The 72089-nt window shown below is 35.5% G+C and overlaps 1 pseudogene; it reads left to right on the top strand.

The window, feature by feature from the left end:
* Positions 1–21171: 21171 nt before the first annotated feature.
* LOC141519346 (doublecortin domain-containing protein 1-like) lies at positions 21172–50842 on the top strand (annotated as a pseudogene).
* The last annotated feature ends 21247 nt before the right edge of the window (positions 50843–72089 follow it).

Below are 72089 nucleotides of genomic sequence, written 5' to 3'. Positions count from 1 at the left end.
GAAGCACCAGCCCGATAGAGAACTGATAGAGCCCAATAAGCTTTTTTTCCCTGCTTTTATTTTTTGCAAGGCAATGGGGTTAAGTGACTTGCCCAAGGTCATACCACTAGATAATTATTAAGAATCTGAAGCTGGGTTTGAACTCAGACTCTTCTGACTCCAGGCTGATGCTCTGTCCACTGCTCCACCTAGCTGTCCCTCTGATAGGTCTTTAATCAGTCAATCAATAAGTGCCTGCGCTAGGCTACCCACTGGTATATTCTGGGCATATAAAGAGGAAAGCAAAAACAGTATATACCCTCAAGGAGCTTACAATCTAGCTAAGGAGGCAGTAGATACAAGATAGAGAACTGGAGGTTTTGAGTAGAAGGTACTAGAAAATGGGAACTCTAGGAAGGGCCTCATCTAGAATGTGGGGTGTTTGCTGTGCTCAGGGAGGATTATTAATTCTGGTGTAAGGGCTGATGAACCCTTTTCAGGGCTTCTCCTTCACCTTTAGTGTCCACTTGCCATCCAACTTTCACCAGTAGCATCAAGAAACTGCAGCCTGAGCAATGGCCACACCCCAGTAAAACCATCTTGACAGATGGGCCAAACCACCCTTAATATATAAAGACTTATTGAGTGGAAATGATAGATGGAATGGAATAGAACATTTTATTTCAGTGGACAATGAAGATGACTAAAGCAGATGATGTGGAGTGCTTAGAGCCTGGCCAGACATTAAAGAAGCCAAAGAAGGGCAGCCAGGTGGTGCAGTGGATGGAGCACCAACCCTGGAATCAGGACTTCAAAGATGACTTCAGGCATTTAATAATTACCTTATCTTGGGTGAGTCACTTAACCCCATTACCTTGCAAAAACAAAAAAAGCAAAAAAATAAAAAATCCAAGTTCATTCATTGTATCCTGACCCATTGCTAGTCTTCTTGACTTTTGTCTCTACACTGTAGGTCAGTGACTCTGAAAGAAAAAGACTGATGACTTCAAAGAATTCTGGTTCAAAGTCATCACCTACTCTTATTTCATTATTTTATTATTCAATAATTTTGTAATTTTGTAATTTTATTTTTATTTTATCATCTATGGTATCATTAGTGCTTTAAAAAAAAATAAAGGGTGAACAATAATGAATGCCAGAAGAAGAATCTATTTGCCCCTGGAGATGATGGAGATTTTCTGTACTTTACTGAGAAAGGAACAGAATCCAAAAATGGAGCCCTGGCTGGGAACATGGGAAGAAGACAAGAAACAATCAATGTATGCTGGAGTTTATTAGGGATCAATATTAGTAGTTTTGGGGCAGCTAGTTGGCACAGAGGATATACCACCCTGAATTCAAGAAGACTCATCTTTATGAGTTCAAGTCTGGTTTCAGACACTTACTAGCTATGTGACCCTGGGAAAGTCATTTAAGCATGTTTGCCTTAGTTTCCTCATCTATAAAATGAGCTAGAGAAGAAAATGGCAAACCACTCCAGTATCTCTATCAAGAAAATCCCAGATGGTATTACATAGAAATGCTCACAACTGAAAGGAATAGTTTATCAAGCCTCTTTTGTCTCACAGATGACCAGGGTGGCTTGCCTTAACTTGTGGGTAACTACACCAGCCTTCCTTTCTTAATTTTATTGATAAATTGTCTTTTGAAACATGGTACAAATCTCCATACTATCTATTGTATAATGGCCAGCCTTGCTTACAAAGTTGATTTTTTTAAAAATGTGTTTCACAATTCAGTTAAGCAAACTATTTAAAATGAATAATTTATTTGAATTCACCAGATGTATGATTAGAGCCTCTATGGAGAGAAAAAGTAAAAAACAGAATTATCCTTGCCCTTAAGGAGCCATAAACAGGACTTCTTCTAGAGAAACCATATAGAACCAAGATAAATATAAAAAGGAGCAACTTACAGTGGTTTTTTGAGTTACTTAAATGTTAAATATAAAAGGTGCAAGTTTTTTCAGTACATAATATATTTCATCAACCATAAGTTGTGAAATTGTTTAATCAATGATTGAAATAGACATTTAGGGAGGAAAAAATGTTCATCTGATTAAATACTAAGATACAACCTTTCTCAAAAAGATTATGGAACATGAAATAAGCAGTGGAATGTTTTCAAATATTTCTTTCTTCATCATATTTAATCTGTTATCTTTTTATCTTCTATAACTATTTAGGGAAAATTCAATGAAAATAAATCATAATTTTAAAATTTTATTTTAAATAATTTTAATTTTATCAAATTAAAATTTAGCAAATCTTAATTTTTAAAATAGGTGATTCTAAGAACTATAGTACTTTAATCCCTCAAATAATCTGTGATCTCAATGATTTGTATATTTTTTAGTATATTATTATTGTTTCTATTGATAAGCTTTTAAAAATTAATCTTCCCACCACCTTCTCAACTCCAAAATTAGCAACAAAAAATCCCTGGAAAATAAAGTCCTCAATACATAGTTATTTGGTCCAATAAAACAAGCCCCCACATTAGCCATGTCTGAAAAAGAATGTTTCCTTCTGCATTTTCAGTTAAGTAGCATATTTTATCTTCAATTCTTTTGAATTTGTGGTTTATCACTATATTGACCAGAATGCTAAAATCTTCCAAAGTAGTTTTTCATTATAATGTTATCTTCATATAAATTGTTCCCCTATCTCTACACATTTTGCTCTGAATCAGTCCATAGACATCTTCCTAGTTTCCTTTGAAGATATCTATTTCTTCATTTCAGTGGCACAATAATATGACATTACATTCACTTATCACACTTTGTTTAGTCATTCTCTAGCAGGAGAGATTTCCCTTTAGTTTCCAATTCTCCACTATGAAAAGACTTGATACAAATGTTTTTCCTACCTATAGATCTTTTCCCTCTATCTTTGATTTCTTTAGGATATAGGCAATTTTACATCTAGATCAAAGGGTATGTGTGGTTTAATAACTTTCTGGACATATTCCAACCAGTTTTCCATAATGTTTGCTCCAATATATCACTCTTATCATCAGTGCTGTGGTATGTCTTCTCTCCATGACCTGATTTGATAGGAAACAGAACTTCTGGTGATGGTTTGGATGCTGTGGAAGTCTTTGGCCTCTTGATTTGGTTTCCCTTCCATATCAGCAAGGTATTATGGTGTTCCAGGAATTTTGACCATTGACAACATAGAACATTCTAACTTAACTTTCATCAATGTACTTATTTTCTACTCACGACTTCTAGAATTAGTCATTTCATATGGATTTAAGGTGGTACCTCAGAGTTGTTTAAATTTGTCATTCTTTAAACAATAGTGATTTAGAACATTTTTTAATATGATTATAGATAGCTTTGATTTCCTCTTCTGAAAACTACCTCTTTATATTCTTTGACCATTTATCAATTGGGGAATAGCTTTTATTTTACAAATTTGACTCAGTTCTATACTCAGTATATATTTGAGAAATGAAGGCTTTATTAGAGAAACTTACTTTAAACATTTTTGATATCATTTAATTGCCCTATAGTACCTTTTAGCAAAATGTAATTTCCAAGCTATTTTTTGAAAGATTTTATTTATTTTGAATTTTACAATTTTTCCCCTAATCTTTCTTCCCTCCCCCCACCCCCCCACAGAAGGTAGTCTGTTAGTCTTTACATTGTTTCCATGGTGTACATTGATCTACGTTGAATGTTATGAGAGAGAAATCATATCCTTAATGAAGAAACATAAAGTATGAGATATAGCAAAATTCCATAATAAGATGACTTTTTAAAAAAAATTAAAGGTAATAGTCCTCAGTCTTTGTTCAAACTCCACAATTCTTTCTCCATTGCAGATATCCCAAAATTGTACCTTATTGTTGCCCTGTTGATATGAGCAAATCCATTAAGGTTGATCATCACTCCCATGTTGCTGTTAGGGTGTACAATGTTCTTCTGGTCCTGTTCATCTCATTCAGCATCAGTTCATGCAAATCCCTCCAGGCTTCCCTGAATTCCCATCCCTCCTGGTTTCTAATTGAGCAATAGTATTCTATCACATACATATACCACAGTTTATTAAGCCATTCCCAAATTGACGGACATTCACTCAATTTCCAATTCTTTGTCAAGATATTTTCACTTAGGCCTATATTTGATTTTGCTTTGTTTGAGATCATGATTGCTATTCCTGCCTTCCTAAATTCAGCCCTTTATTTTAACTTTGGTGTATCTTTCTGTTTCAAGTGTGTCTCTTATAAGCAACATGTTGGATTCTGGTTTTTTGTTTGTTTGTTTGTTTTTAGGTTTTTGTAGGGCAAAAGTGGCTTGCCCAAGGCCACACAGCTAGGTAATTATTAAGTGTCTGAGATCAGATTTGAACCCAGGTGCTCCTGACTTCAGGGCTGGTGCTTTATCCACTGCCGCCATCTAGCCTAGCCTTGGATTCTGGTTTTTAATCCATTCTGTTACTGCTTCTGTTTTATGGATGAGTTCATCCAATTATTATTAACTGTGTATGTCCCTCCATCCCATTATCTTTACCTTCCTTTCTCTCTTTTTTTATCCTGTTCTTCCCCCAAAACCAATTTTGCTTTTGACCACTGCTGCCCTTAATCTCTCTTCCTTTCCTCTTTCTCTTATCCCTTTCCCTTTCTATGTTCCTATTGGTTAAGTCACATTTCTATACACAACTGGATATATAAATATACTTTGAACCAATTCTGATGAGTGTGAGGTTTAAGCATTGAAAGATGAAAATCATTTGTCCTACTGTTCTTTCTCCTTGAAAAGTCCATTGTTGGACCTGGCCTTATGTCACTTCCTCCAAACTAACTCTAGCCACACTTGTGTTTTAGTTCTTCTCATTATCTCGGTATTTGAAACTTTTTTGGGGTATTCTCACTGTTGATCTTTTCTTTCCTTAACTCAGACAGTACATGTCAGAGACAAGTTTTGAACTTCCTGACTCTAAGGTCAGCTCTTGAACTGCCATTATCTCTCTTCTTTAGGGTACTATATCTTATTGTATTTAGTATTATTGCAATTTTTTTAGGAGAGAGAGGCATCATATCTTGTTGCTAATTCATATTATCTTTGTAGTCCTTGAAAACATGCAGCTTTTTCCTATATATTGTTAAGTGATTCATGCCCATTAATGTTTGACCCAAATGATAGAATTTTAAAATTTATCCCTATTACATTTACTCCTACTAGATCTAGTTAACTACTCTAGTTTGGTGAGATTGTTTTTGGCTCTTTCTTTGGTCATCTAATATCTGTTGTCCCTTTCAGCTTTTTGTAGTCTGGACACTGATCAGCATGTATCAATGCCTTTATCAAAGTTAGTGTTATCTTAAATAGCATGATATTAGGTTCGTTGTGAACTTTGTTCTTTATAAAGGTACTTCCAGAAAAAAATTTTGGTGTGTGTCAGACTATGCCAGTATTATTCTTCTTTATCTTTTGCGACTTCTAAGATGGCATCATTTCTTCTTCCTAAAATTCTATCATTTATTGATTAATTCCAATTTGTTGGTCAGAATCCAATCTAGATTTTCCCTTGATGCTTCCCCTACGTCTTGAAGAATGAAATGGATAGAAAGACAAACAAAAAAAATGCTTCTGTACTTTCAGGAGAACTATGGCAGATTTGGGGGTAGTTGAAGGTGCTTATCCTTATTGTATCATACTTTTAGACCAGGTTTATTATCTGTTTTTCAAATTCATCTACTGCTTCCTTTTTGTTGACTGGTCTATATTATACTCCTGATACAATTTGCCTCTGTTGAGCACTCCATTGATTTCAAATAATTCTTTTTTGAATTTTTTTAAAAAATATTGACATTCAAGCATTGATGGGGATTCCTTTGAATAGTTGTGAGGCATGGTGAAAGAACACTGTACTTGGAATTGAGAAATCTGAATTCAAGCACCACCTTTGATATTTCCATTGTGTGTGATCATTAAAAAGTTACAACCTTTCTGAGTCTCAGGTTTCTTATACATAACATGAGCATGAACATACATACCTCCATCACTGACCTTAGGAAATAGTTGCTAGCCAAGCACTTTATAAAACTTAAGGTATTTTAGAAAAGGGAACTACTGTTATCATCACTTGTTGTCATTTTGTTGCATTGCTTAGTCATTTCAGTGGTCTGATTCTATGACATTCCCTTTTTTCAGGGGGAGGGTGTCTTTTTTTTAGATTTTTTTTTCTTCAAGGCAATGGGGTCAAGTGGCTTGCCCAAGGCCACACAGCTAGGTAATTATTAAGTGTCTGAGGTCTGATTTGAACTCCAAGGCTGGTACTCTATCCACTGTGCTACCTAGCCACCCAAGGGGGAGGGTATCTTGGCAAATGTACTGGATTAGTTTGCCATTTCCTTTTCTACTTCTAGATAAGGGAACCACAACTAGTGTGTTTGAGGACACATTTGAACTGAGATCTTCCTGACTCCAAGCCTGAAGCTCTTGCCACTGAACTACCTAGCTGTCCTAGAGGTTGCTAAACAATAAAGTAAAAAAAAAAATCACTTGTTCTGGGTTCAGGAATCAAAGAAAATGTCCTTGTCCTGCCCACTGAGCTTGTCCCAAATCAAAACTGCACTCCTAGATCTGACCTGGGATGATACCAGCCAGTAATTTAAAACTTCTTTCCTTTGCTTTATTCTCTTCTTAGAGTCCTTTAAAGTTTATCCAAAACATGCAGCCATTACCAAAAGTCATCTGTCTTTGGAATTTACTTTAAAAAAAATAAACTGAAGATACAAGAATGTTAATGAGTGGAATAGTCCCTCTTAAGAGTTAATATTCCTAGTGAAGTCCTCTCAGGGTTAAATCATTAAAAACAAAGACAGACTATTACCCTTAGACTATTCTTAGAAGAGGGAGAGAGGCCTTTAATTCCCAGACACCCTCCTGATTCTGCTAGGGAGTGAAACAGTGGATTATTTCCAAAAAGACCTTGTATTGATTCTGCTGGGGAGGGAAATAGTGGAAAGCTTCCAGAGAAGAGACCTTGCAGTCTTAGTTAGCCACCTGTTTGAAAATAGACTCTGAGAACAGCAGCCTGCCTTCTCTTTTTTGATAAGTGCTAAACTAAGAAGGCCTTGCATCCTCAGACATGAATTCATTTAACAGAAGGTCATTAGAAATCTTCTTCTGATACCCTCACCATCTGGATGGTGAGGTAATATTTTATGAAAAACTTTTATTCTTCTCTTTGTTGCTGGGTAGATTTTTTGTGTAAAGATTGTAGCTATGAAAACCTTAACCAATCAGGTTGGAAGAGAGGGAGCTAGGGATGGGGGGGATCAGCTAGGCCATATCATCTTGCTTGACTGTCACCTCAGGGCAGCTCCTTGTTCTTCACTACCTTTGTGGGACTTGGGGTGCCCTTTTTTTTTGCAAGGCAAATGGGGTTAAGTGGCTTGCCCAAGGCCACACAGCTAGGTAATTATTAAGTGTCTGAGACCGGATTTGAACCCAGGTACTTCTGACTCCAGGGCCGGTGCTTTATCCACTGTGCCACCTAGCCGCCCCAAAGGGTGCCCTTTTCTTGAGAAAAGCCAAAATAAACTTTCCTTTTTTGCTCAGAAGAGTCTCTATATTTTTTAAGTGGATTCTTATCCCACATATTAATGAAGTCTTTGTGCGTTATTTGCACATGAGAATTAATTTAAAAAACTTATAATAAATATTTGTGTGGTTAATTTTTTGTGGTAATCTTATCTTTTATGGTATTTTAGCTTATCAGAATGCAATTTATATACATAAGTTTGTATTCCTTTGAATTCATATTCTCTTAGTTGTATTTATTCCAACAAAAAGCTTAATTACTATTAAAACAGTAATAAGATAAAGATAAGTTTAAAATATAATCACATTAAAATAAATCATGGTATCTCTTCAGGAAGGTATAAGCACCATAGGAATATAAAGCAAGAAATCTGTGCTTGTCAAATATAGAGTATAAATAAATAATTTAGATGAAAATGGATGACTAGATATAACAAAGAGACTACCAAATAGTGAAGGGCTAAAGAGTGGTTGTTAAGTTTGATGTACTTCTTTGTATATTGTAAGTAATTGCTATCCATAAAAATTCTATGGCTTCTGTATAAGAAAAAGAGACAATTTGACAGGCAATACTGGTACTAAGCGACAGCAAGTACAGATCCTTGGCAACTGTCATTATCCTGCTGTTGAATTCACATCCAAACTGTATGATAACTTAGACCTGCATATTTGTTATTGAACCATAGCCTGTCAAAGTAGCCTCATCTCCACTCACTAATAGAGCTGTTGGCTAATGCAAATTTGTGATATAAAAAAATCTAAAATCAATTGGATTACTTTTGAACCCTTACAAAAAGTCCCATCTCATTTTATGCTTATGCTGAAATATATTTTGCCTAAAATTTTCCAGATTTCTCTTGAATTCTCAAGAATTCTCAAGAATTGCTCTTGAGAAGCTAGTATAAGGCTTAACTTAGTATGAAATTTATTCAATATCTGAAAAATCCAGTTGAAAACTGATTATTAAAAAAGTAGAATTCTTATCCTAATTCAATACTAGATTTCAGTATTTTGAAGTATTCTTTCTGATTTCAAAAGCAATTTTCTTCCTGTACTATTAGTGGAAGGAAGAGATAATTACTAGGTTTAACTTTTTTTTGTCATTGATTAACTTTGCAGATTATGATTGTAGCTTTGTTATTGGCCATGTACTTTTTCCATGAAAAAGTTAATCATAAGATGATTATCATCATTAGATTCTACTTGGTGATGAAGAATGTATGAATCTATGGAAGGGACACAAAAGATAAAAATCCTTACTACCTAATTAGTTAAGGAGATAAAACATACATATATAATATTCTCTAAGAACAAATAATATATGCAAATGATATGCTTTGTGGCATAAGTTAGTGCAAATTGAATATGTATGTTGATGATTGTGTCGGGACCAGAGAACCTCTCATTAATCTTGAAACTTTTGAAATTTTGAATTCTTGTATAACTTGAGTGAATAAGTGAATGAATTCAATGAATAAAGCATTTAAGCAGACTCTGATGACAGAAATATCATTCAGAAGCTCTTAAGAAGGTCACATATTGTATTTTGGATCTTATTCACAGAGCCCACGTGTTCTAGTGTTTGGTTCCCTTGCTATGAGTGGTCCAACTTGAATATTTGATCCTGATTCGATAACTTCCTGCTGCTGTTATTAATTGATATGTTCCTGCTTAGTTGTACCTTCCACTGATAATTTCCACCTGGGTTGCTAGGGTAATTATCTCCAAATCCTGCATTCAAATTTCCTAGTTTCCTGTTGTTATTAGGATGGCCATGGCATTGGTTATCTCAGAGGTTGAAGGTTGGGAAGTTCTAAGGGGAGAATGCATTGGTAGAAAAGTCCGGTTGTTCCTGTATGTATCTTTTGTTCATTAAACCCGAGAACTAAGAGAACTTCATGATTCAATTAGAAAAAAATGGATAAATTACCGACATGCAGCTGGTGCTGTCTGCTACCCCAGTGGCAAATATACTCCAAGCCTCAAATGAACCTATATCCTGTCAAAGCATAATAATTTCTCAAAACAGTAATCCTGGTTAAAAAAAAAAAAAACTTCTTTCGAGAGTACTCAGTCTTCACATACCAGTAAGAGAGAAATTAAGACTCCACGATATCTCTTATAAATTACAAATTCAGGAGGACAGTGATCCAGATGCTGGGAGATGATCCTGCCAGGAAAAGACCAAGAGATCCCATAGCATTGTACAAGGATGATACTCTTTGAGAAGCAGTTTGGGACAGAGTTCTATGCAGACTTCATGTTTAAGCCACAAGGGAGAATAATTATTTTTTTCTATTCTCTGTTTCTGGATAAAAATCAACTCTTTCCCAGTTGAAGATCTTAGAGAATAAAACCTAAAAATTTCTAACATTTTTTCGCCATTTTATTTTAATCCTATATTTTTAAAGTTTTTACAGTTTTGGGGTTGACAGACCTCATCAATTCAGGAGTTCCCAACAGACACAAATCACAATCTAATCATGCTAGATAGTGCAGGTTATAAAATGCCAAATGTGGAGTCAGACACTAGCTAGCTAGATTGGTCCCTACAAATCTCTTAACCTCTCAGCCTTAGTTTTCTTCTCTATAAAAAGGGGAAAATAATAATGCCTGTCTTGCAAGATTTTTGATTAAATGTTAATCAAAATAATGATGCTAATCATTAATACTATTAATAGAAGGAGTCAACATTCTTCTGGGGATTCCACAGAGTCATTGAGATTGCCCGTTTAGGGAAGTGTCCCCAGGGGCCTGTTTACTTTCTAGGGATTTATCCAGGATAGTAATCAAGTCCTTTGCATTTGCAAGGCCCCCCCCCCCCCCCCCCCCGGGGAGATATTCCATCTGGGATTATTATACTAGAACCTGCATTTTCTGGGATTCCCTATAGACAAAGTAGACTTTTTTCTTTTGTTTTAAATTGTAGCTAGACAGCCATTCTTTTCTGGTTATGTTTTCTTACAAATCACACCTGTTCCTTTGATATAATTTTTGCATATTGGAACGCTTGCATACTTTAACTTGCACCAGTATCCTCTGCTCTTTCCATCTTTCCTACTATTACCAAGGGCATCATCTATCTTCCAGTTACTCAAGCTTGCAACCAAGGCATAGTCTTCTGTCATTTTCTTTTACATTTCCTCTGTTTTCAGGTCCTGTCAATTCTATCTTCATGACACCTATCTTATGTGCCCCTTTCTTTTTTTCCAACACCTCCCTCTGCAGGCCTTCATCACCGATGGACAGGACTATTGAAATAAGCTGTTAATTGGTCTCCCCACCTCAAGTCTCTCTCCATTCCATCCATCTATTCTCTCACTCAACTGTCAAATCGATCTTCCCAAAGGGCAGGTCTAACCATGTCATTTCCCTGTTCAATAACCTTTATTGTCTCCCTCTTACCTTAAGGATCAGAAATAAAGTGCCCTAGCTTTTAAAGCCCTTCATAACCTAGAACTTTTTTACCTTTTCAGTCTTTCTATACCTTCCTCCCCTCTATATACCTCCAAATTCAGTGTGGGCTCTCTGCTCATCCTCACACAAGATACTGTATCTCCCAGTTTGGTGCCTTTCCCCCCAACCATCCCTCATGTCTGGAATTCTTTTTCTCTCTTCCATCTCCTGACATCCCTGGCTTCCTTCAGTTTTCAGCTAATGTTCCATTTTCCACATGAAGCCTTTATTAGTTTACCTTAATGTTAATGCCTTTCTTCTAAGATTATCTCCAATTTGTCATATATCTATATCTATATTTAACATGTTATATATTTAATATAATATATTTTCATTTCATAATGTACATTCATTTCATTTTCATTTAGTTCAGTCATTTCAGTGGTGTCTGACTCTTTGTGACACCATTTAGGGTTTTCTTGGCAAAGATAACAAGGAGAGAAGGAAGGAAGGAAGGAAGGAAGGAAGGAAGGAAGGAAACTCTTTTTATAAGGTAGTTTGTTCTCCTTTAAGTTGTAAGCTCCTTGAGACTAGGAATTGTTTTTCTCTTTCTTTTTATTCCTAGCACTTACATGGTGACTGGCATGCAGTTGGAATTTAATGAATGTTTTTCTTATGTGCCTTAGAATGTACTATGATTGCTCTGAGATATTCATTTTTTTTTTCTTTTAAGCCTTGCTTGCCTTATTTGTGCTATGAATCTGGATGACTAGTCTAAAAATCCTATAGGACACCTATAGGATGAAATTTTGACTATTAGTCAGAAACTTGAGTAATTAATCCCAAGAACTCAATTCTTTTCTAGGAGCCTTATACCTGTTAACTTTTGTTTTTATTTTCTGAGTTGGTTTTCCTTTTAAGCTAACCTCTTTTTCCCAGAGATCTTAGAAACTATAATTGGATTGTCTTTTGAATTATTAGGTGGGTACCTAATGGTACAACTTACCAGAGGAGATATTTTTTTGCTTGTACTTCTACCAGGATTGCCTTATATGTGAAAAGGAATCTCTAGAGATATAAGTTGTTGTACACTGTGTGTGATGAGACACTTGGGGAATTCAAGTCTGGGAATGTCTTGAGGAAGATATACTCTCTTCCCTATACCAGAGGGCAGCAAGATGGTTGAGGAGTATTATCATTCCTTCTTCCCTTTCTACCTCCCCTAACACACAAACACTGACCATGTTTCTGGGTAAGACTGCACCAATTTAGGAACAGAGAGAAACTCACTAATTACAAGTAAGGAAAAATACAGACTTATACAAATGCAGTAGGTTAGTTACTTAGAGAGGAGGCAGCTTCATGGAGCATGATCCTTCTTGACAGAGAGGATGCTACCTCTCTAGAGGTGGCCTAGTGTCTAGAAAGACTCTGATCCTTGGAGCCCATTAGAGAGCTGCACTTCATAAGAACTGCAGAAAGGGAGAAAAGCCTTACAAAGGCAGGACTGGTGAAGTAACCCTTTGCCACACATGTACACCCCACTGCCTTTGTACATTAATATGAACCAACTTTCTTTTAGCCTTGTATGCATGGGGGCAATATTTCTCTATTTTAGGGGGGATATTTTATGTCATTTGCACTTACTATAGCACCCCAGTAATTTTCCAAGTCGGATTGATTCTCAATGGAATGCTCATTGTGGAGGCTTGTGGAATGACAGCCCCCTCAGGTTTATCCCAAGATATCAAAGAACAGTAATAATTACTGGTAATTACTCTCCTAACCTGTGTATGCGACCCTATTGGAAGATTGGCTCTGAAGGGTTACAGATATACATTTATGTATGTATATATGTAAATATTTGTTGTATATATTATTTATAGATATGTGCACATGTATGTGTATAATGCAACACATGTGCATTCCACAGTCACTTTATGAAATAAACAATGTACACATGTACACACACATGTAAGCTCAAATGATGTACAAAGTAATTAGATATGCAATATACACATATATGCATACAGTCTATAGATATGTACATATGTATATCCATGACAGCTCATAAAAGAAAAAATACACTAGCTCTCATTTCAGTAGACTCTTTTATTCATGTGCAGAACGATAGAAAGAAGAAAAGATTGAGTCACCCAGGTTCCAGATTGCCTGTAAACATGAATTTTGTTGTTCCTTCAATGCGAGATTCTTGTCCAATGACCAAGGAGTTCACATATTAGAGTAATTTAATTATATCAGTTTGAATATTTTCATTATAAATTAAAATAGATAGTAAAAAAAAAGGGAAGTTTGGCTTACATATTTGCCTTGAAAAAAGACCTTAGAACAGTTGACAGAGGTAACAAGAATACTCATTTCATAGAATATTGAGTCATTTCCTAATGCTGAGATCTTGTAGACCAGGGAGATCAAATAGGTGGCTCAAAACCTGTATTTAGAGGATGACTGGAAACATATTAAAATACAATTGGGATAAGTTAATAAAATCAATAAAATACCATAAAACTGATAATATTCCATTTAAAGCTATCAATTAAATCAGCCCTTTTCTACTTTTTTCTTTCTATTGGAGTTTGACACCACTGAGATAGAATAGCAGTTTGTTTCTATTGGAGGGTGATACCACTGATATAGAATAGCAGTTTTTAGTTTTATATTTATAGCTAGTCTAAAAATGCTCTGGTTCTGCCCTCTTTTTCTCTGCCATGTCACCATCACTAGAGAGGCAGAAAGAGACCCCACAAGACTGAGGGTCAGTTTTATGGTGCTGCAGCTTGCAATGAGCTAGGCTAGTATTGAATATGAGGAGATCACCCTGGACCCCAGCTGACAAAATGAGGTGTTTGTCCAAGTTACTCACTATCACAAAAGCCTCTTTAAAACCAGTATTCTCCCAGTGATGACCTATGGTTTCAAAACACAGAATACTATGAAAATAGTTGGGAGTCTATAAGTCATTATCATTTACAGAAGGGATAGGGGGGAGATACAGATAGACATACAGAGACAGAGACAGAGCAAGAAAAGGGAAAGGAGGGGAAGAGGAAAAAGATTGAGTGATTCTGGGAAGAACCAGTTACTATCTCTGTGATTAAGTCAGCATATATTTTGATGCTAAGAGACTTCAGGGCAAAAACAAGAATGATGAAGGATGACAAAAATATGTTGAAAACATTGTATTTGGAACAAGGAGTAGGGTAGAGGTATACAGAATTTTATATGTATGATTTTATATATATATGTATATTTACATACACACACACACACACACACACACACACACACACATATATATATATATATATATGTATACATTATAAATATTTTCACTGGGTAAAGCATAAGGAGGTGCTAGATGTAGTGAACCCAACTATTACCATATTCCCCGCACAAAAAATAAGCCCTGGCATGATTTTTTCAGGATGCTCGTAATATATGGCCTACCCCCAAAATAAACCCCAGTTAAGATAGTTAACCAGACAGATACATCTAGTACATCAGTTACAACACATGACAGATGTATTTAATTATAAAATAATACTAATATATAAATAAATGATATTGACAGTCATACTTAAAATAAATGATAAGTTATAATTGTGTTTGTAAAAACTCAAGCGGGAGCCTATATAAACAGATAAACTGGAACCTTATTGCCAGATGACCACTTGAAGGACAGAATGAGGTGTGCAATTGATATCATCTGGATGGAAAGAAAGCTCCATCTCTAATCATCACTAAAGAAAAAAGATAAGATTGAACGTGTTTCAGACATTTATGTTTTAGAAATTGAAAAAGCCTGATTTGGTTATAAGGAATACGGCCACTTGTTTTGTGGGACCCAGCTAGTCTGGGATTCAGCTGGTACTCATCATTAAAGACATGAAGAACTTCCTTGTGGAAAGAAGAAGAGATCAAATATGATTCCTTCAGGAATGGCTGCCTATCTCCAGACTCTTGGTATTACAATAGACAAGCCATTTAAGGACCATTTGCACATTGAAAATAGAATGGAGAGAAATCAGTGTGGAAAACTTGTGAAGCCTAGACTGCAAGAGGTGGTGACTTGGATGAAGAATTCATGGGATAAAGTCACTGACAGGTGTGTTGCCAATGCACTATGAGAAGGCTACATGGACAAGAAGTGCTCACTGAAAGAGAGCTCTATTGCTGGACACAAGGATTGTGGTCAGTGGTTCTACAGGAAATAATAGTGCTGTCCTTCATCCTCGAAGAAGACCACGGCATCAGGGAGGTGATGCCATGACAAGCACATCAATTGGATTTGAGGGAGGGGAGCTGTGCTAAGTCACCAGTCTTATTTTCTCCTCCAGAGCCATCTGGGTCCAGTAGCCAGAGAGGAATCAGCACAACTGGGGATGGCCCTTGATGCCAGACAATCAGGGTTTAGGTAAGGTCACACAACTAGTAAGTGTCTGAGAGCAAATCTGAACACTTGTCTTCCTGACTTGAGAACTCATGCTCTACCCACTTCACCATCTAGCTGCCCTCTACAGGAAATGAAGTTGCAAGAAATACAGACTGGAATTCAGGATTTGGAGAGTTATGACCATGTAAAAGAAGGAAATAGCATGGCTGTATTTGAAGAAATATAGATTTTTGTTCATGAATAGATGAATAAATGTAGATTGTTGCACATAGAAAAAAGTTAAGACATACACTGAAAATAAGCCCTAAGAAGCTTTTAGAGCAAAAATTAATATAAGACCCACTCTTATTTTCAAGGGAATACAATATTATGAAAAAGAAATTAATGTCAACCAGTATGAAATAACTTGTTACCATCTATGTTTAGTTAGAATATTCATTCGTTAAAGCAAAGATTAAATTAATACACAGCCAGAAATAAGAATGAAAGTTTTAAAAGAGAGAGGATATGGCGACAAGAGGGGATCGAGTCTTAGGAGCTCTCTGATAAAATTCATCAGCTAAGGACTCTCACTAAACTTTTGAGAGACAGAACCCACAGAGGGACCCAGGGAGGCAGTTCTTCTACTCAAGGTAACCGGGAAAAGAGCAGAAAGGCTCTGCTCCCTGGGGTCGAAGGGGCGGCCTGCCAGAGGGGTGGCCCACCAGAGCGAAAGAACTTCAGCCTCCCGGAGGCAGCCCCAGGGCGCTGGGGGTCTCAGCTCACAGCAGCGGAGGAGTCTCCTGAGCTGCATCCTGAGGAGCACCGAGCACAAAGTGGGGGAGCAGTGGGGGACCTCTGCCAGAGCAAGCACGTGGAGCCCAGCCCTCAGGGCACACAGCAAGCAGCTTGGTCTTTCCCCAGCCCTGATCCAGGAAACAGAAGCAGGCAGAGCCAGTAAGCAGGAGCCTCCAGGGCATGAGCCCATTGAGCTGAGGGAGGGGAGTGAAGAGAGAGAGAGACTGCTGGGCTCTGTCCTCTGCCCCTGAAACAGGACTCTGGGGCTCTGACCACATTAAGAACCTGATTGCAGTCTAGGCCCCCCCATAGAACAGCAGCCCCCCCCCACCTCAGCCCTGTGGCAGAGGGGGGCGCTTATGGTCATTCACAGACCAGGAGGGAGGACAGAACCACACACACTGAGACCCTTGTGGGAGTGTCCCAAAAGCTCAAGAAACACCCCAAACCAGGCCCAGGCTGGGAAAATGAGCAAGCAGAGAAACAAAAAGAAGACTATTGAGAAATATTTTGCAAATGAGCCCAAGAAGGACCAAAATACTCAGTCTGAAGATGAGAAAGCATAAGCTCCTGCATCTAAAGACTCCAAGAAAAACAGAAATTGGGCTCAGGCTATGATAGAGCTCAAAAAAGACTTTGAAAATCAAATGAGGGAGTTGGAAGAAAAACTGGGAAAAGAAAAGAGAGAGATGCAGGAAAAACATGAAAATGAAGTCAGCAGCTTAGTCAAGGAAATCCAAAAAAATGCTGAAGAAAATAGCATGCTAAAAACCAGCTTAGATCATGGATAGAACAGTTCAAAAAGTTATTGAGAAGAATGCTTTAAAAAGCAAAATTGGCCAGATGGAAAAAGAGATAAGAAAACTCTCTGAGGAGAACAAATCCTTCAGACAAAGAATAGAATTCAGGGAGATTGATGAATTTAACAGAAATCAGGAATCAATACTTCAAAACCAAAAAAATGAAAAATTAGAAGAAAATGTGAAATATCTCACTGAAAAAACAACTGATATGGAAAACAGACTTAGGAAAGATAATTTAAAAATTATTGGAATACCTGAAAGTCATGATCAGGAAAAGAGCCTTGACATCATTTTCAAAGAATTGCTACAGGAAAATTGCCCTGATATTCTAGAAGCAGAGGGCAAAATAGAAATGGAGAGAATCCACCGATTCCCCCGAGAAAGAGATCCCCAAAAACCAACCCCTAGGAATATTATAGCCAAGTTCCAGAACTCCCAAGTCAAAGAGAAAATATTTCAAGCAGCCAGAAGGACACAGTTCAAATATCGTGGAGCTGCAGTCAGGATCACACAGGACTTAGTAGCAACTACAGTGGAAGCTCGTAGGGCTTGGAATACAGTATACCGGAAGGCAAAAGAGCTTAGAATGCACCCAAGAATGAACTACCCAGCAAGGCTGAATGTCCTCTTCCAGGGAAAAAGATGGACTTTCAACGAACCAGGGGAATTTCAAAGGTTCCTTTTGGAATGGCCAGAGCTGAACAGAAGGTTTGATCTTCAGATACAGGACTCAGGTGAAGCATGGAGATTGGAGGAGAGGGGGGAAATATGAGGGACTTAATGAGGATGAACTGCATGTATTCCTGCATAGAAAAATGACACCGATAATACTCATATGAACCTTCTCAGTTAATAGAGCAGGTAGAGGGAGCTTTTATAGTTGAAGCACAGGAGAAAGCTGAATTCGAAGATAAAATATGGTGTAAAAATGGAGTCAATAGAAAAAAAGGGAAATGGAATGGGAGAAAGAAAAAGGAGAGGGGGAATAGTCCAAGATATTTCACATAATAAGATTTTTTTTTATTACAATGAGCTATTGCAATGATATGGAAGGGGGGGAGGGAAGGGGGAATGAGGGAACCTTTGCTCTCATCAGAGATGGCTAGGAGAGGAAACAGCAAATTACTCAATGGGGTGTAGGCATCGGGAGTAAGACTGAGCGGGAGCAGGGGGAAGGGGTGGGGATGTGAATAAAGGAGGAGAGGATGGACCATGGGGGAAGAGTGGCCAGATATAACACATTTTCTTTCTTACTTCTTGCAAGGGGCTGGGAATGGAAGGCCTGCCCAGGACCACAGGGCCAGGTGGATTCTGGGCCTAAAGGGTGGTATGGGGGCTCAGGGCTTCTTGGCCCCAGGACCAGGGATCTTTCTGCTGTTCCACTCAGTGACCCTACAGCAGAGTCATAGTGAAAGGAGAGAGAAAATAGAGTACATGGTAGTGGAGAAATAAGAAAGGAGGGAGTTGCGATCAGCAATGGCAATGGTGGGAAAATATGGAAATAACTTTTGTGATGGACTTATCATAAAGAATGAGATCCACCCATGACAGAGTTGTTGGTGTTGGAACAAAGACTCAAACACATTTTTTGTTATGATTATTTGGGGGAGGGTGCAGGGCAAGTGGGGCTGGATGGCCTGCCTGGGGCCACATAGCGGGGTGATCTTTGGGTGTCTGGGGCCAGATTTGGACCCAGGTGCTCCTGGCTCAAGGGCCAATGCTCTGTCTGCCACCCAGCCACCCCTACTATTATTACTATTTTATTTTATTTTGGGTCTTTTTTTTCTTTCTTTCTTTTTTTTTTTTTTGGTTTTTTGCAGGGCAGTGGGGATCGGGTGGCTTGCATGTCACACGGCTGGGTGATTGTTGGGTTTACGAGGCTGGATGTGGACTCGGGTGCTCGTGGCTCCAGGGCTGGTGCTTCATCCATTGCGCCACCTGGCCATACCTACAATTATTACTATTATTATTTTTTTATTTTAATTCTTTTCCTCTCCCCTTTACTTTTTTTGCCCAAACAAGTCTATCTATATTCATGGGGGAGGAGGGGTATTTTGTTTACTTGTAAAGAAGAATATTTTCTTAATGTAAAAAAACATTTGTACAAAATGAGAATAAAAAATAAATTTAAGATTAAGATGAAAAAAAAGGTTTTTAAAAACCTAGGGGGCAGGGGATGGATGGGGCACCGGCCCTGGAGTCAGGAGTACCTGGGTTCAAATCCGGTCTCAGACACTTAGTAATTACCTAGCTGTGTGGCCTTGGGCAAGCCACTGAACCCTGTTTGCCTTGCAAAAACCTTAAAAAAAATCTAGGGGACAGCTAGGTAGAATAGTGGATAGAGCACCAGCCCTGGAGTCAGGAGGACTTAAGTTCAAATGTGATTGCCTAGCTGTGTGACCTTGGGAAAGTCACTCTTAACCCTGTTGCCTTAAATTTAAAAAAAAATTAAAAATCTAAATAAAATTCACAAAAAAAATAAGAGAGAGGATATGCAAAATTACTTCAACCATACATAAATAAGTCATCCACACCAAAAATTGGGAAATAGTTTGGGAAAGGTTATTGACATAGGTTTAACAATTTTATATAAATTTTTTATGGAAATTATTTGTTATAATGAGGAGAACAAAAGAACCTAGAAATTGTGTTACTGAGATAAATATCATCTCCTTGGCAGAAGGAGAGATATGGCTGCCAAGAGCTGAGCTAATTTAATTTAAGGACTATCTAAAAAGTTTGAGCACCATTTTAAGTCATTAAACTGTAATAAGACTTTTGGAATACTTGCTTAATTTTAAGGTTCTGAGAAAATTATTGTACAATTATGAGCAATATTGCCTCTTGAAACAAAGAGAAGCAGTGAAAAGGAAAAATTGTTTTTTTTTCCCTGACAAACTCTTTTCAACAATCTACATTTCAAGAGTGATGGAGCCATTACACCTGGACTCAGAGGTATAAATGGCATCGAATAAAGGAACAAAATTGGGAAAAGCAACTCAATTTGATCAAGAACCTCAAAAACTGACCTGTGGATTAGGCAGCAGAGTTTTGGAGCAACTGAGGGATCAGTTCCCAAGGTATGTGATAAAAGGTAGGATGCCTGAGGTCTGGGAAAAAATATCAGTCATTATTATCCTCCCCAAAGTGACAGAAAATATGAATTTCTATCTGCTTACACAACTCCTTTCTTAGCTGTATAAAATTTTTATGAATACCCTCATTAAACATATCATTGATAATGATCAGATAGACTATTGTAAATTGTCTAAGTGTAGTGAGTACAAGAACCTACTGTCATTGTTTCTTGATTACTTAAAGATTCTTGGGGTAGCTAGGTGGTGCAGTGGATAGAGCACCAGCCCTGGAGTCAGGAGTACCTGAGTTCAAACTCGGCCTCAGGCTAACCTTATGACTTTTTTTCTTAAGTTTTTTTTTTTTTTTTTTTGCAAGGCAAATGGGGTTAAAGTGGCTTGCCCAAGGCCACACAGCTAGGTAATTATTAAGTGTCTGAGGCTGGGTTTGAACTCAGGTATACATAAATCTACATAAATCTAACTTTCCCTTTTACAGATGGGGATACTGAGGCACAAGGAGGTTAAATGACTTGCCCCTCAGTATCCCCATCTGTAAAAGGGAAAGTTAGATTTAATGATTCTAAGCCCCTTCCAGCTTTAAATCTAACTCCCCATATCTCCAGTGCATATGACAAAATCATACAAGATGCCTTGAAAGATATTATCAACAGAAATAGCTTTGTTCAATAACCCTCCGATGATTTATGTCAAGTGGGGGACAAAATAGGCAAAAATTCCTTGCGTAAGGTGTTTGTCATTGTCCTGGAGGATGTTCATAATAAAGTTCAAGTCAAAGACAGATTCCTAACATATGATAATCACTTCTTGCTGCTCCTGTTTTTTCTTTTTTAATGGCATTACACTGTTTACATCAAATCCCCAATCATGGCAGAGATTTCTGTATGAGTGAAACAAATAAACAAGATGTTGAAAACTGCCAGTGATTTGCAATTGGATGGACAACGTATAAAGGTTTGTACAAAAGGACATATATCTTGGACTACAAACAGTGAGCCAGGGCCAGAGTTGTATAAAAGAATAACAACCAGGAATTTATATTGTTTTTTCCAAATGAACTAATTTCTTTCTAAAACAAAGGACCATCTTTTGAATACTAGTCCTTTCTGGTGATGCTATAGGACTGGCACCATGGAAAACTGTTGCTCTGAAGAATTAAAATGGAAGATTCCTCAGAAGTCAGTGAGATACACATGGTGGCTAAGAACAGCTTCTAACACATCACATACAAGGACTTCTACAGAATTTGTATGTAAAGTATCACCAGAGAAATACATGACTGGCAAAAAGAATGATGCAGTCAGTGAATACCCTGAGCTCCTTGATATCGATTCAAGAAGATGCTACCTGTTGTGCAGACACCTCATGACAAAATTACTGGAGAACTTTAATGAGCATCAAATAGGCCAGAATAATTTGGGTGAATGAATGGCAATCGCATCAGTGGAGAGGATGGCTCCTTCAGTGAAATCACAGATTCTCTACTCCTCCTGCATCTATACCTGCTTCTCCATCTATACCTAGTCTAGTTGGAAAATTTGTCAGTAATTCAGTGTCTCAGCTAAGTTGTCTATCTCTAATTTAGTTCCCTGAAGAGGAAACTAGTTAGCACAATTTGTTGTTGCCTTTCCTTCTAGAAGAGGACTGATAAGGTCAGTTGGGTGGTGTCTTGAATTGCAAATGATTTGGATTTGAGTGAGGAAGAGCCTGTCTTCAAGACTCACTGGCCTCTAGAACCTTCAGAGTTTAATGGCAAGATTTAGGTCAGGACTACTGGACAGAGCCTCAGATGCAGTGGGAGATTCTGACTTTTTTAAAGCTAAGATATTTCCTAAGTCTCAGTTTGTTCGAGGTAAAACTCATTCAGTGATTAAAGGGCTAGGTAATAATTGAGGCAAAAGATGGCTTCATCTTTTCCAAAAAAAAAAAAAAAACCCCAAAAAACAGTCTAGGAGAGTTTCTGACCTGAACAGAAACAATTCAGATGGCACAATAGATAGAACAATGAGTATTAAGTCAGAAAACTTGATTTCAAATCTAACCTTAGACACTTTGTGACCCTGGGCAAATCACTTAACTACCCTGTCTCAAGTTTCCTCAACTATAAAATGGTGATAATGTCTATTGCATTTTATATTCTTAAATTCCATTCATCCCTCTAACCGCCAAAATCATCTTGGATCTTAACTCTATCACCCAATATATTAACTATTGCTTATAACTTTGTCTTCTGATGATGATGATAATAGCCAGCATTTATGTAGTGCTTACTTTGTACTAAGCACTTGTCAAATACTTCTTTAATCTTCACAACCAACCTTGGAAGTAGATCCTATTATTATTATTTTACAACTGAAGAAATGAAGGTAAATGAGATTAAGTGACTTGCCCAGGTGAGATTTGAATTCAGATCTTCCTGACCTCAGTTCCAACAGTCTATCCCCTACACAATTTAGCTGCCATTGTATAAACATTTATAGATTTAATGAATATACCATTCATGTTTTTTATCTAAATCACTGATAAAAAAGTTAAATCGCTTAGGGCTGATCCCTTATCCCTATCACACTTGAGAAAACTTCCTTTCACATTAATAATGAGCCATTAACGAATGCTTTTTGAGACTGGATATTATGGTCTAATTCACATCTCTCTCTGTTTCCTTAATAAGAAACTTTATCCCATGTTTCACTATAATCTAGCTAGATTATATCTATAGCAGTCCCTTGATATACTAGTTTTAGTAATCCTGTCAAATAAGGAAATAAGGTTAGATTGGCATGATCTGTTCTTGTTGAAACCATGTTAGCTTCTCATAATCACTGCTTCCTTTTCTAAATGTTTGGTGACCATCGTTTTAATGATCTGTTCTTGATTTTAAATTTCCCAGAAATTAAAATTTAAGCTTTCTGGCTCAAAGTTTGCAGACTCTATTCTGTTCCTTTTGGGACAATATTTACCCTTTAAAAATCTTTTTTAAGTCCGAGATTCTTTTTTTTTTTAAGGTTTTTGCAAGGCAAACGGGGTTAAGTGGCTTGCCCAAGATCACACAGCTAGGTAATTATTAAGTGTCCGAGACCGGATTTGAACCCAGGTACTCCTGACTCCAGGGCTGGTGCTTTATCCACTACGCCACCTAGCCACCCCAATCCCAGATTCTTTAGGGAGAATGTACCCTCAGTTGTGGTCTGATAATTTCTTGATTTGGAAGTCCAGGCCCTCAAACCACTAGTTTTCCAGTGTCTTGTCAGTTATCACTTTGCTTCCTTCTGTTCCTCTTCCCATAATGTTACTATCCCTATTCCCTTTTGTCTCTATCCCAAGATCTCCAGGGGTTGAAGAGAATTTATTTTAATTAAGTCATTATGCCTCTCCTGTGTCATCTCCCTAGGCCTAGGTTTTAATTTTCCTCTTACTCCCTCATAAATGTTAGTATCATCTTCCTAAATTATAGATTAGTTTAAGCAGATACCTTATCTTTATTTCTTTTCCCACCCTGCAATAATTGTGGTAGGTAATAGTAAATTGTTGATTGATTATTGATAAAGCTAGAGAATTATTTCTCATTATTCCAATTGCAGATAAATGTCTTCCTTAATTTACTCTTGTAAAGTAACTCAATATGAAGAATATCATTTTAATTTCATAACTTTGAAATAAATACTAGTATGGAGTTAATAATAATAAGTTTAAATAAGGAGAAGCAGTTTTATTTAATTTTCCACATATTTACTATTGCAGACAATACATATCTTCTCAGCCATGAGCAATAATTAAAAGAAAAGCAAAACTCTAGGCAGCCAGCCTCAGTTTGGCCCCAACATCTGTCTGCCATCGGCAATGGTATCAAGAGGGTCAGGGCTTCAAGATTGTTCCACACATCAAACGAAATCAGATCATAGCCAGGATGAAATATCAGACCCCGTACAGCCACAAATCAAATAGTACAAACAATTCCTGTCTTATATCATCATCCAAGAGAAGCAGACCTGTCAGTGTTCCCTGGGGTCAGCTGAGGTAATCAAAGCTGTCCTTCTTTGTCTTGCTTTTAACTACAGTGAAGTTCTCTTCTCTTTGAGAATTTGTAATCATTCAGTTTACTACTTAGAGTATAAGTAGTTGTTCTCCAATTTGTCACCTGTAAAACATCCAAATAATAGATTACCAATGACATTTTTTAAAAAATTCATGAAATATATGTCTTTGGGGAGGTTTTGAAAGTTTTGAGAATGCATTTAAGACTTGAAGACAGCTGTATGATAAAAAAAAAAGTAATCCTGTGGTCTTGATTTTTAAAACTGGTAGAACTGTAAATTTACATGTAAAGTTTTTTTTAAAAAATATTCAGTCAGTATTTTGAGAAAATTTTAATTGAAATGAAATCATTGTAAAATCACCTTTGGCTAAAGTATATGATTTCACACAGAGTGGATGATCACAGACTAACAACTGAATTCATGAATAGAACTTTTTAAAGCAAGAAACTTTGTTAGCAAAAAGAAAAAATATCTACTGATCTTTAATAATAATAATAATAATAATAATAATCTGCTTCATTACTTTAAGGTTTTTTGAATATTTAAATGCTTAATGATTTTAATTTATTTGAAATATTCATTCTAAAATAGTATTATGATAAAGAACTGATTTAACAATTATATTTTTGATTATAATATTTTTGTTTCAAGGAAAAAAGTATACATCTTAATTGTTAAAAGTTTGACATCTTAGTCTGAGAATTTTTCTTTTTGAGAATTTTTTTTTTGCTTAGAAAGTAGCAAAATTGGTTTACCTCAGTCAAAATATTTAAAAAGTACTTAATCCCAAAGAATTATCCCAAACCAGTCTTTGCTCCATCCCCAAAGAGTTTAACATAAAGCTATAGTATAAGCTATTTCATTATAATACATTTGGTTCCTGGTCATATTTTTCTTTTTCTTTGTTTAAAAATGTTAAAATTAACTTTAAATAATCTTCTCATAAGAAAGAAAAAGTTTAAAAGTACTGTATACATGGATATATGTATATGATTTTTTAGTATATATTATATATGTTGCATATACAAGTTATAAATCTTATACAAGCAGATGTACAAAATTTACTAGTTTTCTGATAGGTTTATTCAAAGTAAAAACACACATCTCAGCTAAATATATTGTCAATTGCTTTATATACTAAAGATAGTATAATATGAAATTTTAAAGTTTCTCTTCATTAACATGTACCTTTAAATACTTTTCTTTAGAGATATAGACTTCTTGTCTACAAAATTACAACTGGTCCAGAATACATCTAAAATGCCCCCTAAAGAATTAAATATCTACCATGAGAGATTAGGTTAACAGTTTACAAAAAAGGATCTTGAAGTGGCTTTGCCAATGTTATGATACCTTCTATTGTCCTGCCATTTGTTTTTCCAAAATTTCCTTTGCTTTATTCTTTCCACACAGCCTATGATATCCAAGAAGTGAAAATAATTAAATTTACTACAGTACAATTATTTCATTTCACATCTGTACATATGTGACTTTGTATACAGATATTTTTCATTAGTTCTCTCTTCTTTTTCTCAGCTTCTTAAGTAACCCATTTAATTTTAAACATACATATTTTAATATCTAATAGACATTAGATTGTGAAATATGCAAATATTTAGTAAAAAAATTAGATGATCATTAAAAGAATTCTCTTGATCCCGAGGTTCACTTCATTACTGTCCCACTGGTAAATAACCGCACTAGAATGCTAATAGGTAACATTTTGGACAATAGTTTCAGTTATTGAATGTTTCTTCTGCTTAGAGTTGACTTGTTTTTTGAGCCTTGAGATTTTGTCTGTTAGAGATGGATGGATTTTCTCTATTCTAATCATGTTTCCTTACCTCTGGTTCTTCTCTTCACTGCTGGAGGAGGGCAGTCAAAATCTGCAACAGAACATGGCTGCTGATGAGCATTCTTGGCAGCTAGTGTGGAAGCACTAGAACCTGCAGCCAGACCCTACGATGTCGACATTTCTGTTTCCACTGAAGAACCTTTTTTAGATCTAGTCAAAAGAAATTTTTTAAGATTAAAAACAACCCAGAAACCCAGCAAATTGCTTAAGGGGTGCAATTAAAAATGATTTTCATCCTGTCTTTTTTGCATGGTTTAACAAAACTAATGTTTACTCATTTACAGCTCAGTAAGAGGATAATGTGCTTAATGAAAGAAAAATCTACTGACAGCCACGTTTATTGCCCTTCATTAGCATTGGTGCTTAATTTAATATAGATCTGAATAGACATTAGGGAGCCTGCAGGAGGTTAAATGGTGAAAATATAATAAATTAAATCAGAGATTATTGAATTTACTGTTTAGTTTCGGTGACACCCAACAGACACAATTCATTAGACTTATTCTTTGGGGGGCAAAAAAGAATAGTTCAAAGTTTCAAATTTCATTTATTCATTTATGCAGTCAACCTTTGTTCAAAGAATATTAACATAATTATGAGATGTAGCCTGAGACATTCCTACAATTGATACATGCACATTGTTTTCCAAATGGAATGTTCCCTCATGTAAATATGAAAGTTGACTTTACTTTTGACCTTATGTTTACAGTGAATCTAGTAGATAGAATGAAAAAAAATTAACTTGTATTATTTCTGATATTTTGCCTTTTTGCATTAAATATGCAAATTTCTAACTGTTCAGTGGGAAAGAATTCACTCATGTTAAACATAACAATAATCAAAAATTTCCTGCATGTTTAATCCTTCAAAGTATTTTGAACACCCTGTCTGTTATCAGAATTCTTTAGGTAAAAACATGGTTTAGATGTCATAGAATTTTTCCTATAAGAATTAAGAGCATGTAACTACCTATGCTTATCTCAAAAATTTTCAAAAGCAGAGGAACAATTTCTCACACTTTGCAAAGGTAGTGAGCGAAACTCAACTCTGGAAAGCAATTATACAAGTTCAGAAAAAATAATGATAGAACTTACTGTGAGGAAATAGTATAATTTCATTCTTGAGTATTTCTTGAATTTGAGACAAAAAAATCGAGACAATTTAGCTTTAGTGAAGAAAACTTGTTGCTATGCAAAAATCACTGGTGAGGTAATAAAGAATTGCATTTGATCATATAACTTTGAAGTTTAAAATATGACTACCTTTGTTTATTCATTCTCTGAGCTATCTGCAAGTGTTAAAAACACTTGGGCTTTATTTCATCATGACCTTAATTTGATTTAAATATTCATGTGCTGCTTCATTACATTCTTAAATTACTTTGATTAATAAGGCATTTTTGCCTTTTATATATGGATGGTGTGTTAGAATAGATATATTTAAAAATTGTTCACAGTTAAGAGTTATAAAGAGAATCTCCTGGACATATTTTTGCTTCAAATAGCATCATAATGCACACGAATAGGCATTAGGGATGATTTTTCATTTTATGAAATAATTTCTTTTTATTTGAATTTTTTTTTTGCCTTTTAAAATCAAGTCCTGAACTTTAAAACAAAAACAACAAAAAAACTTCTTTGCTTTGTCTGCATGTCTTTGGCTGTGTTTCACTGTGAAACGCACTGCTGTTCTTTTAGCACCAAAATGTTGGCAAGCATTCCTGAAAATTTCACACCATCTCTTGCTGGATCAGCAAGCTTAACCTACCAAAATCTGGTGTTGTGCAATGGTTTTTGACTGATAATCAATCTTGATGCTGCTCGACAGTTGTTGCTGGGACACAGACTAGAGCAGGTGGCAGATGTGCCTCCTCTTTGGAGAAAAGAAATAGTAGGTGAGCTTGGACACAGAATAGCTCATCACACGTCCGTTAAGAAGACTTTTACGAGGATAAGTTTCACAGTTTAAAAAAAATTACCCATGATGAATTAAACTTCCTAGAAAATCAAAATGTGGGCATTTAAGGTATCTCAGATGACAGCAAGCTTGTCTAAATGTGTATCATCTTACTCATCAAAATCAGACTACCTCTCTCAGTATGGATTAGTGGACAAGTCAATGTGCATAGGCAGATTCTATGGAAGTTTTAAGGAAAATTCTAAGCAAGCAGTCATTTTTTAGAGGTTGAAGAAATGAACATTGTGAAGTTTGTCTTGAAACAGCTGGCAAAGACTAGGACCTTAGTTGCATCTTTCCTGCCTTTGATCAATTTATTCACAACTATCCAAAAATGACATTATTCAAGATGGTAATGCACTGATTTTTTTTGCAAGGTAATGGGGTTAAGTGACTTGCCCAAAGTCACACAGCTAGGTGATTTTTAAGTGTCTGAGGTAGGTACTTATTTTTAACATTTAACCCTCTTGAGATTTTAGTATTGAATTTCTTTCAGTAAGTATTTGTTGAGACTTTTATTAAGGGATTAGAATTTTTCCAATTATAGTCTACACTGTGTGAGGATACCTCAAGGAGGTAATGATCTTTTTGAGATAAGAAACGAGCATGTGAACACAAAGACTACATAATTGTGTGGCCCCTCAGAAGAAAACTCACTCTTTCTTGTTCTATGGGAAGGCAAAAGAAATGGCAATATTTATCTGACCATAAATGTTTTGGAAAAAAAAAATCATTCTTGAGAAAGGCAAAAGTGAATTGGTAGAGAATTCTAAAGAATTACACTTAAAAATCCTGATATATGCCTGCGGTAATGTTAATTCTTACAGTACTGTTCCCCATGCTTCTCCCCCTCTCCCCCAGGATCTTCACAGATGGCCAGGGACTCTGAGTATGTAATCTGTTTATTGTATACTTGGAAAAAAAATCCCCCTTACCAAAAGGTCTTATTAAGATCAATGTCAAGGTCAAAACTGACATAAAAGATTAGGAATAAAAATTCAATTATAGGGCCATTGTCACATCTTTTAGGATGGACTACATAAGTATTTATTTACAATCATTTCTGTACAGCCTTATATCCCTTCTCTTCAAATGCTTCCATGTTCTAACAATCTATAATTGTCTGACCCCCACTTTGTTAATCCTATTTTACCCTTTTACCATCACCATATTTAGAAGTAGACTTCCCTTTTCAACTCCACCTATTAAAGTCCTCTGCAATGCCCAAGTCTGATACCAGCTCCCCTAAATGAAGCCTTCTTCCAAACTTCCCTACATTAGACTGCAAGTTTCTTGAAGGCAGGGTCTTTTGTTTTAAATTTATATGTTCATCATGCCTTCAGAGGATATTAGTTTAATTGCATTAATTTCATGTTCAGAAAATATGCATCTTTTCTTGCATTTTGATATTATCCTTTTCTCCATTATTCTCACATAATTTGCTTTGCTGAAATGTTAGAGAGATGTTAAAGAACTATCATTAATTAAACTATTTAGAAAGTTTTTGAGTTTATAGTCCCACAGTTTGCCTTTATTCATCTTCCTTTTTTCGACTTCCTCAAGAAACATGTTTACTCAGTAAAGTTCTCAGCTCAAATACCTTAGGAGCAATTGAAATCTGTTCATTAATAAAAGTTTCTATTTCCATAGCTTGTAATGTTGACTTGGTAGTGCCTAGTAAGTAGTTGTTAACTAATTTCCTCCTAACAGCTAGTGTTTCACCAGAAAGAACATTATAGTCAGAAAAACATGTTCCAGTGTGGCCTCAGATATTGAGTGTGTGACCCTGGACAATTCATTTTACAGCTGTTTACCTCAACTTTCTCCTCTGCAAAATGGAAATAGCAATAGCATCTGCCTCCTCGGTTGAAATAATCATTGTCTCAATCAATGGGGAATAGCTGAACGAATTGTGGTATATGTATGTTATGGAACACTATTGTTCTGTTAGAAACCAGAAGGGATGGAAATTCAGAGAAGCCTGGAAAGACTTGCTTGAACTGATGCTGACTAAGATGAGCAGAACCAGAAGAACATTGTACACCCTAATAGCAACATGGGAGTGATGGTCAACCTTAATGGACTTGCTCATTCCATCAGTGCAATAATCAGGGACAATTTTAGGGTATTTGCAATGAAGAATACCATCTGTATCCAAAGAAAGAATTGTGGAGTTTAAACAAAGACCAAAGACTATCACCTTTGATTTTAAAAAAAGTTATTGTATGTATTATGTAAGTTTGTTATCTCTTATATTTTATTTTTTTCCTTAAGGATATGATTTTTCTTTCAGCACATTCAATTTTGATCAATGTATAGCATGGAAACAATGTAAAGACTATCAGACTGCCTTCTGTAGGGGTGGGGGAGGGAAGCAAGATGGGGGGAAATTGTAAAATTAAAAAAAAAAGAAATAATCATTATCAAATGCTTAGTACCGTAAACTCTCTCTAAATGTTAGCTATTAACAAGCCTGGGGGACAGGTAGGGCAAGCAGTATTCTTTTCATTTTGAATGAGAGGAAAATGAATCTAAGAAAAATAATGTCACTTACCCAGGATGACACAACTAGTGATGACTGAGGCAGGATTTGAAAGATGGGGAGAAAAGGGATAGGTTTTAAATCAAAGGTCTTGGATTGAATCCTTAGCCATACCACAGCCTATCCCAATTATACTTTGGGCAGATCATTTCACAGATTACAACCTTGCTTCTTTGCCTTTAAAATGAAGACCTGACTCTTTAAGTCCTATCTACTTTACTCCATGCTGTGGATTTTAGTTTTGTGGGTAGGGCTGGGAGAAACCTAGACCTACAGGCATAAGAATTGGCTCCTGACTTTGAAGAGATTAAAGTTTTAGGAAAGGGTCAAGGAAGAAATTGATTGGGTCCAACAACATGCTTCCAGCCTTAACCTGAATTTCCACTGTATGGAGCAGTGATTGTTATTAAAATACTGAGTTTTGTATTTGTACTATTTCTTATAGCCCATTCTGCTATTTTGCATTCAAGGTTATAATTTATAGTGATTCATATCACTCTTGAGTTTTGTTAAGCAGAAGTGAAACTGAATACTATGAATAAGATTTTACATCTTTTATATAATACATTGTGAAGATGCAGTAACAGGGGGAAAAAGAATCTATGAAAAGATTTCTTGATAATGTACCTGAGATCTAAATTTAAACCTTGAGATTTTCTGCTAAATGCCATGTGATCTACAAAATGAAATAATTTGCTGTGACAGCTTGTGATTGACAAGAATATGTGTGAGCACGTTTAAAATAGGGCATCTTTTCTTGCCGAAGTAAGTGTCAGTGAAATGATGGATTCTCATCATTTTAATTATTGATGATTTGGAAATGTTTCAATTCCAAGACACATTCTAAATAGCAGCCTAACACATTTGCTGGTATCTGCAACCAAAAGGAAATTTTCTGTCATTCTTTGTTTTTCAAAAAATGCATTAGTTTAATGAACTTAGATTTATTCATTTTGTTACATGTTAGCCCAGTTTGTTGGTTTCAGAATGATTTTGATTAAAATATAAATTCCAAGTTGTGAGCTGTCCCTAACACCATGCATCTATTGTTAATTCCACAGGACAGTCTATACCAAAAATCCCAAGACCTTCTAAAGCTGATCCTAAGCTTTTTGTTGTTTTTCATTGTTTTTCAGTTCAGTGTTTAACTGTGTGTTTAGGGTTTTCTTGGCAAAGATACTGGAATCATTTGCTATTTCCTTCTCTAGCTTGTTTAGCAGATGAGGAAATTGAGGCAAACTGGGTGAAGTGACTCGTCCAAAGTTATACAATTTATAAATGTTTGCATATAAATTGGAACTCAGGAAGATGGATCTTCCTGACTTCAGGCACCCAATTCTAGGCATAGTTACTCAAATATATATAGGCAATCATTATTGATTTATACAGTTGAAAAGAAAGTGTGAAGGGCTAGCTTCCCACACCACTGACTTTCATGTGCCTTACATTGTTTGTATGATTACCTACAGATGTATGCAGATGCATGTATAGAATATGTGGGTCTGCCAGCTTGTTTGTCTGGCCAGTCCATATTTCACTAATCTGTATGATTCCAAGGGCAGGGCTGTTACCTGGACAGTTAGCAAATCAATATCTTGGTAGCATTTGAATATATCCATGCTTTCATTTAAATCTTAGAAGGAAAGAAAAAATGCCCATGACCTGACAGTTTTGTCCTTGTTACTAGATGTGTAACCCAATAAAACATTGTCATTATTCAATTGAGTTTGCATATGAATACTGATCATGCACAAGGTGGTTTGTGCTCCATTTTGTTCACACCTGTCATAATGAGAAAGAATCTGATTAACAAATTTTCACTCACTGACAGAGGCCCGAGAACTTAGCCCTTTTCAGAGGATTTCTGTTTTATTAGAAATTTCTTAAAGATCCAAAAGTCATCAATGTGGTATGGTGAAGTGAGCACTGGATTGATTTAAAGTCAAAAGATCTTGGTTCAGATCTCTGGGACCTTAGGGAAAAGTCATTTTACTTTATTGGATCTCTTTCCAAAAATGACTTCTGAGGTCATTAAATCTCTATAGATCTAAATCTATGTTCCTATTACCCAGAGAAATTAATCAGTAATGGTAAAATTTTAGTGACGAATCTACAAAAGAAATTCCATTATTTCAGTAATTTTTGGACAAAGAAATGTGCTAGGTTTTTTGGGAGATCTTAAGGAAGCATAAAAACATATAGTTCCTTTTGTCATTGAGCTTAGTGTTTAGCTGGAGATGACAAATTGAAAGCGATATCTTTAGAGAACAAGCAGGTTCTTTGTTAAAAGTGTCATTTCAGTTAAATGACTTTTGAAATCCCTTCTGCCCTTAAGTCCCTAAGATGCCATGAATTCCAGACTGAAGTAGTTGAGGAAGATTTCTCAGAAATGATTGGATTTGAGCTAAACCATGTAGGATAAATCAGGATCCAAAAAGATCTTGAAAGAATGGAGTACTGACCTGAATACCAAGAGCATGAAATTCAGTTATAAGAAGCAGAAAGTCATCCTTGGATTCAAAAACCCCAATGTCACAGGTATGTGGTTAGGCAGAATTTGTCTGAAAAACCAAAAAACCAAGCAAACAAAATCCTGAAAACTCAACATTTATCAGCAGAGTGATGTGGACCAAAAAAACCTAATGCATACTTGGCCTCCATTAAAAGACATCTCTTCCAGGGATCAGGAGATGATTCCATGTATTCTATGTTTTGCCTTAGTGAAATAACATGTGAAGTATTGTTTGTTCTGGGTTGCAGAGTGTAAGCTTGAGAAGGTTCATAGGAAGATCACCATCTTTTTGAAGGGTTGTAAGTCTATGTCCTTTGAGGATGAGTTGAAGGAACTGAAGATGTTTAACCTGAAGAAGAGAAGACCTAGAGGGAGTTGGAGATGGGTGGGGGAAAATGTATGAGAATCCTCTTCAGGTATTTGAGAAGTTGTCATGTTGAAGAATGATTAGTCTAGTTCTGTTTAGCCCCAGAGGGCAGAATGAGGATTAGTCATTGGAAGTTGCAAAGAGGCAAATATTCAGGCTTGTAGTTTAGGGGGAAAACCTTTCTAACATTTTGAGCTGTTTTCCTAGGCACTTGGTCTGGAATCAGAAAGACTCATCTTCCTGAGTTTAAATCTGACACCAGATAATTGTGTGATCCTGAGCAAGTCACTTCACCTTGTTTGCCTCATTTCCCACATCTATAAAATAAACTGGAGAAAGAACTGACAAACCATGTTTTTCAAGAATACCTCAAATGGGGTCAAGACAAGTCAGATCTGATGGAAACAAACAACAAATAAAAATTAGTTAAATGGGTTGCCTCAAGGTGGGGGGGGTCTCCAAATTTTTCTTCCAGGTCTTTGAACTAAGGTTGGATGACCACTTTTTAAGGTATTTTGTAGTAAATAATCTTTTTTAGGTATGGGTTAAACTAGGTGATTGCTAAGATTCTTTCTAACTCCTAAGTTCTGTGCTTCTCTTAGTAGAATTTAACTAATTAGAGAGAATACTTTAAAAACTCTAGCTCTCAGAACCATGGCTGAGCATGGTGCATGTGACAGGAGTGAGATAGAAAGTAAAGAAACTTTGCTAATGTGAATCCTAAAATTGTAAGAACCTTAAAAACATAAGGTTAAAATAACATAGCAGAAAAATTGAAATCAGACATGAAGTTTTATTCTCTGGGGTTTACCAATAAACCTATAGGTGGAGACCATCTCCAAGGTGCTCACTTCGAATTGGGAAAGACATTGAACTTTTATAAGGTAACAAAGAATAGAGAAGATCATTAGCTTTCTTAGTGACTTAACCAAAGGAATTTGCACAATCTCTCCACTTAAAACTGATCTACAATATTATCATCTCTGTACATTTATCTGAAACTTTGGCTGTCTCTTCTTGGGAGGATGGTCTCCTTATATCCTAAATAACAGAGGGGAAGACTTTTGGAATCTTAATTTTTAATTAGGGAGCAAGGTGACCTATATGAAGCCCAATATTCTCTAATAGAAATTAATCCTTCACAAAGTAGTATAATGAATTATTCTTTCAGAGTAATTAAAATGGATCTAATTTGAGATTCATATGTAGGAGGAAAAGGAAATGTTTGGTAGGTCTATTAGGGTCAGATAATAGATGGCCTCAAAAGCAAGTCAGGGATAGGAAGTGAGGGCTTGATGTTGTAAATGGTAGGGATCTTGTGTAGATTTCTGAGCAGAGGAATGATGTCATAGTCTGGTAACATCATTACCAGGATGGATTAGAGAAATTAGAGGCAGAAAGTTTATTGAAAAGGATGTTGTACTAGTTCTGGCCTGAAATGATAAGTTTTTACAGGTAAAACAATGGCAGTTGGAGGCAGAACAAATAAATCAGAGATGTTTCACAGAAGAAAGGACAGTGGTTCCACAGAAAGCTTTGGAAAAATTACAAATTTGTGTTTGGGTATGTTGATTGTTGAGTGTAAGGTGATAGTGGAACATTTAAGTGAAGTCTGATTGGCATTTAGAAATGAACATGAGGGCAAAGTGTTGGTAAAACATCACTGTTGAAAACAGATATTTGAAAGATGACACCATAAAGGTGATCATTGAAGTAATAAACAGCATAAAGTTAACAGAAGAGAGAGCCTTTGAGGAACAAAAATGATATGAAGGGATCAGCAGTGGAAATAGAGAAGGAAGAGTCAGACAGCTTCATCTCCAGCCATATATAAGGTGTCAGATTAGCTAATTTCTAAAATGGTCATTAGAATTTCCAGCTCAAAAATTCATCATGTATACAGTAAGATAAGGAAAACTAATCAGTCTATCAGTAAGCATTTATTAAATGCCTACTCTGTGCCAGACACTGTGTTAAGTGATGGAAATACAATAGAGAGGCAAAAGACAGTCCTTGCCCTCAAGGAATTCACAGTCTAATGGGAAACACAAATAAATGTATACAAAGCAAACTACGTACAGGATAAATAGGAAATAATCAACAGAGGGAAGGCATTGGAATTAAGGGGGGGAGGGAGGAAGACTTCCTTTAAAGATATAATTTAATGGGGACCTAAAAGGAAGTGAAAGATTTCAGTAGTCAGAGAAAGGAGAGAGTTCTAGGGATTGGGAACAGTAAAGGAAAATGACCAGACCTGAGAGATGAAGTATATTATTTATGGAATAGCCAGGAAGCTACTGGATCAGAGAGTTGTATTAGAGAGTAAGGTATAAGAGTATTGGAAAGGTGAGAGCGGCTAGATTATGAAAGACTTTGAATGCCAAAAAAGATCTTTACCCAAGGAGGCAAGAGAGAAAATTTCTCCAAGTGATGTCCCCCAAACCCCAGGTCTATTCCTATCTCCCTTGTTTGGGAATATTGCTATTCATTTTTGAAATATTATAGTTACTTTTTCCAGAACTCATTGTTTATTCAAAAAGATTTCTAATTTTCTGCAATCAACCTTGATTTACCTCACTAAAGCTCTCTGGTACAATCTAAGTGAGACACTTCTCCCAATTCACACCTTCATAGTTTTGGTGGTTGAAATCCCTAATTAGACTCAGAACCTGGTTTATTTAAAGTGACCCTTTCAGGTGCTTTGTTGTGGAAGTAGTGTATACAAATCTTTTCATGTCCTAGGGCTAGTCTTAACTTTTAAATCTAAGGAGTAGCATGACCGCCATAAGTTATTTAAAAAGAGTTCATAGAAAAGTTCAGGGAAAGGGTGACAGCCCTTTGATTGACACAAAAGATGGGATGTTTGTAATTTTAATCAAATTTAAATTGAAGACATACTTCACATAATATGTCAAGCTAATGTTATTGAGTTTAAAGTCTAATGACAACCACTGTCATCATTAGTTAAATATAGCCATTGTGCCTGTGGCAATAAAGGATGGCACTTAGGAACATGCAGAAACAAAGACCTCAAGTATGTAAAGGAAAGGGAGGAACTAGAAACTCCATTGAAAGCAGGAATGTGACCTGGATCTAATCTATTTACCAAACACAGAAGCAATTGTATTGGGGGCAGGTGACATAATTGAATATAACATGATGTTTTCTTACTGTCAGAACATTTATATTTTAAAAACTCATCATGCTCCAAAGAAATGATGTGCTCTTTCATACTTAATGCCATTATCTATAACTATCTGACAGTCATAACAACATTAATGTGTTTTCAATGGATTACTCAATTGCAAGAGAACAAACCTGAAAAAAACCAATATGATTTTTTATAATTTCATTGATTTGACATCTTAATCCTTGCCCTCTCTGTAGTGACAGGGTACATTAAAAATAGCAAATCACAGGTGTGTGATTTATAGAATTTTGTAATAAGGAGGAAAAGTCAGTTCTTTAGGTTTAGGCAAAGTATATTTTTAAATGTAGATTTAAATATAAAATCTGCTTGTAGTTATCATCCTATATGTCTTCTCTTTCAGCCCAGTTTCTTCAAAAAACTGTACTTATCTCTTTCTTCTCATTTTTAAAAAAAATCCTTCTGCAAACTGACTTTTTTTTTTAGGTTGTTTTTTTTTTTTGTAAGGCAAATGGGGTTAAGTGGCTTGCCCAAGGCCACACAGCTAGGTAATTATTAAGTGTCTGAGACTGGATTTGAACCCAGGCACTCCTGACTCCAGGGCCAGTGCTTTATCCACTGCACCACCTAGCTGCCCATGCAAACTGACTTTTGACCTTTCCAAAGTTAGCAATTGATTGCCAGATCTCATGTTCTTGTCTCCATTTTCATCTATCTTGATCTCTCTGTCGAATTTTACACTATTGCCTATTTTCTCCTCTCGTATATAGTCTCTTCTCTGGATTTTTATATTGTTTTTATATGGTTTTTAAAATGACATTATTCTCTTTTGGTTTTTCTTCCATATCTGACCTCTCCTCATTAACCTTTTCTGATTCGTCATCCATGTCATGTTCATGAACTATAAGTGAACATCAAGACTCTGTCCTTGATCCTCTTCTCTTTTCCTTCTGTAACTTTTAGCCCAAAGTTTCATTTGCATGGGACTCTCCTCATTGCTAGGGACTGATTACTCAGTGTTCCACATCTATGAGAGGGATGTAGTTGGTAAGAGCTTGGGAGAAGACTGATCCTGATGTTCTGTCTTCCGGCTTTAAGAGAGAAAGATATGTAGTTCTAGACTCCTCTCAAAGTCCTAAAGAAAGACCTTGAGAAGAAACCAACTTGTAGAGGAAGCAGCAACTTGATCATGTTCCTTTACCCAGTTTACTTCAAGAAATTTAGAAAAGTCTGAGGCTTCTTTCCTCTGTTGAACTGAGAAACATTGTTCCCAAAGGGAGACTTTATTTACTTTGTGTATTGTCTAGTACAATTTCTCAAATGTGTGCTTCTGATTTCTTTTTTCTTTTTCTTTTTCTTTTTTTGCTATGGATTGGTTAAATTGCTGTTCACTATAGGTTTTCACTGTAGAACTGTCATTTGGTGGGAAGGAAGTGAAGCCATGGAGATAAAGCTTTTTATACTCTTTCACCATTAAGGGATAGTGATTAGGATCTCAACTTGAATCTAAAAATTATTTCCTTTAGACTAACAATATTTAAGGGAGCAGATAGGTAGTATTTGTAGTATTCTAGTCTGGTATGCCTTCTCTGAGGAGAGCAGATAGATTGGCCAGTCTCTGGTCCCAACCTCCTGCTTCCCCTCATGGCAAGAACCAGTCTCTCTTGAAGAAGGGTAGAAAGGAGAAGACTCTGGAGATGTTTATTCTTTTTTGTGAGCCATATCTAGACAGATCTAGATGGACATGTATAACACACATGGACAAATAACACACACCATATCACACACAAATGCCTTACAGCTTTATACTCTCTGGCTTAGTGGCATATTCATTCCCATGGGTTCAATTATCATCTCTATGTGGGTGAATGCCAGATCTATAAATCCGATTATATTCTCTCTCTTCTGAACTCAGTATATCCAAAGCAGAAATCTTTTTTTCCTCCAAAGGTACAGCTCTGAACTCCCTTTTTGCTTGGATGGTTTTTATCTAAGTTTACAGCCTTAGGTCATACTTGATTCCTCACCTCATCATACAACATATCAAATCACTTGCTAATTCTTGTAATTTCTGTCTCCACAATATCTCCTTCACTTACATAGCCACTACCCTCCCTCAAGTCCTTCATTATTTCTTACCTAAATCATTGCAGTAGCCTCCTATTTGTTTCTTCTGCCTTGCAAGGTCTCCCCCTACTCCAATCCCTCTCCACTTAGCTGCTAACAGGGAGTTTCCTAAAGCACAGATGGGACTCAGTGTACCCCAGTGGCTGCCAGGGATTAAATATAAACACCTCTTTGTCACTTAAAACTCTCCACAATCTTTTTGCCTCTCCATTCTTTTCACCGGACCTTCAGGAAATCTCCCATCCAGCCATGCTAGCCTCCTTGCAGTTCACCATGGCTTGGAATTTCCTGTTCCTCTACTCTTCTGCCTCTTGGAATCCCTGGTTCCCTTCAAACATCAGTTCAAGTGCCCTCTTTTTCAGGAGCTATTTCCTGGGTCCTGTAGCTCCTAGTGTCTTCCAATCAGAGTGATTTTTTGCCTATATTTTTGTTATTCAGTTATGTCCAACTTTTCATGACCTCATTTGTGATTTTCTTGGCAGAGATACTGTAGTGGTTAGCTATTTCCTTCTCCAGTTATTTTACAAATGAGGAAACTGAGGCAAATAAGGTTTAATGACCTGACCAGGATCACCCAGCTAGTATCTGAAGTCAAATTTGAACTCAGAAAAGTGAGTCTTCCTGACTCCAGCCCAGCACTGTCTCTGTTGTACCACCTTTTTGTCCACTTTCCATGTGTTTTAGTACTCATTTACATATTGTTCCTTCTTTTGAAATATGTAAACACTGTGAAAGCAGAAAGCATTTGGTTTAAGTCTGTCTATCCTCAACATCTAGCACAATGTCTGTCATATGTGAGCACTAATATAATGTAGTTACTACATAGCACGACTGATGGATGGATGAATGTGCATTTCTGCTATCGCTGGACTAGGCCAAATAAGTTACTTGAGACATCATCAGGCTTCAAGAAAATTCTGTCCAGACTCCAGTTCCCAGACTCTGGTGGCTCACTCTTTTGACCTGGTGAAGCTGTCAAGGTCATAGCCATTTCCTGTCTTCTTCACCTAAAACAAGAAAGAACAAACTCAAAACAGAGTAATAGCAGAGGCTCATAATCACAGGCCCTGCATACAGCTAGGCAGGAGGTAGATCAGGGAGTTGACCACAGCTGACTTGTACCTTTGGAAAGCACCCCAGTTTCAACTATTGTCCAATCACAAATAACTTTTCATCACACAGTTATCAAGTAAGAACCAATTATAAACTATCTGGTTCACACTGAAAAGCTGGATGCTTCCACTGTGTATAATTGTACCTTCCTGCAAGCAGGCTTCCCAGCTTTTCCCACATGGGATCCCCTTCTCCCTCCAAAATACATAGATAGAGACTTTATTGAGAAAATTCAGCCAAAAGGATGAAAGTCATTTCAGTAATTATGAAGGGAACTCTCAGGATTTCCCTACTCTCTTGAGAACATCTTTATTGATATCTTTTACCCATACATTGCCCTCATTAGCAAATCTGTAACGCCCTCTTCTCCTACCTAGAGAGCAATGCCTTGTAGCAAAGAATAAAACAAGAAAAGAAAGGGGAAAAGCAATTCAGTAAAAACAATACGATATATTCAGACAGTAGAAGCAAGGTTTGTTACCGATTGCCTTTCACCTCTGCAAAGAAAAGAGGCAGATACATTTTCTCATCTCATCTCCCTGGTGCTTACTCACTAAAATTGCATATAGTTCAGATCTCTTTTTTTAAAAATAATTCTTTTAATTGTTGTCACTGTGACTATTCTTTTACTACTTTGATTTACTTTGCTGTGCATCCACTCATATAAATATTCCCATGCATCTGCTTTCTATACATTTATGATTCTTTATTATGCAATAATATTTCATTACATTCATTTACATGGTTGTTCAGCCCTTCTTCACTCAAAAAGCATCTAATATATTGTGATGAAAAAAGTGATAATGGAGTCAGAGGATCTGGGTTTAAATCTTGGCTTTGCTACTTGGTGTGTGACCTTGGGTAAGTCACCTAAATTTGTGAACCTCATCTGTTCCATAAGGGATTGAGACCTCAAGTCTCTACCAGCTCTAAATCAATGATGCAGTTCTTTGCAACTATTCCTAATAATATTCTATATGTGTGTGTGTGTGTATGTTTCTTATTTGATCCTCACACAACCCTCTGAGATAGATGCTGTTATTTCCCCCCAGTTTATATATGAAGAAACTGATGCTGATGGAGGATAAATCACTGTCTCAAGCTTTATTAGCTTGATATCCAAGGTAGATAGGATTTGAACTCAGTATTGTCTGTCTCCATGTTCAGTGCTTTAACTACCTTACCACCTAATTATATAGAAATGCTGCTTTAGGTAGTTAATTGTGCATCAGATTTTAATCTTTAGCATCCTTAGAATAAATTCCTAATGTTTGAAACTCTTGGTTAAGAGATATGGATATTTATGCACTTTTTAAAGCATTATTCCAAATTACAGAATGATTGAACCAACTCATAATTCTCTCAAAGGTACAATGTATGCCAGGATCCCTTTCAGCAAGATTTATATGTTACAATCATACATGGACACCTGGATTACTTTGGACAGAGTATCACAACCGAAGACAAGTGCCCCCATTATCTTTGTGGATGGTGGACCAAATAGAACATGGGCAGTGAACAGACCACATGCAAGTAACCTTACCTGTAAGATTAGTTAGTACAGTCTCTTCCTCTAAATTCAGGTGTAGATTTGGGTATATCAGAAGTCTGAATAGAGGCCAGAGTAAACCATAGAATAATTAATTGATAGAGTCACTAATAGTTATACAAACATTTATCTGTCAAGAGAAAATAGCCAGGAGGGAGGGTATATGCTATCAACATAAAAGATGATTAATAAATGCTTATCGACTTTATTTGTTGATCCTGTTGAGTAGGTTGGAACCCCTCAGATGGTGAGGCTTTGGGGTACAATTATGAAATATCCAAAGGCTTTGAGAATTTCTCTACAGTAGAAAGGGCTCATAAGAGCTTATCAAAGAGTTCTACAGTAGAAAAAAGATTTGTCAGGGAAGCTATGGGCAGAGATAGGGATTTTCCAGAAAACAGCCTTAGGTATTTTTTAAAAACTTAAAAAGTAAGGGAATTTCAGAGCTTATACTGGAGGAATCATATTCTCCAAAGTTGAAGAGCATTAAGACAAATAGCTCTGACTTTGGACAGGAAAATGAAGTCACTAGAAAAGTGAACTGACTAAAATATCCCAGAAGTGTATTGGGGTCAGTTTGCTGGCACAGTTGATAGTACATGGGCCTGGAGTCAGGAGAACCTGAGTTCAAATGCAACCTCAGACACTTATTAACTCCAAGAGCAAGTCACTTAACCCATTGTCCTACAACGAATAAAATAAAAGTATCTAAAATTAAAAAAAGGAAGTGTATTGCTCCTAAGGATCCAGATACAGAAGGGGGTTGACACTTGAAAAAAATTATAAATGGTCATCAGTACTGCTGACATTATTTGGTGAATGCTTGTCCTTTTGGCTAGATGTTCCATTTCCCAGTATATTTTGGTCAGTCTCCTGACAAGAGGGAAGAAGCCTTGGGGGGGGGGGGGACTTGATTTTTCCTTTGAGATTTCTCTCTCCCACCTCTAGTTAGTAGTAAAGTCTAATATTGATAATAAGTTTATGCAAAATGGACAGCCCCTAGGCAAAGCAGTAATACTATAGGTGTTTCACATTGCAAAACACCTCAATCTTAATAAAATGTGGGATGTGATTTTTAAAATGTCTTTAAGATAATGTGGTACTCTTCTGGAGTGTCCACCTTTCAAAAGGAACTAATATAGTTTGATCTACATACTTTTCCTTTTTTCTCCTTCTTAAGCTGCTTTGCATCCTTAATTGACTGGTATTCTTGAAAAGTGAGATTTGTCATAGGGACTATTTTTGGAATTCATCAATTTTTAGTCTTAAGAGAGAGTCACTAATAGCTAGACTAAACCTTAGAGATAATTTTGTCCAAACTTCCTCATTTTTGAGATGTATCAAAGTTTTGTGGAGCACCCATCCAGAAATCTAAGAAATTTAAATTAAAATATCTAGAAAGTGAGCATAACAACATGCACTCACATGCATTAACACACTTGGGTTCTCTCTCTCTCTCTCTCTCTCTCTCCCTCTTTCTCTTAAAATATTTCTTGATATTACTTCTGGTTGACCATATATATCACAAGGCAAATTATGCTGGATATAATTAATAATAACCATACTATAAGGTTTGCAAAACACTTTAAGGTATTACTTCATTTGAGATTTACCCTAACTCTCCAGAGGAGCTGCTATTATTTTCATTCCCATTTTGCTGGTAAGGAAAATGAGGTACACAGAAATTCCTAACTTCTGGAGAAGAACAAGGCAAACCTCTCCAATATCTTTGCCAAGAAAATTCCAAATGGGTCACAAAGAGGCAGACAGGACTGAAATGACTGAAGAACAGCAGCACATTTCTGAATTCAAATATGAAGTCAGAGAAATTTACCTTTGCAATTTCTAGCTCTCCCTCCTTTCTCCCTTTACATGATTGTCTTCTCCAACTTCAGGTATTAAAAGTGTCCTTCAACTTTATGATGCTTCCTTTTTTTTTTTAAAAAAAGAAAGGTTATGATTAATTTATAGAGGGACAGAAAAACATCCCAACTAATGTTTTAGGTTTTCACACTATTTAAACTTCCTTTCCTTCTCCAGCCCAGAAATTATATATTCTCTCAAGGAAATTGAAGTATCTCAAGAAAGTAGGAAAAAAAATTGGGTGTGTGTGTGTGTGTGTGTGTGTGTGTGTGTGTGTGTGATATTTTTGTTACCTTTGAAATTATGATAAATTTAAGGTTAATTTTGACAGTAAACCTGTTGTAGGTTGACTGGTAAGGGAAAATGGTGCTATCAAAAAGATGCTTTCTCCTAATGATTTCTTATTTCTTTTGAAGAGTTCAAAGAAGATTGTGGCAGCTGAAGACACATCCAGACAGCTTGTGTCATTGCTTTAACTAGTTATCCTGCTAAAATTCCAAGTCCTAGAGTCATCTCTATCTGATTGTTGGTTTTCACAGCCAACTAGCCCTGTCATAAGCCCATCTTCTATCTCCAATAACTGAATGGATTCCAATATACTCCCCCCCAGCTCCATAACCCAACCATTACTTTTATTTGACTCATCAAATAATACTACTCATACCAACCATCTGTCCACCTATCTTAATACTTTCACCTTCTGTTTAGATCCTTAGAGTTTTCCATATTTCCTCTTAACTCAATAGCTTTTTCCCCAAGCCTGGATACTTTCCAGGCTTTACCTGTGACCTTCTCACATCTGTCACTCTTTCCATGAAGCCATCCCTGATATACCCAAGTGCAAATAACCTTCCCCTTTTCTGAACTCTGGCCTTTTGGATCTATCTTATATCATTTTCTGTTTTGCCTATAATTATAGTTATGTGCAAATCACATGTCTTCTAACAGATTGTAAGTGCCTTTTCTCAATTATGACCTCCATAGAGCTTTTTGCCTTCAAAAATATATATGGAAAGAAAGAACAAATGAATGTTAAGGGTTAGTAGAGCTGCATAGATTCTGTGACTGTATTGGTATGGCATTGCCAAGGCAAACATAGACAAGGACTTGAAATTCAATAAATCTAGGGCCTTTTAGGGATGAATTAATTAAATATTTCACCAAATATAGCCTGTGAATGATATGAATATCCAAATGCTCCTTGGCACAAAAAAGGTTCCCCAACCCTGGTTTAAAGGAAGAAATGAAGTATTTGTAGAAAATGGCAACTCAGTTTTTCTGGGGGTTTGGAGAACTCAAATTAGGATTAGAGTAATAGTTGAATAAGAGAATTAGGAAAAAGTTGGGGTGGGGGTGGGGTTGATATATATGAATATAAATATCTAGGTATATCATTTTGCTAAGATAGCACAGAACTTAGTAATCTAATGAAAGATAGAAAGTGTTATTGCAGTGACTGAGGTGATTAGGTCTTGCCTGAAAAGGTTTCATGGAGAACATGAGTCTTGAAAAAAGGTCAGAAGTATTAATATGTTCTAAAAAACAATTATGAATCTCCCCAGTGTTCCGAAGGAGGGAGTGCTATGATTGACGCTATTCTTTATTTAGGTGATCCTCACCACTGTGTGTCAGTCATATAGAATAATTCATTCACTATGGTATTTTTTCAAGACAATCATTAATGTAACTAAATTTGTATTTTGTATTTTTAAATTAGGAAAATCAATTTTCAAAACATGTTTTTCTGTTTTCTATTATAATACATGCTCTAAATTAATTTCATACTCATTAAAATTCTCAAATGAGAAACTTTTTTTCTCTTGCCTTTGAGTTTGGTTTAGTAAGGACTCAGACACCAGTCTGATTTGATTCCTATTTTCCCCCACTTTATTCTAATGTAATATATGGAATAAAAATATAATACTATTCAATATTGACCATCTGTCCACTTATAATATCACTCTCACCTTCTATTTAGATCTTTTAACTTAGCTTTTTTCCAAAGTCTGTATATTTTCCAGACTTTACCTGTGACCTTCTCATTTCTACTATTGGCTGTCCTCCAGGACCCAGACTCCGGTAAGTGCAATAAGGGACAGGATAATGAAAGCGCTAATTAATCACTATTAGTAAAAGGTTAATCTATTCCAAAAATATCATGTAGGTGTAATTCAAATAAGGGTCAACTTAATGAAATAATTGTTGTACATCTCTATGAAAATATAAATTCATTTTTTTTGCCCCAATATTTTGCTCCATAGATCAAGAAAACTTAGAAATACAGTTCTCCAAGTGCCTTTCAGGAAGGATTACTCTCCCATTGTCACAGATGTTCCAGATTAAGCAAAGTCACTACTTTTTTGAATAGATAAATGGTGAATTGGAACTTCTATTTGAAGGGTAAGACGAGTGATTCATAGGGGTTCTTTAAGGACTTTTAGATCCACAGATAAATCCATACCTATATCAAGGCACAACATCATATAGAACCAAGTTATTAAAAGCAGTCATATCTAAAAAATAAATGATTTGAGATTAGATGGGGAGACTTTTCTTTTCAAGACTTTTCTTTCAGCATTAGTTTTTGTTGCTGTTAGTTTCTTTTGCTACTGGAATTTGCCTTAACTGAATGTGCTCTTTGGACCATGGAAGCTTTAAGAAGCATGTGATGGTATTGAATGCTGGTCCTTTACCTGCCTTGTAGAAACAACTCTGTACTTGTATGTCTATAGGAATATACAAAATAGAATGTCATTAATTTGGGGGGAATATTGGCAGCTGGAGGATCAGGGAAGGAAGGCACCATGTCTAGCAGGTAGGACTTGAATTGAACCTGTAGGAAATTAGGTGTTGTAAGAGGAAGAGGTGAGTAGAGAATGCATCCCAGTCATGAGAAACAGGTAGAGAAAAGGAATGAAAGTAGAAGATGGAGAACTATATATGTGGATGAATAAGAAGGCCAATTTGGCTAGTCCATAGAATGGGTCAAGGCTGGAAAAATTTGTTAGAATTAGATTGTAATGGCCATTAAATGCCAAAAAAAGGAGCTTATACTTGATCCTAAAAATAATAAATACCACAGTTTATTGAGTGAGAGAGACCTAGCTCATATGCACTCTTTTTTTTAAGGTTTTTGCAAGGCAAATGGGGTTAAGTGGCTTGCCCAAGGCCACACAGCTAGTAATTTTTAAGTGTCTAAGACCAGATTTGAACCTAGGTACTCCTGACTCCAGGGCCAGTGCTTTATCTACTGCACCACCTAGCCACCCCTCATATGTACTCTTAAAGTCACTCTAAGTGAGCTAGGAATGGCTTTGGTGCAGTTCTGTTCTGAACATGTTGAATTTGAGATGTCTATAGAATATCCATTTTAAAATATCGAATAGTCAGCTAGTGATATAAGACCAGGACCCAGGAGAGAGACACAAGGGGAACCTGGGCTTCTGATTGGTGAGCATTCATCTTATCTTTTAGTCCATCCAGGCTCTCCACATCACTTCCTAGCCTCCCATATGTCATGATACTTTTTAGAATTTTTCAAAGGAATGAATTTGTAATCTCTGCTCTCCAACTCTCTCTCTGTCCCTGTTTCTTTGTCCCTCTGTCTCTCTGTCTCTCTCTGTCTCTCTTTGTGTCTCTGTCTCTGTCTCTGTCTGAATCTGTCTCTCTGTTTCTCTGTCTGTCTCTGTCTGTCTGTCTGTCTCTCCATATTGAAGCATTTGCCCTTTCCTAATCTTGTGGGTATCTCTCCATGGTCTTTTCAATGATATTTTGAATGTCAATGGCCATGACTCAATCTTATCTACTTGTTCTTTCAGCACCTTAGCTTAGAGTTCCTTGCGACACTTGGAATCATCAAGGAGTTTAGGTGTTCTCAACCCCTCATTAGACGTTTTTGTTCAGTCCTTTCCAGTACAAGGATCTTCTCTTTGTTGAAAAGACAGAAATGCAGTACAACCTGAGCATATCTGCCTTATCCCTTTTATCAGCTGCTTTTGTCCATTTACCACAAGAAAAAGTCTTATGCAGTCTTAGACTGCCCTGTCTCTCTCAGATTTTTTAAGCTGTTTTAATTGTCTTTGGTTTCCTTTGCCAACCTTGGCTTATTTTGAGCTTTAGCAATCCTAACATTGTTTTTGCAAATCTGTGCCATGGTTTTTATATTAATTCTCTGATACTTGGACTTGTTTCTCTAATCTGTATTTTGTTGAATTTTTCCTACACATCCAAATCAGTCTCTTCAGACCAATTCCATTTTTTTCCCTCATAATTCTTGTACATCTCCCTGTCCTCCTGAACTGATTCCCCCTTCAATAGGATCAGTTAATAAACATTAAGTACCCACTATTTGCCAGACACTATGCAAAATTCTAGAGATACAAAGGATGACAGTCCCCATTCTCAAAGAACTCACAATACAATACATAGAAATAAATTTCTACAGCTTTTCACCCCATGTCATCCTTCATATATTTTCTCTGAACCACTGAAATTTGCTTTCCTTGAATAAAGTCTTGGATGAAGTAGTCAGTTCCTCTTAAAATTCCTATCATTTTCACCTCAGCAACTTTTACTTGCTTATTAGTGAGAATCTGATAATGAATAGAGTATTTTCTTGTTGGTCCCTTCACTTTTTAAAAGCATCTTCCTCATTTTGGGGTTTTTTATGTATTTAAGGCAATGGGGTTCAGTGACTTGCCCAAGGTCACACAGCTAGGCAATTATTAAGTGTCTAAGGCTGGATTTGAACTCAGGTGGTTCCTCCACCTTTTGAAGGATGAATTTACCTCTAAGGCAAGTTAAAAAATTATTAGTTGCTCTATTTTTGACAGAAACAGTGATATAGAAGATAGCTGGATAATTGAAGTCCCTCATGACTAGTTTATCATGTGTCTGTGCTAAACTTCTGATCCATTGCCTAAATCATCTATTTTTATTTTATACCAAATCATCTGTTCCTTTTTACTTTGTCTTTTATACAGATATTCTCTTTCTCCTATCCCCTTTCTGGTTTCTTATTACATAATGCTACACTAAGTCCATTGCAGGTATCTTGTTTCCCTTTAGTAAAGCATACTAATCAAGAACTATAATCCAATCGGTCATTATAGCCCATTGAGTCTCGGATTGTTGTGAAGATTAAATTAGGTAATATTTGTAATGAACTTTGTAAGTTGGCTTTCCTGTAATCTCCGTGTAGATGGTTGTTTTGGGTGATTGATGCTCCTTTGGATATGCTAGCTCTGTTGGGTACCATCACACTTGATGGTTCATCTCTGTGGGATCTAGGGAAGTAGATCATTGCCAAGACCAGACTTCAGATCTCTCTGATTTGGAAGATCCTACTAGGATTTTGCATAGCCTTCGGAAATATGGTGTCAATATCCATGATGCAATGAGTATGTTTTTTAGAAGAAAGAATGTAAGAATATTTAGATGAAATACAGTTTTGCTCCTCACCTCAATCTCCAGGATAGGTAATGGGATTTTAATGAATGTGCTAGACTTGTTGGGGATTGTTTTCAGAGGGGGGGAGATGTGATTAGTCTCCATTTTTCAACATTTTCAGCAAAGGCTTTCTTAAATAAATGGTTCTATGGTAATGCACAACCCTTAAAGTCTAGCAGAGAGCTACACCCACTGGAGGGGAACTTTCTTAGTACTCCAGGAAGGAAGAAAAAGAAAAGATCCACCAACTTCCATAAAATGTGTGTTACCTTTTACCATGCATATTTATCTAAACTTGAGCCCACTTTGCCCAGGACCTTTTTTATTTATTTGTGGGAGAGAATGTCCCAGATATTGGGAGAAAATTTATATTTCAATTTTTACTGGACTTTTTTAGTGAATATCCTTTTGTAAAATCTAATTGATGTTCACTGATTATTTAACATTGGGGATAAATCAGTTGGTTAATGATATTGGAGAACACACCAATGTGCCCTTATTGCTACCTCTAAGGAAACAAAATGGAAGGCACTCTCTGGTGAGTTTTAAGAATGAACCTTATGAAGGAGCAGCTAGGTGGTGCAGTGGATAGAGGTGCTCTGGAGTTAGGAGGACCTGAGTTCAAATCCAGCCTCTGACATGTAATATTTAGCTATGTGATCTTGGACAAGTCACTTAACTCCATTGCCTTACAAAAAAAAAAAAAAAGAAAGAATGAACCAGGGCAGCTAGGTGGGACAGTGGATGGGCAGCTAGGTAGTGCAGTAGATAGAGCATTGGCCCTGGAATCAGGAGTACCTGAGTTCAAATCCAACCTCAGACACGTCATAATTACCTGTGTGGCCTTGGGTATGTCACTTAACCCCAATGCCTTGTTAAAAAAACCTAAAAAAAGAAAGAAAGAAAGAATGAACCTGGAGCTTGTACTATATTCCTAAATGATATTCCTGTTGATCTAATTCTAGCTTGGTAGATCAAACATATGGGGTCAATATACATGCTAGTTGAATTTGCCAAAGAAACTTTGTTTTTTAACTTCCTCTTGGAGATAGAACTTGTTTAGACTGTTGACCCTATTTTTTCATTTAATTAGGAGCAAATTTTATTAAGTATTATTTCCATGTTAAAGGAGGCTGCAGGTTTTTTTTTAAGAGGTAGATGCTCTAGAAAAGATTTGCTTGGAAATTTTAAATTTAAATAAATAAAGCTCTTTTTAGCTTTTATTTGTACAAAGAATCATGCTTCTATCATCATGATGCATACAGAACGGATCAAGGAGATGCTATATTTTTACTCTTTCTTGAAAAGAATACTTAAATTAAAATGAATGTTTAAGCAAAATAAATACCTCAGGTGCAAATGATCCCTGTAATGAAATACTTTTTTTTTTAAAAAAAGAAGAAACATCAATAGTGACTAAATGTGCAGTATTTGGTGCTTATGTGCTTACCTTTACATTTTCAAACTACAAATTCTGAATTAGCTGTATCAGTGGGAATGCTGAAAGATAAATTCCTGCACAGATCTTTGAAAATATGTTGTTCAGAATGAAATTGGTGAAAACTTTTTTTTTAATCTTTAGTTGAAGTGATTGACTTTCACCATAGATTTCCTAGATTGCACCATATTTTTAGGTTAAGGACAATCATTACATATAGCACATACTAACCATTTTAGATGTCATGTTCTTAAAAATTATTAGGGTGATTGAGGAAAAAAGTTATGAAAGGGAAAAAAAAAGTCTTTCCTAAACCAAAAGGGATGTGTGACTTTAAAGAACAGAAAACTTAAGAGGAATCAGATGAATAAAGCAAAAGAAACCAGGAGCTTTTGTACAGGTGAGAAGCTAAATGCTTCTCTGATCAGTGATAGAGGCATGCTAAGGTGAATTTTAATTATGACTAAATTGTGGTATTACTCTTTCATACCCTGAACATCTGTTCCCTTCAGGAATGATGATTTATGCAGGCTATCAGAGCAGACAGCTTGCTACAGCTTATGTCACGGTGAGTGGGAAACTGGTAGAATACCAGCATCGAAATGGAGACTGGCCAGTAGAGATGATGAAGTGAAGTGGGGGAGGGGAAGCATAACGGGGCCATTTTTAATTTGGAAGCCAAATATTGACTTGACTTAAACATTTTTTTTTCTTTTAGACCATCTGTTGTTAATGAAGAAAGTAACTTGGACAGTGAATGGCCTGATGTTGCCTACTGATATCAAAAGAGGGAAAACCAAGTTTCTTCTTTTCCAATAGAATGAAAAAACATACCGAGAAGACTTGAGGATCAATTTGGGCTTTTCAGAATGATCAGGGATTAGGATAGGCGTGAGATAACAATGGTTCAGTTTGCACTGGCACAGCTTATATTAACTAAATGTAACATTTCTTAAAGAATGAACTTCGTTTCCCATTTTCTATAGTTCTTTTGTTGTTAGATATAGGAAATTTTTTTTCTAAAAACTGATGAAAGTTCATATTCTTAAAAAACTTCAGCTGCCCAGAAGAACATGCAGTGTTAGTTGCATATAGGAAAATACATTAACTTAGAAAAATGATGATGACCCCTAATAAATCATTAAATTAAAATAGTTATTCATTTAATTGTAACTTACCTTTATGGAGTAAAAGAAAGCATAGTTTAAGTTAACCTCTTGTCTAGTTTTGAGGATCCAGGGGGATAATATTTACCTTTATAGGGTAAAAGAAAGTATAGAATAAGTTACCCTCTTGCCTTACATAATAAGTTAACTTCTTGTCTTGTTTTGAGGCTCTAGTGAGATATTATTTACCTTTAAAGGGTAAAAGAAAGCATAGAATAAGTTAACCTCTTGTCTTACATAATAATAAATCATATATTCAAAGTCTGTTTAAATTCTTGTTAAATTTTTTGTTAATTTATAAATTTTATAAAGAATTTGTAAAATGCTTTATATAAATTATTGTTAATACTTATAAAAAAAAGTATAGTTTGAGCTAGACCAGTCTTTTACCATTATTGGCACAATATCTTGAAATATATATTATATTATGTATGTATATATATATATATTTATGAAACATGTATATTATTTATGATATATATATATATATATGTCTGTATATGTATATGTAAAATCCAAGTACTGTAAGCTCCCCCCCAAAAATCTCAGTTTTATTATATTGGCACTTTATTGTTTTGACAATTGTACAAAACAAGGAGGTTGTCCAAGGTTGGGTGCGGTCTTAAATAATACCATTAAATAATGAGTGGAGAGGTAGGAAGGGAAGAGTTGGTAATTTACAGGTTACCCTATTACTGGGTACATATATTTCTCCAGAAGTTTTCCTTGGATTTCATATACTTGTTAACTGGAGAATTTCTCAAGTTCATGACTCTTTGTGTTCTTACAATTTGTATCAGAATAGATCACCAAGGGATGTCCTGATGTCTTCTTTTCTGAAGAGTTTGAAAAATTGTTCAGATGAACATATGTCTTGGATTGTTCAAAAGTAGTCTCTCCTGGATAGAGAAGGATCAAGGGATTTGATAGCCTCTTGAATCTACCTAAATTCATTAATTTTGATTTTCTGCCTCAGGAGTAAATTGGAGAATAACAGTAATCCCTAAGTGATATTTTCTCAGATGAGAGGGTAAATATACATAAAAATATGATTTTTACTATGCTTTCTGAAAGTATTTTATTTAAAACTAGTCAACAAAAGTAATCTTTTCTGTATTACTGTCAGCTATAGATTATGTTTGGAGTTTAATAAATTTGAACAATTGATAGAAATTTACAAAGCTAAGTGAATCTGGAATTTAAAAAATGGGTTAGACCAATTCTTAAGACCTACAGACTAAATTATGCCTACTGCTTTTTTTTTGCGTAGTTCATAAGCTAAGAATGATTTTTACACTTTAAAATGCAAATTTTCTTGTTTAAGGTATAAAAGAGTAATGCCTTGGTCATAATTAAAATTCATAGCATGTCTCTATCATTTTTAAATGTAGTTTGTATTTAATCAATATGTATTTGTTCACCCTATACTACTTTGTGGCAAGTTAATAGATGAAATGGAAATCCTTGGTTACTGAGAGGATGCTATAAAAATGAAGGAAAGGGACAAATTGGAAATTATTTGAAAAGGAAATTTGAGATATTAACAGGACAATTTAATTATCACAGGAGAATATATAAATATATATATACATAAATACATACATATATGTCTATGTATATGTGTGTGTGCATTAGTTATTGAAGCAATAGTACAAATACAGAGGAATTGGAACCAGGAGAAATGCAGAATTTTCCCCTTTTACTCAGGTGAACAAGATTAAGATCAGAGTCTGGAATGCTGCTAATTATTTAAAAATCATCCTCAGTGAATGACTAGCCTATAAACAGTGTAGATTATTGCAGTGAGATTTAGAGACAGTTATTTGGAGACAATGGCCAGTTAAATATTACAGTAAAAACAATTTTTCTGCACCTCAGAAATGACTGACAGATGTAGGTAAGTTTTGAGCTATTAGATAGGGGAAAAAAGCACAGTCCATTCATTTATTTTGGGATCTTAATGTAAAGGGAGAAGGTAGTATGGAACAGTGAACCAAATGGCACAATTTGGAATCAAGAAGAGTTGTGTTCTAATTCTCCCTCTCTTAACATTTACTAACAGTGTGACTAAAGCCAAGTAACAGCTTCTACATGCCTCAGAGGACTCCAAAATATAACTTCTAAATTGAATAGTGGTGACTTGTGCTGCTGAAAAGAATTCTTCATGATAGAAATTTATAAATAAATTTGAAATAGAAATTAGAAGTTGTACTTCTTACTCAGTTGCAGGAATATAAAAAGGAGAGCAAAATTATTAAAGCTCAAAGAGGTTATCCTTACATGATTTTATGTGGTCCCATTGAATACATGCAACTGCTTATTCTAAGAGGTCATCTGATTGCCCAGTAATACCAGAAACATAAACTGAATCTAATAGATTTAGACAAAAGCTGCAAGGGACACATCACAGTGAATAATGAGAGTCTATCTGTATATCTATAATTCTTCAAGGTTTATTTATTTGAAAACAATATGATCACTGTTGTATAAAATTCTGTCTTACAAAGAATTCCATGGTATCAATGTCAGACTGGATGGATCATTGGCATTCTCTGTGTGTGTGAGTATTGTGTGTGTGTGTGTGTGTGTGTGTGTGTGTGACTATGTCTGTGTCTGCCTATATGTCTATCTATGTCTATGTCTATGTCTGTGTGTCTGTATGTTAGAGTCAGGAGGTACAGATTTCCTGGAGTCAGGAAGACTTGGGTTCAAATCTGGCCTCAGACACTTTACTAGCTATGTGATCCTGTTTACCTCAGTTTCCTCATATGTAAAATGAGCATAAAAATTAGTACCTACTTCACAAGATTGTTTTGAGGATCCAGTGAGATATTTGTAAAGCATTTTGCAATCCTTGAAGGGCTACATAAATGCTCATGATTATTATTATTATGTTCTTCATCACCATAGTAGTTTTGATGACTTTAGGGTCAGAAGGACAAGGGAAAGGCACTGATTTATGGGAAAATATAGAGCAAAGTGAAACATGAAAGGAGAACAATGGTATATTCTGTTATCATCAATAGGAAATACTATTGTTATATTTCAATTTTTGACCACTAGGCTAATTAACCCCTATCTTAAGATATCTAATTCAGGTTATAATTTTATTCTGCTTTTATCTCTTTCTTCTCTTTTCTTTCTTCTTTCTCCCCACTGTGTTTACCTGTCTCCATTTTAAGCAGGTAATTTATTATGTAAACGCTGAGGGGAATAGTTATTATGTGAGGAAAACTCTGCTTCTGGACTTCAATGAGCGACATTTCCCTCCAAGAGCCTTTAGAACCTTGACGAGAGCAAAAATTCTAACATCACTGTAAACAGGCCCTCTTACTTTTGCAAAATTCATCCCTCTTTAGACCTTCTCTAACTAAGCTTTCATAGTGCCTTGAAATTCTGCTCCCTGCCAAAAAAAATCTGTTGTTCAGGAAAAAATAGTATAAAAAGGGAAAGAAGTACCTCTTCAATCATAAAATTCTGGGCAGGAGATAAATAAATTGTTTCACCTGTTAAAAATATGTGGGGCAGTGCCTTTAGAAGAAAGCAAAATTTTTCTACACTATAACAACTTCATATGTTTTCTCCCCTATTTGACAATAAGAGATTGACTTAAAATGAAAAATGCAAAAAGCATCAGAGATGAGAAAGACACTTTAGATGTTGATAACATCTTCCCTTTTCCTTTTCTGCAGAACTATTCCGGGTAGATTGTCCAAGACCAGAATGATAATCTCCCTTTCCTTGGCCATAGTCAGACCATATATAATAGAGGGATAGATAGATACATAGATATGTAGATACAAACATAGATGGATGGATGATAGATAGATGATAGAAGATATATAATATTAAAAAGCATCTATTAAAAACTTACTTTGTTCCAGGTACCTTACTAAGTGTTGAGAATATAAATAAAAATACATACAAATACAAATACTACCTTCAAGGAGCCTAAATCTAAGAGAAGGCAATACTTAACAAGGGATTTGGAAAGGGGTGAAGGTGATGTACCTATATGCAAATTTTTGTTTTTTTAGGTTTTTTTGCAAGGCAAATGGGGTTAAATGGCTTGCCCAAGGCCACACAACTAGGTTATTATTAAATGTCTGAGACCGGATTTGAACCCAGGTACTCCTGACTCCAAGGCTGGTGCTTTATCCACTATGCCACCTAGCTGCTCTGCCATCTGCAAATTAAAACAACTTTGTTGCCACCTCACATTCATTGAATTGGACAGAAAAGGAAAATGATGAATGATGGAGAAATTGGGAAAATTGGTACATTAGTGCATTGTTGGTGGAGTTGTGGATTGATCCAGCCATTCTGGAGAACAATTTGAAACAATGCCCAAAGAGCTATAAAACTGTGCATGCTAGCAATACCACTACTAGGTCTTTATCCCAAAGAAATCATAAAAAAGGAAAAGAACCTTCATGTATTTCTAGTAGTTTTTTTTATAGCAATTCTTTTTGCAAGGAATTGGAAATTGAGTGAATACTCATCAGTTAGGGAATGGCAATTATGGCATATGAATGTGATAGAGTATTTTCATTCTGTAAGAAATTATGAGCAAGTAGATTTCAGAAAAACCTGGAAAGACTTACATGAACTGATGCTGAATGAAGTGAGCAGAACAGGAAGAATATTATACATGTAAAGAGCAAAACTGGGTGATAATCAATTATGATGGACTCTTCTCAGCAGTTCAATGATCCAAGATAATTCGAAAAGACTTGTGATGAAAAGTGCCATTTGGAGTCTGAATGTGGGCCAAAGCATACTATTTTCACTTTTTAAAAATTTGTTTTATGTTTTTTCTTTCTTGTGGTTTTTTCCCTTTTTGTTCTGATTTTTCTTTCACAACATGACTAATAAGGAAATATATTTAATGTTATTGTACATGTAAAAAATAAAAACAAAACCAGAAAAGATTATTGATTTTGAATAAAAATCTGTTCATCTTAAAATGTCCAAGATACAATAATCAGAGGAATTTGATACTTTTTGAAATTTTGTTTTATAGCAACTTAGATACCATAGTTTAGTGATATCTGCCATTTGTCAATTTGAAAAGAGATCAGCAATTAATGAATAAAAGAACTTTAAGAAAATTGTCATTTAGGAAAGTGGGGAAATTAAAAAATGGCACCTTTTCTATATGGAATTGCTTTGATCTATTCCTAGAATCATTAGATGATAGCCAACTAGTAATTTTCCATTATATGGGCAAAATATCTTGGAGGCTATTTTAAGAGATGTGAAAAAAGAACACTTTGGAAGAAGAAAATTTAATTAAGGATAATCAACATGGATTCCAACAGGAGAGGCAATGCCTAATTAGCTTGCTGCAAAACCTTGAGGGAAATTCATTGGCTATAACATGATATCTTTTTAAAAATTTGATAAATATGAATAAATGAGTAAAAAACAATTGATCAATCAACTTCTAAGTATTAAGTAACACTATGTGCTAAGCTTATGCCAGACACAGAGGATACACAGACAAAAGCTTGCACTTTCTTGAAGTAAACCATATGGACATATCTAAGGAACTGCAAGATGCACAATTACAAATATAAACACAAACTAATGTTTTGGGGTAAGCTCTTTGAGGACAGAGGCTATATTTTGCCTATATATATATATATATATATATATATATATATATATATACCAACACTGGTATATATATTAAATGTTTATTAAATTGTAAGGAAGTATTAGCAGTTGTGAAGATCAGGAAAGACTTCCCTCAGAGTTGGCTCTTGGGCTGAGTTTGAAGGAATTGGGGAATTCAAGAACATGAGTACAGAAAGTGACAAGATTCGAATGCCTCCAAGCCTGTGAATCTGGGTGACTAGAAGGATATTTTGTCCTTGAACAAAATGCTGATGTTAAGGGCAGGGGTGGGTTTTTCTGAGAAGATGATGAAATGTGTTTGGACCTTCTGAAGTTTGAGTTGTCTATGGGACAGCCAATTGGAAATGTTCAATAAGTGGTAAGCAGTGATATTGCTTAATATCAACTTTTAACTTCTAGATTCTCTGGCAGAAAATTATAGCAGAAAGAACAGGAAAAGGAAGAAAGATTTAAATCAAATAACCAGGAGAAGAAAATCACATGGGTAACATGAAGAAATTTTGACCAATAAAGTAGATTCCAGACTGAATTTGAGGAAGAGATATTTGTCAAAATGCAAGAGAAATTGAGGAAAATTTGAAAAACTTTTAAAACCAAACAGCTTCTAAGTTGTAAGGGAAGCAGGATGGAGGACGATTAAAGAGGATATAGGAAGATTTAGGAAGATTAAACAAGATCAAGGAGGATTAGGGAATACTCTAGAAAGGTAAGAAGAGTAATATTCTAGAAAGATAAGAAGAAACCAGGTGACAAAACAAGACCAGGTGAGTGAGATAAGGTACAGACAAAGGGTGAAGCAAATTGATAGAGTGAATTGGTGGGTGGGGCAGATTACTGAAACAGGAGCTTGTCACAGGACACCTAAAGAGGGCATTATAGGTGATTGTGGAACTGTAGAGACTATAAAAATGGAATTTGAAGTCATCACATTATTCAGGAGTGTCAAATGACTATAAAAATGTTTTAGTCATATTCTTGGGATTGAATTTCTCATGATATTCACAGATCGTGTCAAAAAACATGCTAGAAATATCATCCATTATGGAGAGTAGAGACAATTGTGCAAGTGACTTGTATCATTTAATACAAGTGCTTAAAGTTTCTATTTCTGCCTCCAATGAGAAAGTGATATCTGTGTTTCATGTTATCTCCCTCCTGATAGAAAAACTGAAAACTCTTAGAAATTGTCTTTCATTGCTCCAGATTGTTAGGAAGAATGAGGGCTTCTAAAGGAAAAAGATGTTAAACTTCAATGGGAAAAATAAGGGGTGAATCTGAAGAAGAGGGGAGGAGACTTACTTTTATGAAGATAAAGGGAAAGAAAAGAATATTATACACACACACACACACACACACATATATAAAATAATCATAAAAAAATAAATACAGGGAAAGAAAAGCAGTATAATTAGAATATAGAGGAGTGAATTTGATACTCTGAGGAAGAAGCTGCTTGTCCTCTCAAGAATGGCATAACAGAGTTTCAGAAATTGCCAAGTAGAGAGCTCTTTCATTCAGGGGAAGAGTGTGTGTGTAGATTAGAGACTCTCTACTCAAGGTTGCAAGGCAGCTTCTCGAAAAGCTGAAAACAAAGGAGGATCTCATTTTCTTAGGGCATATAGACAAGACATCAAAGATCATCAAAATGGAAGCAACTTCCCAACATCTACTTTCTTGCTTCTATAAAATCTTTAAAATGTTCTACAGCAGAGGGACCAAACTCAAACCAAAAAAATGCTATGCTGGAATCAGATTAAAATGTTAATGGGAAATATTGAACAAAGTAATTTAAAAAATCATATAACATAAGTAATGCTAATTTGTTGTTTTCTAAGTCAAAAAAAAATACCCATTAGGATTGATTTCTATTTGAGTTTGATTCCACTATTCCATATACATAGCTAAAACCCCCTTGATTAAAACATAAGAAGAATAGGGTGGCTTTTGATGCCACATTATAGTTTCCAATCACATGGTAAATTGACTGAAAGTTATGGAGAATACAAGATTCTACTTTATTTGTTGATTGTTGATTATAAATGGTTTTAAATTATAACTTATAATTTATAATATAGATATATAAATTAAATTATAAATGCTTTTAAAAAAGCATTTGATTCAATAGAGCAAAATGAAAAAATGTAGAGGCTATTAAGATCTCTCATGTGTATAGTCAAACAAAGTTCATACAGGATTACTTAACAGATTACACCATGAAGATAACTTTTGATAACTATCTTATTTTAAAATTTTAAGTGAGGGGAGCTGCCATGAAAAATCTCTTGTGCAAAATCAGAATATTAGAATGGTTCTCTTTAGATGTTGAGTGTTTTGGATCCTACTGTTTATTTTTTATTAAATTTTCCAACTACATGAAAAGATAATTTTTGACACTTTTTTGTAAAGTTTTCTTCCTTCCAACCTTCCCTCCTCCTGCCTTTAGCTAGCAAGTATTTTGATATAGGCTATATATGAACAATCATGTTACCCATATTTCCATATTAATCATGCTGTGAAAGAAGAATCAGAACAAAAGAGAAAACCCATAAGAAAGAAAAAAAGCAGTTAACAAATTAAGAAAAATTGAAGTTAATAACTCCATAGTTCTTTCTCTGGATATGAATAGCATGTTCCATCACAAGTGTTTTAGAATTGTCTTAGATCACTATATTGCTGAAAAGAGCTAAGTCTATCATAGTTGAACAGCCTACAGTGGTACTGTTAATGTATATATTGCTCTTCTTGTTCTGCTCGCTTCACTCAGCATCAATTCATAAAAAATTTTCCAGGTTTTTCTGAAATCTGCCTGCTCATCATTTTTTCAAGACCAATAATATTTCATTATATTCATATACCACAACTTGTTCAGTCATCCCCCAATTGATGAACATCTCTTCAATCAGTTCTTTGCTATGTGGATGCTATTTATGATTGTTTCATCAAAGCCCAGACTATTGCAGTGCCTTCTAAATGAAATGAGATCTATAATCACTCAAAAGTCTAATTATAAAATAAGTACAAATACCACACAAGTTAAGTAATGTTAATTTATCGTTTTTAAGTGATGATGGGATTGATTTCTATTTGAGTTTGATGCTACTATTTTCTCTCTCTCTCTAAATATATAATTATAGATTTATGGATATTTTGATATGTATATAAAGATATATCAAGGACAGTCTATAAAAAGAAAGGAAAAACTAAGTGAATTGATATTCAATTAAATGGATACCCCATAGAACTGATGCATTAATATGTGCGTCCAGTCAGATACTATAGATGGATAATAACGGGACACAGAATTAAATAGTAGGAAAAATACAAATGGAGTTGCTTGTACAGTAAATTTTACAATTAAAGTGCCTCCCCCAAATAAAAACTTACCTTTTTATAATGGTATGTTTCTGGTAATGCTTTATGACAATGATTCACCAATGAATCAAGATTGTGAGTCTCAAGGGGAAATGGAGAGTCAGTCATATGGTGGGCAAAGATCATTTGAAGCATATTGAAAAAGACAAAATGTGCACAAGATGCAACATAAAAGGTCTCAAAGGGATGTATAATTGAAAGAAGAGTTGAGCCTATTGAGTTGTGAGAGGAATGAGATAGTAGACAAGCCACCTGCATGTTGCAATGGTACCCATTAATATTAAGAAATGTAGATACTGGTCCCTCACTAGTACCATGACTTATAAATAACAGAACGGAGGAAACTGGACAGCTGTCTTGTATGGTAAGTCAGTGATCATTACCACTGAAGGGAGTATTCATTTCAAAGAGATTACAGGGGCGGCGAGGTGGTGCAGTGGATAGAGCACTGGCCCTGGAGTCAGGAATCCCTGAGTTCAAATCTGGCCTCAGACACTTAATAATTACCTAGATGTGTGGCCTTGGGCAAGCCACTTAACCCCATTGCCTTGCAAAAAAAATTTTAAAAACTAAAAAAAAAATAGATTACAAACCCATTGAAATAGAATGCATTAAGTATTTCACACTGCAATACGTTTTAAAAGTAGAACAATTGTTGTTCAGTCAATTTTTTCAGTTGTATCTGACTCTTTTTGATATCATTTGAGATTTTCTTGACAAAGATAATGGAATGGTTTGCCATTTCTTTCTTCAGCTCATTTTTATAGATGAGGAAACTGAGGCAGGTAGGGTAAAGTGATTTGTCTAGGTTTACACATCTAACAAGTGGCTGAAACTGAATTTGAACTCAGGTCTTCCTGACTTTAGAAATTAGCACTCTATCCACTGTGCCGCCTACCTACCTTTAAAGTAAATTGCCATAGTTTTTTTTTTTTTTTTGCAAGGCAAATGGGGTTAAGTGGCTTGCCCAAGTCCCCACAGCTAGGTAATTATTAAGTGTCTGAGACCGGATTTGAACCCAGGTACTCCTGACTCCAGGGCCCGTGCTTTATCCACTATGCCACCTAGCAGCCCCAATTGCCATAGTTTTAAAGTAATATCACACAATTAAAAGCAAGTATTATCGACTGAGAACCCTGCCTCATCAAAACTCTACAGATGTTTAAAACACAGCTAGTGGTCTAGTAAGTGGACTGTTGTACTTGGAGTCAGTAAGACTTGAGTTCAAATTTAGCCTCAGATACTTTTTGACTGTGTTAGTGTGATCCTGCCCAAGTCATTTAACTTCTATCTCAGTGTCTTCATCTGTAATATTGGGATGATAATAATAACACCTACATCTCAGGGTTATCATGAGGAACAAATGAAGTGATATTGGTGCTTTGCCAACCTTAGAGCTTTTTATTAGTGACTGAGCTATTTTGTGTGAATGTGTGTGCAAGTATAACACTACTGAATTGTAGGGTATTATGCGTTTATAAAAAAGATAGAGAAGAAATGGAGTCCATAATCATTAGTTTTTGATTAATTAGTAAGTTGTGATCTTGGACACAGTTTCTGAATTTCAGTTTCATTATCTGTAAAATGAGGAGTGCCACTAAGAGAAGCAGCATTAAACTCATATAGAAACCTACCAAATACAACAATCCTTGTGGTCTACATGTTGACTTAGGAAACTACATATTAACATCTCTATTCAATTGTATATTTATTTTATTAAATATTTCTCAGTTGTGTTTTAATTGGGGACACTCCGAGTTCCAGGTGAGCATCAATGGGTGAATAGCAGCGGACTAGAGGATCCTCCTGGCCCTACCATTCTAAACTTATGTCCATTAATGAGTCAATAGATACTCTAGTCTTCTTGAGTAATGCGAAATAAACCAGAGGTAAATTTGTAAAAGAGAAATAATTTTAAGAGTAGTGTTAATGTGTGTTTTTATTAATTTTTTAAACTGATGGAAGCAGTGTCAATGGAGATAGCACATTAAGATTATATTTGTTTAATCTAAAAAGATAAGATGTATGTTTTTATTCTTTTGTTCATGAGATTCATCACAGTATCATTATCTTGGCGTGAAAAAGAATCTTAATAGGCATCTAATCCACCCCTAGAAGTTCTAGGTCACATAGATCATATATAGTAGGGCCAAGTTTGAACTCAAGTTCTCAGAACCTTCCAAAACTTCTCTTTACAGAGGATTTCAGGTCATCCAGCTCATTATTTTCTATGAGTATGTCTTCATTGGCCAGACTTTGTACTGCCCCTGCGCTGGGAACTCCTCTTCTTTTCAGCTTCCTTCTGTTAACTGTTTTTCCTCATTAAATTGTGAGCTGCTTAAGGACAGAGACTGACTTTTTATATTTGTATTCCCAGCAGTAAGCATAGTACCTTTAACATAATAGATACTTAATGTTTATTGACTGATTAACCCTAAATTTAGAATTGGTTTTTGTTGTGCCTCATTCCAGAGTTATGATTCCAACGTTTATTGACCATCTACTGAGGAGACTTAAATGAAAAACTATGGGTTTCAAGACAAATGTAGCCATATAGGCAATTTTTTAATGTATTTCTCTTTATTAATAATGATTAGGATCGATAGTATCATGGGCCATATTCATTTTAATCCTTTTTTGTTCTGCAAATTCAGTTCTGTCTAAATCTTTGTGATCCCATTTTGGGGTTTTCTTGGCAAAGATACTTGAGTGGCTCAGCATGTCTTGCTCCAGCTCATTTTACAGATGAGAAACTGAGGCAAACAGAGTGAAGTGAATTGCCCAGGGTCACACAGTCAGATTTGAACTTGTATCCTTCTGACTTCAGGGTGGGCACTCTAACCACTCCACTGCCTACCTACCCAACTACTCCTGTTACCTCCCCTTGATTTTTTGAATAAATCCCACCTTATTTCTTTATCATATGTCTTTATCTCATTAAAGGTATAAAAATGGTTCAAGTAACAGCCATGACACCCCCCCAACCCTTATATAACACACATGACAAAAACTTAATTATTTAAGTTTTATGGTTGGGTAGCTTTGATAGACATGATCCAGTTGGTAGAGTCAGAAGGTTTTTGAGCTGGAAGGGGTCTTTTGAGATCACCTGCTCTAATGTCCTCAATTTATAGAAGAAGAAACTGAGGTCCAGAAAAGTTTAATGACTTCCCCAAAGTAAAAAAACAGAACAGTAAAAAAACCATAACAACAAAAAACCAGAATGACTTACCCAAAGTAAAAAATCAGAACATAGTATTCACTAGTTCTGGTTCCTAGTTCAGGGTGTCTTTTTAATAGTCATAACATTTTATCATGTTTGCTAAAAGTGCTGTGTGAGTTACAATTAAAATTCCATTAATCATTCAACAGCAAAATGTTTTTATGATCAGAGTCATAAGGTTTTAAATATTTAGTAAACTTGGCTATTTAAGTATAGTCAAACAGAATAATTAGTTGTGGATTATTTATCAAACTAGAGAGTGTGTATTGAATAGAGTAATTGAGCCATCATCTTTTCAAAAAATTTTAATAATAGAAAGCTAGATAGCACTTTCATTTCAAATCCACGAGACAAAGCTTATTAAAAACAATGCCTCATGTTTCTTAGTACAATAACATTTCTTTTATACTGAGTTCAAACAAACAGAAAATTTAGCTCATAAGATGGATGTGCATATGTATATGTGAATGCGTGTGTGTGTGTGTGTGTGTGTACTGGGCAGAAGGACGTAGCATTCCATATGTTACTTTTATGAAAATAACACCTAAAATGAATAAATACAACAATGTCTGGGATTTCTTCAGGGAAAACAGCTTCCAGTGTAGGTAAAAGAATTGGCATATATCTCCTCTATCTCTATCTATGTCTATCTCTCTCTCTCTCTCTCTCTCTATCTACATACATACATATATATATATACATATATATATACATATATATATATGTATATATTCCTGTCTTTTCTAGAGCCTCTGTTGTGACTTCATATAAATAATTGTGTTCCTGAGGCATTTCCTGAAAATGATCTTTGTCCTCTGGAGACTTACTTTCTCCTGGGAGACAAAACATCTGCTCACCCCTCTGTCTTTATGGGCTCTTGCTCTCATTGGTTAATACTTCATTCAGAGTGCCATCATTTTAAGGAAGGATCATGTTCTCTTTCTATTTCTTTCCATATACTTTTAAATTTCCCAAACTCTACCATTCTTCTTCTTCCTACCCTTGCCCACCCGATACCTTGATCCTCTCCACACTTTTTTTTTGGGTGTTTCCCTCTCCACCAGAATGTAAGCTCCTTGAGTTCAGATGCTATCTTTCTTTTATTGCTTGTTTTTGTATTCCTAACACATTGTACAAGCTTAGTGCATATTGACTTCTTGTTTGGAATATCCATAAAATGTTCTCTGCCCTTGAAATAATAATCCAGTCAAAGATAAAACCTCCATTTCTCTCCAATACAAGTCATTATGTTAAATGTTCCCTAAATGGTTAAACAAAAACAAAAACCACACACACACACACACACACACACACACACACACACACACACACACAAACATAGATACACCGCCCCCCACCAAGTACTCTAAGAGCTTAGACTTTCTCCAGTAGTATTCAATTAGTTATATGGGAAAAATTAACCAATACAGAAAAATACTAAGAACTGGCAGTCCTTTGCACATAGTAAACATTTAATAAACACCTTCTATCTACTTGCATATCTGCCTCTCTATTTCACACATTTGTATTACTTTGGCTTTTATGATTAAAAAAAAACTGAACTTGTTTTACGTAAGGCAAAATTTGCTATAAATATACAGGATATAACTTGAATATAATTTTGCCAATACTGTATGAAAATTTCCTTGCTACTTTCCTTGGGCTCTTAGAATGTAGGATTCATTGTGAAACCAAAAAAAAAAATTTGAATTTTACATGAATATTTCAGAAATTATTGGACTCACTTGAAAACTGTGTGAGACCTTTTCTTAACTACATCTCCCTAGGATCTAGATTTTCTAATGTGATAAATAATTTTATGTTTCAATATTCAACCCTTTTAGCTTCATCTTAAACTGTAAGAAATAAACCAAAGGTGAATTTATAAAAGCAGGTTCTGAAGTAAGAGTATAACAAGTGAAATCAAGGGCAGGTTAGGAACAATGGACTAATCAACTGTCATAATTTTGCAGACTGTATGAGATTAAATTTTTTTTGAGATTTATATTATAGATAAAAGTAGAGATTTGATTTTAGCATATTTGACATATTCAGAGATAATTAATTATATTGATTTATTTCTTCTAAGGAAATATTGATTGAGCATAATTAAGTTCAGGAAAGTTTTATTTCATTGCCCCTCCTTTTGAAGAACCATTGCATCAATATTTGAAACTTCTTTTTTCATATTTTACAAATTTTTGTTATTATGTTGAATTAGGGTCACTTCTCTTTTTTAAATTAGAGGTACTTTCTTTTACATTGGCCTTTTTTTGTCTGAGGCAGGATTTGAACCCAAGTTCTGCCTGCTTTCAAGTACAATGCACTCTATTAAACTGGGCAGCCTTCCTTACTTCAAATAGTTATATGCATATGAAATGTCCATTTTATTTGTAAATTCAGATAGAAGTAGATCATTTCAGTGTTACCTAATTTAAAAAAATAAATATGCGTAGGGCAGCTAGGTGGCACCGGCCCTGGAGTCAGGAGTACCTGAGTTCAAATCCGACCTCAGACACTTAATAATTACCTAGCTATGTGGCCTTGGGCAAGCCACTTAACTGCATTTGCCTGGCAAACAAAACAAAACAAAACACAACACCTTTGTGTTTGTGTGTGTGTGTGTGTGTGTGTGTGTGTGTGTGTCTAAACTCAGGTCCAGAGAGATGAAATGAGTTTGCTGGTGATCAGCCAAGATCTTCCCTCTTCCATCAGACAGATTAATGGGAAATAAAGCAACCCAAAAAACCCCCACTGGTATTGAGATCATAAGACTTGAATTAAAATAAGGATGATAAAATTTATATTGACCCATCTACAGGGTTTTTGTGAACAAATATTAAAGGACTGTGTAAATGTGGCATTATTATTAGAGTTGTTTCATTATTGGTCAAGTGGAAAATTATGTAAAATCTTATATCTATGGAGACATTACATTGAGAAACTTGCCTCGTTTCAGTCACCCTGATTCTAATTTCCTTCAGGTAAGTTTTAACACAATTACTTATCTATATAGAATATAAGATTTCATGTCAGTGGAAGTTCATAGATGCCAGAGGCATTTGGATTTTTGCCTCATGCCTCACCTCTTCCCAGAAGTGTGCTATTATCACATTTTAATGCATGCCTTGCCATGCGTTATTGCTTACTTTTAAAAGTTTGCTGTAGCTGAAAATAGCCAGCACAGCTGTTATCATACGGACTCTGAAAATTCCCCGGACTTAACAGTTAAAGAAGTTAATCCTAATGGGGAAACTTCTAGTCTAAAGCAACTCAGTCATTTTAAATAGTTAGTTTTCTAGAGTGGCTTTTTGGAGATGATTACAATAGTTTTGTTTTATTTTCTTAGAGGAGGCTCTCTCTGGAAAGCTGCCTGAACAAGGTTTATCCTTTCTAATTACTTCAACCTTTTCTTTTTTTTAAAAAATGGGGATAGGTAGGTGGATGGAGAAGGAGGAAGAGGGATGAAGACAGTATGTAGTAGACCCATTTGCATTTTAACTGAAAAGTTTTCTATTTTCATTTGTGAATGGAGTTTCCAACTAGGAGTTCCACATGCTGACAAAATGGCAGGTCCTCCAAGGAATGGAAGGATGTAAAATATGGATGACCAATAATAATAGTATTTTTTATGTCTTCCAAAAAGCCCAATATAGTGGTAGACACCTAATAAAGACTTGCTAAATTAAATGGAACTGAGTTGAAAATGTATCCCCTGTTAACTCCCATTTGATTAGGAGTGCTCATTTGACTGAATGGGAATCCAGTAGCTACTTAGACTAATATTTCTCTGCATGCTAATTAATCAGAATTTATTATTTGGCAAAATTGAGAAGTGTAGCTATATCATCTGACTCATGTATTATACCCAGTACAGAATGTGGAGAAAGATGCTGTCTTTTTATTTTTTTATCTTATTTGATATTTTTTACCAATTACATGTAAAAACAATTTTAACATTCTATTTTTTCAAATTTTGAGTTTCACATATTCTCTCTTCCTCCCCTCATTGAGAATGCAAGACATTTGAAATCGGTTATACATGTGTGATCATGCAAACATATTTCTATGTAAATCATTCTGTGGGGGGAAAACATAGACTATTCCCTACCCCCCCACCCCCCAAAATGAGAAAGTACAGAAAAAATATCTTTGATCTGCATTCAAATCCTACCAGATCTTTCTCTGGAGATGAACAGCACCTTTCATCATGCATCTTACAGAATTCTCTTGGATCAATGTATTGCTGAGAATAGCCTAAGTTATTCATAGTAGATTATCTTATAATATTGCTGTTACTACGTACATTGTTCTCTGGTTCTCTCATTTCACTTTGCATCAGACCTAAGTCTTTCCATGTTTTTCTGAGAGCATTCTGCTCATCATTTCTTAAAGCACAGTAGTATTCCATCACAATCATATGCCATAACTCGTACAGCCAATCCCCAGTTGATGGATATTCCCTCAATTCCCAATTCTTTGCCACCATGAAAAGAGCTACTATGTGTATTTTTGTACACATAGATCCTTTTCATTTTTGTTTTTATCTCTTTGATATACATACCTAGTAGTGGTATTGTTTGCTCAAAGTATGCATAGTTTTATGACCTTGGGTATAGTTGAATCAGCATACTACTTCATCAATAGTATATATATTAGTACTTTAATTTTCCTACATGTCCAACATTTGTCATTTTTCTTTTCTGTCATATTACTCAATCTGACAGGTATGAGAGCTCAGAATTGTTTTAATCTGCATTTCTCTCATCAATAGTGAATTTAGAGCATTTTTATTTGATTATGGAAAACCACCTATTCGTATATGCTTTTACCATTTATCAGTTAAAGAATGTTTTTTTTCTAAAAATTTCACTCAGTTTTGTTTTTTGGTTTTTTTTTTGCAAGGCAATGGGGCTAAGCGGCTTGCCCAAGACCATACAGCTAGCTAATTATTAAGTGTCTGAGGCTGGATTTGAATTCAGGTACTCCTGACTCCAGGGCTGGTGCTCTATCCATTGCATTACCTAGCTGTCACTCAGTTTTTTATTTGTTTGAGAAATGAAGTTTTCATCAGGGAAACTCACTGTAAAATTTTTTTCACCTCTTTTCCCCTCCATAGTATTCTTCCCCCTTTTTAATCCTTACTCTCCTTTTAAAGTGTCCGTTCTCAAAAGTATTTTGCCTCTGACTTTTACCTCCCCCAAACTTCTCTACCTTCTATTAACTTCTGCCCCCCCCTTATCTCCTTCCCTTCCTACTTTCCTTTATGGTAAAATAGACTGAATGTATGTATGTTATATCCCCTTTGGACCAATGCTGATGAGACAAGGTTCATGTGCTCCCCTCCCTAGTTTCCCTATTTCCCTCTCAGCTGTAAAATCTTTTTAAGACCTTTGTTTATTCCAGACTATTTATCCCATCCTGCCTCTCTCCTTCTTCTTCTCCCAGTTCATTCTTCTTTCTTATCCCTTAAATTTATTTTTTAGTTAATCATACCATCACAATAAACTCAAACAGCTACTTCCTGTCTATATATACTACTTCTACCAGCTCTAATATAAGAAAGTTTTTAGGGAGTTATAAATGTTATATTCTCATGCCAGAATATAAACGGTTTAACCTTATCAAATACCTATGATTTCTCTTTCCTATTTACTTTTTAATGCTTCCTTTGCAGCTTGTAGTTAAAAGTCAAGTTTTCTAATCAGTCTCTGGTCTCTTCATTAAGAATGCTTGAAAGTCCTTTATTTCATTGAATATCCATTTTTTTTTTTTTTGCCCTGAAAGATTATATATTCAGTTTTGCTGGGAAGGTGGTGCTTAGTTTTGTAATCCTAGTTTATTTGTCCTCCAGAATATCATATTTTAAGTTCTCTGATCCTTTAATATAGAAGCTGCTAAATCTTCTGTTATATTGACTGTGGCTCAGATATTTCAGTTGTTTCTTTTTGGCTGACATATTTTCTTTGGCTGCAATATTTTCTTTTTGATCTGGGAGGTAGATAATTTGGCTATAGTAATAATAATAATAATAATGATAATAATCTGGGAGTTTTCATTTTTCAATCTCTTTCAAGAGGTAATTGGTAGATTCTTTCAATTTCTATTTTACCCTTTAATTCTAGAATATCAGGGCTGTTTTTCCTCAACAATATTTTGGAAGAGATGTCTAGACTTTTTGATGATGACATTCAGGTAATTCAATAATTCTTAAATGATCTCTCCAGATCAATTGTTTTTCCAATGAGATATTTCATATTTTTTTTCAATTTTTTGTTCTTTTGATTTTGTTTATTTCTTGATGTCTCATAAAGTCATTAGCTTCCACTTACTGAATTCTAGTTTTTTTTTAAATTTTTATTTTGTTTAGGTTTTTGCAAGGCAAATGGGGTTAAGTGGCTTGCCCAAGGCCACACAGCTAGGTAATTATTAAGTGTCTGAGACCGGATTTGAACCCAGGTACTCCTGACTCCAGGGCTGGTGCTTTATCCACTACGCCACCTAGCTGCCCCGTGAATTCTAGTTTTTACAGAATTATTTTCTTCAGTTTGCTTTTGTACCTCCTTTTCCATTCGACCAATTCTACTTTTTAAGGAGTTCTGCTTTTTGGTGAATTTTTGTATAACTTTTACCATTTAGCTAACTCTACTTTTTCAAAACATTCTTCTCTTCATTGGATTTTTTTTTTAACCATTTGGCCTATTCTGCTTTTTTAAGGTGCTATTTTTTTAAGTAATATTTTTACCAATATAGCCTGAGACCCATACCTAGTTTTCTTTGAGTCTTCAGATGCAGGAATTTTATTTTTGTTGACCTCTTCTAAGTGTGTGTATGTGTTTTGATCTTCCTTGTCATCATAATAACTTTATGTGGGCAGAATTTTTTTCTGTTTGCTCTTTTCCTAAACTATTTCTTGATTTTTAACTCTATACTAAAGTGGGGCTCTGCTTCCTAATTGGAGGGCATCCTGTCCAAAGATTCAGGGTCTGTGTGTGCGTGCGTGTGTGTGTGTGTGTGTGTGTGTGTGTGTGTGTGTGCGTGTGTGTGTGTGTAGCTGTTTTCACAGGTAATTCTGGTGACCTATGAATTTTTAGATCTTAGAAGTTGGTATGATCTAGGGAGAGGTGTGTGTACTACTTTCCTGTACTCTGTACTGGTTTGTAATCAATGACAAACACCCTTCTCAATTCTGACACTGTGACCAAGGTCCCTACTCCAGGCCAGTCCCAAGTTGTGGTGTGTTAGTGCCCCTCCTCACCCTGGGCCTGCCCCTTGGGACTGTAACTCCAATGGAGCAGGGCAAAGCAGTAGAGTCCTGCCTCCTTCTGGTCTCCCTTTCTGTCTTTGGGTGGCTTTGGGAGAAGCTGCTGAATCAGTGGCTCCTAAGAGCTGCTCCTGGTGTGAAAGGCCTTTCCTGCTGACCTAAATTGTCTTTAGCTGGAAAATTAGTTCATTTCATACTCTAGAATTTGTTTAGAATTACTATTTAAAGATATTTGGAGGGGTTTGGAGAGAGAGCTCAAATGAGTCCCTGCTGATAGTCCTTGATCTTGACTTTCCCTCTCTTAGTTTCTTTTAATGCATAATTAGTGCTTGCACAATAGTATAGGGACAGCTAGTTGGTGTAATGATTAGACAGTGTCAGACCTAGAGTTGGAAAGACCTGAGTTCAAATGAGACCATAGACACTCACTAGCTATGTGACCATGGTCAAGTCACTTAACCCTGTTTTCCTCAGAAGGAAATGGCAAACTACTTCAGTATCTTTGCCAAAAAAACCCCAAATAGAGTAACAAAGAGTAAGATACAACTGAAAAGACTCAAGGACAAAACAACAACAAAACAAATATTAGTGCCAGTATTATTGAGCTTTATAAGTTTTTACTAACTTAACAGTCTAGATAAACAAAGATTACCAAGGGACCCTTGAGAATTACTGATATCTTAAAGGGAAGTACTGTATAAAGGGGAATTGAAAACTTATTTCTTAAAATTTTTTATGGGAGCAGCTTTTAATTTGTTGCTTCTGTTATTTATTAAATGTTTAAGTACACAACTTTGTCTTATAAATATTCTTTAGAAAGTCTGATCTATCTACATATTTTTCAAAGTTTCTACTCCATCAAAAAGCTTATGATTTTCTTTGAAAATTTTGGAGTATAGGCTTTACCCCACCTCTCCTTTTCCCCTGAGTAATTCTATCTAGATTCTAAATCTTAACATACTAATTACTAATTTTATGATTTCCCCTCTCCTTCCTTCTCTTTATCTTACTTTCTATGATCAAGTCCTCCTTTTAGACTTGTGTGGGAGAAAACATTGTAATGCAATTGAGAGAAAATGGGCATTAACAGTCTTTGGGTTATTACTTGTCACAAATAAAGAGGTCCTTACAATGTTCTGTAAGTAATATATATATATATATAACTGACCAGTCATAATGGTGAGAGATTTCTGCCTCTGGAAAGCATTAAGAATAGAAGAAGAATTTTCTTCAGCCATGCCTCTTTAAATAAAGCTTCATAAATGGGTCGTCATGTCCCAGAAAAATAAAAAAAGAGATTTCCCCCATCTTAATCCCTATAACTCAAGACTTTTAGCGATATTCTTTTGAATACATATTTGATTAACTGCATGTTAAATAAAATTTCAAATATATAGCTATATCAAGATATTGATTTAGTACTGGCTTA

The sequence above is a fragment of the Macrotis lagotis genome, chromosome 3 (assembly GCF_037893015.1).
Source record: "Macrotis lagotis isolate mMagLag1 chromosome 3, bilby.v1.9.chrom.fasta, whole genome shotgun sequence".
Taxonomy (NCBI): Eukaryota; Metazoa; Chordata; class Mammalia; order Peramelemorphia; family Peramelidae; genus Macrotis; species Macrotis lagotis.
The sequence above is the reverse complement of the archived record's forward strand: the minus strand, read 5'-3'. Positions and strand labels throughout refer to the sequence as shown.